Source organism: Lagopus muta, chromosome 2 (assembly GCF_023343835.1).
Source record: "Lagopus muta isolate bLagMut1 chromosome 2, bLagMut1 primary, whole genome shotgun sequence".
NCBI lineage: Eukaryota > Metazoa > Chordata > Aves > Galliformes > Phasianidae > Lagopus > Lagopus muta.
Genome location: NC_064434.1, coordinates 108687971 through 108760059, shown reverse-complemented (window position 1 = coordinate 108760059; position 72089 = coordinate 108687971). Strand labels below are relative to the sequence as shown.

Here is a 72089-nt window from a genome sequence, read left to right as displayed (position 1 = left end):
ACAAAATTCAGACCATCTTAAAAATTCATCCAGTACTTTGGTTACCTTTTTGCCTTCCATCTTTTTGCCTGTGATGTCAGCTTGTTGCAGAAACATTGTTGTCTCTGACTTTAGATGTCCAGGAGAACTGATGGTATGTGAGGAGATATTGACTGATGCATATCTCTTTTACAGACTCCTTTCTCAGGCAGCGTTAGGGATAACTGACTCAGGAGAAGGCAGCTTTGAATACCTGACGTACCGACACAGTTACAGGTGGGATGTTTGCATGTGGTGTGGAAGGTTAGGCTTTTTCTTCTATTTTTTTTTTTTCCTTAGGCTTTTTCTTCCTACTCTAATTTTAGACTAGAAGCAATACGTGGGGTTGTTGTTGCTAGTCACATAAGGCCGGTGGGCTGTCATACTGGGAATCACTTGCTGCCCTAACCCAGTTTCAGTTATTCTATTAATACACCACTGGAGTCTGGCTGGAGAAGCAAGTCCACTGTGGACAGGCAGTAGTGATGCTGCTTTCCTGGAGCAATTAGAGAAGTTTTACAAAGATAACGGTTCAGAAAAAATGATCAGAAGGGCACAGTGGAAAGAAAATGAACCGGTAGGGAAAATCAGTTTGGAGCTCAAATATGTTTCTCCCGATTTAATGGGGGCCCAGTGGAGGATGTGATTTTATTATGAAAAAGTGTACCTCAGAAGCAGAATCCTCAGCTGTTCCTGGAAAAAAAAAGCCATCGTGATAATGGAACTGCACTTGTGAGTCTCTTGTTCCCACATCATCCCTGTGCAGACAGTCCTTTCTTGTACGAAGTTCTCTTGTCAGAGCTGTTTCCCTACCACCAGGGTCCTCACCCTGGCTGCAGGGTCAGCCTCAGTAATCACGCCGGTTTTAGTGTGGATCTGTTCCCCAACTGTGTTCACCATCTCGTCATGTGTGTGCTTGTGCTGCCTTAATGTGTGCATGTTGTGCTGCTCTGGAATGCGTTGCTTCACTGCTGATTAGGCAGATGGGCTGATACGAGACCAGTCCCTGGAGTGCTGCTTCCAAACCAGTGATTTAGCTGCGTAGCTCTGTAACGAAGCTCATTGAGGATGGCAGCCTGGGCTGTCCTGTGGAATTCAAGATGCGTTATTTTTGTTCTGAGGACATTTTTAAAGGATTTTAATTATGTGCATGGTTAATAAATGTCATGATATCCATCTTCAGCCATGCATACACATGTGATGTGCTGCTCGGGTACTCACAGTCCCGCAGTGAGAATGGTAAGCAGCCATATTTGTGATGTTTAATTACCTGACTTGCTTTTGGAGCAAGTGCAGGAAGAGATTGTGTCACCACCTCTCAGCCATCTCTATCTAATAGACCAGTGCACAGGGGATGGGATTCTTTAACATACCAGCAGCCAAGAATGGAAGCAGCTGCTGCCCTCTCTGCAGTCAGTTGCACGATCTTAATTTGCTCTGGCATAAAATTAGTTTTTCTCCCAGTTTACTTTTTGTTTGTTTGTTTGTTTGTTTGTTTTTGTTTTGTTTTTTGTTTTCCATGCAGAACAGGGATAGAGATTGTCACTGTAGAAAGATGAAGGTGTTAGGAGGTGGGTGGGTTTTAGTCCTGAGAGATGACAGAAGAGGGGTCATTCTGTTTTCTTGGGATTTGCAAGGCTTTTTGTTGCCTTTTCCCACTTATCCTGAATTCTGCCCAAATCTTGTAGAGGTGGCTCCAAAGGAGGCTCAGTGCATTGAGGTGGGAACGTGCCTTCTTGGTGGTTCAGATCAGATGTGTTCAGCAATAATTCCAGTACAAGTGAGTCAGTGAGTCACAGAACTGTCACTTATTTTTGAGATGGTAACTCTTCCCTGAAATACAGAAAGTATTTCCCTTAGGAAAATACTTTCTGTTGCACTCTTCTTAAGGAAAACACCTTGGACAGTGTTCAGACTTGGTTTCAGGAGGAAATAACACTTCTGAACACATTAGGGCACCTGCCCAAGAACTTCCTAAGCAAGTGCTCAAGAGAGATGTGTTAATACCTGTTCCTTAACTCCAAATTTCCATTTCTCTTTTCTGTATTTTCTGTACTTCTTTTTCACTGGCCACTGGCTATGACCATATGGCTTCTCTGCTATTTTCCTCTGTGTCTTCTCCTCCCTGCTCTGAACATATTATAACGTTCATAAGACATTTTAATATCATTTCTGATCTTGCCTGGCAGCGTAAAACATCTTTTGTATTTGCATTTTTTAGTTTAATCATTATCTTAATACTTTTGGGCAGCAACCACAGAAACTTTTTTCTCTGTCTCAGCTCATCTTTAAAGCAGAAGTTCATGGATCTCCCTACAACACCCCCACCATTACACCTTAACAAAGTGGTGGTTTTGAAAGAGGAGACAAACCTGTCTGTGAGAGATGTTTCAGATAGTGTCTTGTTACTGCAGTCATCTTTGAAGCAAGCCTTCAACACTGACATTTATTAGACAGAAGAAACTAGTAGGTTCTAGCTAAGCACACCTGCAAATGAAGTTCTTACAGAGAGATGAGCTGGCATTAAATGAGTTCTGAAGAATGAAATAATCCTGGGAAGCCACAAATTAGGAAAGGCCTTCTTTCTTTTGCACTTTAGCTACAGCAGAATAGAGACTTTTTTTCATGGCAGTTATATCTTTGGTAATATGTCCTAGAGAGCAAGTGTCCCCCTTACCAGGAACTCCTTCTTTTTATGTAAATTCCAGGTTCCCTTCTCTGGCCTGGGGGCCCAAATCCATTCTGATGTAACTGCTGTTATTTTTGGAACACCAGTTGTGCCTGGTGTAAGTTTGGTCCTGAATGTCAAACTCACTGTAAGCATCTTGGGATTACCTCATGTTCTCCTTTGTAATCCTTTTACAAACGTATTTTCTTTTCAGCTCATGACAAAGCTAGTTAGTGGTGTTTTCACTAAATATGAACCCTCGTAGTGAAGTCCTTTTTCAAATACATGGTTGCTGTGACCAAACGTTAGCTTGACCTTCCATAGCATCTCTCAGGCAAGCATTTTGCTCACACTGATAAATGAAACTTCACAGCCTTTACTCTGCAAGTGAGAGGCTGTTAGCCCTGAATTAGAGACTGGCTAAGGTCAGAAAGGAGGTTTTTTTCAAAATTGTAGGAAGATTTAAACATAGCACCAAACTCTGCTCGCTTGTAGACTTTGGCCATATCACCAAGACCTCTGCTTTGGCACAGGTATTCCCCACAAGTTATTCTTACCGATGTTCATGTTCACAGCTAGCGCATCCTCACTGTCTGTCTCTTGTCTCTTTCCATAATCACTGGCCTTAAATACTATGAAGCATTTGCTTCTAATGTCCTGCCAAAGCCTGAGGTAGGGAGAACATTGTGGGCCCTGTTCCATTGTGCTCCTGAGCTGTCAGGAAAATATGAACTCTCTGGAGTTTGAGGAAACACCTCATTAAATCTGAAATGGTCAAAATAGATACTTGTTGAGAGAATTCCTTTCTAGCAAATGAAGAGCTTATTTTCCATCTAGTTCTGCTCAGGTAAAACAAAACAAAACAAAACAAAACAAAACATTTTCTTTGGAAACATCTTTAAAAGTGTGAGTGTAGAACTGGGAAAGGAAACAGTTGTAGTGGCATTCTCAGTCCCTGACATTAAACTTGACTTTTTATCCTGTGGAGATGAGATGTGAGCTGTGAAAGCAGGCAGGCAGTGTTGGCGTGGCACACAGATCTGCCCACAACATACCTCCTCCTGCCCTCACGAAGCAGCATTGTGCTGCGCTGAGGCTCTCAGCACCAGCATCAGATCTGCTGCATTTTATTCTTCAGCATTACCTCACATTACATCTGTTGCAATAGCACAAAACGCAGCAAATCCCTCCCTTTGCCTTTTTAGGTGTTACTAACTGTTCTTCAGTGGTAAGTTCTTACTTAGAGGGAGATCTGGTTTCAATTATTTAGATAAAAAAACGCTGGGTGGAATTACAAACCAGACAAAGTGGGTTGACTTGTCACAATCTTTTAGGATGACTATTATTATTATTTTTTTTCATCTTCTTTTTTTTCCCCTTAGAGAAAATGATTCCTAATCATACATAAATGAGTGCTTGGAAAATGTCACCTCAAGGTACTACAGATGAGGCCTTCCAGGCTTATGAGCCTATGGAGAAGTCAACTAATGAGACATTTTTTTTCTTTGCTCATTTGTTTCCTAGTGGAACAAGAGCTCCTGTTTCACTCAAACTGAGAAAGAAACACTTTTCTAGCTATGTAAAAAAAAGGAGGTGTTCAGTTCACATAGATATTCCATCTCTAGGATTTGTACATATTCCAGGATAATCTACAATTGAAAGGAAGTTGGTTTTCCTCTTTTATGTATCTGAGAGGTTCTTTTTCTTCCCACTCTACCCTCTTCCTTCTTCTTTACGTGAAACAAGTCCCAGATCACAGTTGAGTGAATTATGAAAGATACTTCTTCATGGATTATGAAAGAACTCTTCCTTTTCTGTAGCACAGCTCTAACTCTTTAGCTTTCTCTTCTGCCAGCAGAAACTATTCATTTGTATATGCAGCAAAATACACTGAATTAAGAATAAGTTTTTTTTTGGATCTGCTGACAGTAATTGTTTTCTAAGGACCTGATTCAAAGGCTGTGTTAATCAATGGGATTTGTATTACAAATCACAGATAATAGAACTGACAGGTGTATCAGGAGATCAACAGCTCCAAACAAGATCTACTGTACCTATTTCATTTCTGACAGGTGCTTGTCTCATTTGCTCTTCAGATCTCCAGTCACTATTTGCACTTTCAGAAAGCATTTCATAACATTCACTCGACATTGCCTTTCAATCCATTCTTTATTGTCCTGCCCACTGTGAATACAGAGAACAAATCATAGAATCATAGAATCATAGAATCATAGAATGGCTTGGGTTGGAAGGGACCCCAAGGCTGCCACTCTCTCCATTTAATGTCTGCCCAGGGCCCCATCCAACCTGGCCTTGAACACCTTCAGGGATGGGGCATCCACAACCTCTCTAGGCAGCCTTGTCCAGCACCTCACCACTCTTGGTGAACAGCTGCCCCCTGATATCCAACCTAAATCTTCCCTCCTTCAACTTAAAACTATTTCCCTTGTCCTATCATTATCTACCCTTGTAAAGAGTTGACTCCCCTCCTGTTTATAGGCTCCCTTTATGTACTGAAAGGCTGCAGTGAGTTCACCTGCAGTCTTCTTCAGGCTGAACAAACCCAGCTCCCTCAGTCTGTCTTCAGCTGAGGTGCTCCAGCCCTCTGATCATCTTTGTGGCCCTCCTTTGATCAAATCAGTCAAATGATTGTCCCATGTAGTTTACACTTCTCTCATCTGTGTTCTGGTCAGTGGACATCCGCCCTGACTGCAAGCATCCTGAAGGGGATGCAGAGGAACAGCTGGTAGCCAGCAGTGCTGACTGCAGAGTGTTGGGGAAAGCCACAACAAGGGCTAGAAGCCCTGGGCATGGCCTACCCAACCTTGTGCCAAGCAGAGGTGGTTTGGGCTTTTCTCCTTGGTATGCTCACAGCTGCTGCTTCGGATTAAGGCTCCTCTAAATTATGCCAGAAGCAATCAGTCATGGTAAAATATTCCAGAAGCCAAAGACTGCTTGTGTGTGGGAAAATTTAGCCATGTGCTTTATACTGTTGGCCAAGTGAGATGGTACAGGATCTTATAACACCTGGGAATTAGTCTGCTGATCAAACATTTCACTGGTGGAATACAAAATACAGCTCCCCCAGCCTACTCCCCAAATGTGTTTTCTGCAATTTAACTGTTGATAGCTTGCAAATATCTTAGTGCTATCCTGCTCATCACCTGCTTTTCTTCAAATGACTTCATAAAGACCTAAGGGGAGCTGACATGACAAATCGTAGTGCAGAACAGATTATTACAAGCAAGAAAGCATCCTTCAAAACGCTGAAGTTTTGTATTCTAGAAAGAGAAGGGAGGACAAGGCTCACAAATCTTAAGGAACCCTTTGAAGGAATCCCTAGGCAAATGAACAAAGAGATTTGGGTGATATGGTCCTGTGGGAATTCACAAATGCATTTGAAAAGTGCTTCACCCAAGCACTTACTGGAAAGTCTTGCAGTAAACAACTCTCCTAAGTTTCTCTCATGGGTAAATGATTGTTTAAAAGATGGGAAAGAATGGAGAGGACAAGGGTGCCATTTCCACAGCAGAGTCCCACAGAGGTCTGTGCTACAGCCCGTAGTGATTAGTATCTTCATAAGTGCTACCAAAAAGTTGCATGAATAATAAGATGACAGATTTGGAGATGATGCCAACTTACTAGAGATAATAAAGACAAGGACTGGCAGCAAAAAGTGACCAAGTTCTTTTTCATATTGAATCCCTAAGTGATGAAGTGACAAGAATTTATTTATGAAATTCGGCATGGGTAAAGTCCAGAGTAGTAGAGCATGAGCTCTGGCATTACATGAATGGTGATGAGCATGGAATTGAATATTGTCACACGGAAAAAAACTGGTGCTGTTATAGCATTGTGCTTTGAAAGCATCACCTCAGAGATTAGCATTCATTAAAAGAACGCAGTCTTACTGTTAGGAGCTACTAGTATTTGGCACTTTGGACATCCATGCTTTGCCCACATCTTGAATGCTTGGTTCAGTTCCAACCCTTCAGACACAGCAGAACTGGGAAAGGCTTGGAAAATGAGGCTGAGCATGACTTTGTATGACAAACCACGAAATAGGCTAGAATTCTTGAAAAGAGAGGTGATGGCACAGGATAGCGGGTGTGAAAGAAAAACTTCTGGCATTGAGATGAAGAACAGGGTACCATGGCTTGTTGTTTCTTTCGAGGTAAAGGGACATCAGACAAAGCTATCAAGTAGGGGCAGAAAACAAACCAAAAGAGTTGCTGCCTCATGGCATATGTAGCAAACATGAGGAACTCCTTTCTATTCCTCTTTTCCCTGGCGTCTGCTGTTTGTGACTGCCAGAGACGAGTCATTGGCTCTGCCTTTGGTCTGCTGCAATGCTGTTGCTGCTACGTTCACGCTTTTTCTTACAGGTTTTTGGCCACCGTGGCTCTTGTTAGTTTTAATGGATTGTTGTCAGTTGTCAAAGGAAGTTGTCCAGTTACCATCCAGGAGTTTCAGGATAATGAGATCTGGCTACTTCAAGATTGCGACAGCATAACCTACAAGTTAAATAATAAAATAGCATTGAAAAAGACTCAGTCCCCTTTAAAAGAGTGGTAAGAAGTACAAAAAAAAAGAAAAAAAAAAGCACCTAAACAGCCATATATCAGACTGGCATGTAAAATGTCCAGCTGAGGAGTGTTATTAATGAAGTGGTGAACTTTAAGCCCATGCATAACATGCCTCCAGTAGGAAGGTTCTTATTTCCAATGCCTGGGGTAATCTAGCAAAATCCAAGCCGTATCTTTAATGAACAAGGTAAGCTATCAATCAGCCCAGGAGATGACACAAGCATTTCATACAAAAACAAAACGTGCAACGGCCCCCTCCAAAACCAAGGCCGCTGCAGTGCTCCAAGGCTGCTGTCCTCGTCAGGCAGGCAGATCTGCAGGTCTGTGTGCCTGCTGAAGGCAGCGCTGCACCCAGTGGGCGGCAGGTATTTTTAGCAACTGGTTTAAATTGTTCTGATATTGGATCTGCACCGTGCAGGGGTAACATCTTTAAAATGCAATTCTATGGTAGGTGGCAACAATCAAGCTGAATTACTGACACTGTAAGGAAATGAAAAGTCAAACTGCTGACCATGTGTATTTTATGGTATTTAATTAAAAGTAGATAACATAGTGTGAATGAACCACAAATCAGATAAAAATGGCAGTATATTCTCATATTTAACACATATTTGACTTGTGGTTGCTTGACAATTTACCAGAACAGGTCTATGACGGTCTCCAAATATAAAATCAGGAGTGTAATTAAAAATACTGCATAGAAGAAGCAATATTCAGTTCAACCCTGAACTACGTTAATCACAGCTGCAGCTGTATCACTTCCATTCCCTTTAACAAGGGCCGCATTTAATTTTTTTTTTTTTTTTTTTTTTTTAATAAAAGAGGAAAAAAAAAAAAAAAAATGACCAGGCTTTTACTACAACAGAGTATCAGGTTAAAAATTCCACAGTGAAGTGTGTGGGGCTGCCTGGGGGGAGAGCAGCAGCCACAGGGTGCATGCAGTGCTGGGGCAGCTGTGCCCACTGTGAGCTCTGGTCTCAGTTGTGCCCTGGCCATGCTGTGCCCAGCAGTGAGGGTCCTCACCCATGCTGGCACTGACCTTCAGGTATTCCTGGGCTGCTGCCTGGGCCACAGTGCCTGCCCTGCCACGCTCTCATTATTCCCATGTTAAGGAACACAGATAGAATGGAGTTTCTGCTCCAGCTGGGCACTTCTGCTGTTTGAGGAGTATTCAGCTCAGCCCTTCTCCTGTATCAACCTGTCAATGTCCTACGCTTACTTGTCTGCAGTAAGCATGGAAACACAGCTCAGGCTTTCTTAGTTCTCTCACTTAATGCAAGTCACATTTGCAAGGATGCACAGCAATGCCATATGTGTTTCCACGTCCTACAGGGAGGAAGATCTTGCAGGCTGATTTTTCCCACCTGTCTCACTGCCATCTTGTATTCAATGAAATACCCAAATGTGTGCCAGCTTGGCCGCTGGGAGGAAGGGAAACCTCTGCAGTCATTTCTCTCCTTCCTAGAGATCCCTGGGAACCACTTGGTGAAAATCAGTCAAATCAATCCATCCACATCCAGTTTGGAAAACAGGACATTGTACTGCTTCTTGCAACCAGACAATTGACTTTTGCACTTTGTTTTAATTTCTCATAGTTTGTGTGGGGCTTCCTATGGAACCACGTTTAGGCCAGGGTACACACAACTTCCTCTCTCACTGATGGAATCCAGGAAGGGGTTTCCATGTTGCAATTCCTGCTTTTCCCTCTCTTTGGTGAGTTACAGCTGGCCAGGAGAAAGTGGGAGTTACGTTTCATTAGCAGAAACTTATTTTCTAAATCAGTGTTATTATTTTTTACAGAGGGAAACATTAGTTGACATGCAGTTTCAGCAGTACCTGCTAGTCTCTGCAGACATTATTAATTCATTTGAAAAAGGCTGTTGTCTCCTCCAGTTTCACATGGAGTTTCAGAATTTCAAAGACTCTTTTGGTGAGTTTTTATTGCACTGTATACAGTATAATTCAATATTCTCTTTCCCTAAACTGCAAAACTAATTGTAACATCATTTATTTAGTCAGGAATTGGGCTATTTCTTATTTCATTTTGAAATCAGACTTTTTAGCTTATTCTGGACTTCAGTGTCTTGTAGCCCGAGCAAGTGTAATGCAACACAATGGACTTGCAGGTAATCAATAAAAGCTTTGGAGGTCAGAGATGGCATTTGAGAAACTTACATTTGTGATTAAGTATTCTGCTGAAGGAAACACCAGGAGTTTTTTTAAAGGTAAACTTGGAGTTGCCCTGATGACCCCGAATTTAGTGTTTTATGCTGCCACATAGAGGACTTGGTTCTTGAGTACACTTTTGGGTCATCAGAACTAGCACTCATTCCACAGTCATTGCCAACAGCCTGCTCCCTCTGTGGGCCATGGGAGGCTCCTTTTGACTTCAGTGGGATTAATATCTCAACCGGTTTTACCAGTGTTGCCAAGGTACCTGGGCTAATTGTAGAATCATAACCTGGCTTGGCTTGGAAGGGTCAGCAAGGATCATCAGCCTCCTTCTGCATGCATGTAGGGCCTCCAGATCTAACAGTAGAATTGACTGACCAAGGCTGCATCTAACCTGGCCTTGAACACCTTCTGGAATGGGGCATGCAGTCTCTCTGGGCAGTCTGTTCCAACACCTCAACACTCTCTGTGAAGAACTTCCCCCTGACATCCAATCTAAACCTTCCCTCCTTGAGCTTAAAACTATTTCCTCCCTGTCCTGTCACTATCTATCCGAGTGAAAAGTTGATTGCCATTTTGTTCATAATCCCCTGCAATGAAGTCACCTCACAGCCTTCTCTTCTCCAGGCTGAACAAGCCCAGCTCCCTCAGCCTGTCTTCAGAGGAGAGGTGCTCCAGCCCTCTGATCATCTTTGTGGCCCTCCTCTGGATCCTCTCCAGCAGCTCCACATCTTTCCTGTACTGGGGGCCCCAGACCTGGACACAGTACTGCACATGGGGCTTCACAAGGGCAGAGTAGAGAGGGACAATCACCTTCCTGTCCCTGCTGGCCACCTGTCTTCTGATGGAGCCCAGGATACCATTTGCTTTCCAAATTGCAAGAACACACTGCTGGTTCATGTTCAGTTTTTCATCCACCAGGACCCACAGGTCCTTCTTCACAGGGCTACTTTCAAGTTCTTCTTCTCCCCATCTGTATATATGCAAAACTTGGTGCTTTGCTACGTTGAACCTCATTAGATGCCCGTAGGCCTGTCTTTGATTTTTTTTGAGGTCCCTCTGGAAGGCATCCCTTCCTTCTAACATGTCAGCCACACCACTCAGCTTGCTGTCATGGGCAAATTTGCTGAGGTTGCACTCAAGCCTATCATCGATGTCATTGATGAAGATGTTGAAGAACAGCACCCCCAAGACAGATCCTTGGGGTGCATTGCTCATCACAAGCCTCCACCTGGACATAGTGCCATTCAACACAATACTCTGTCTACGGCCTTCCAACCAATTCCTTATCCACCAAATAGTCCACCCCTCAAATCCGTATCTCTCCAGTTTAGAGATAAGGATGTGGTGAGGGACCATGTCAAAGGCCTTGCACAAGCCCAGGTAGATGACATTGGTCACCCTTCTTTTGTCCACCGATGTTGTCACTTCATTGTAGTGGGCTACAAGGTTGGCCAGGCACGACCTTCCCTTGGTACAGCCGTGCTGGCTGTCTTGGATCATCCCTTGCGTGCCTTAACATGTCTTCTAGGAGAATCTGTTGCATGATCTTCCCAGGCACAGAGGTGAGACTCACCAGCCTGGAGTTCCCTAAAGGCTATTTCTTTTTTTGAGAAATAGTGAGATGCAGGAAGGATTGGGTTAGTGGACTGTAAGGGGCTGCTCTGATCTAACTGTATACACATAGTGGGAAGGATTGCCTTCAGAATAGTTGGGTGTTTGGAATGTTCCCACCAAGCACCAGAATTTAGAGCAATTAGTGGAACAGAAGTTCCACTTCTGCAAGCAGACTGGTTAATGCACCCCAGAACTATCTTGTGCCAGCAGGGGATTTGCTGAAAAGAGATACAGCTGCTCTGAAACGAGGCATGGGTGCAGCTGGAGACCTTTCTGTCATTGCAGAGGCACAAGATGGTCACATCACATCTGGGTGTCCTCATGTGCAGTGGTGGCAGTGCCACTGCAGTGCATACTACTGTCTGGCAGGAATGAGAGAGGTGCTCTTGTGTGCTGATCTCTCAGCTGAGAAGCTGTAAGTTCTGTGTATTTGAGCTTTAATTCTGTGAATGAATAGAGCAACCAGGAGAACACAGAGATCAATAAAGATCAACAAGGAGCTCTGATTAATGAAGATGCTAGAGCAGTATCCAAGTATTTTACAAGGCAATGGGCACCATGAAGAGTAACTGCCATCTTGTTATCACTGTTGTCTGGCTATGGACTCCTCATGGCTAAGAATAATGGTGGTTTGTCCATGAGAATTTCTCTCCATGTGATCCAGATTCCCACGCTGAAATTGCTTTTCAAAGCAACCAAACCACTTTGTCCATCTTTCACCATGATGGGTACAAAGGCAGAGAGAGAAGAGGTAGAAATGTGAAGATTGTCTCCAGACCGTGTGGAAGTAAACGTCTGGGGCAGAACGAGGTTACTTAAACTGGAAGACTTATCAGGACATGGAAAAAAATCACAGTAATGGAGAAAGGTGATGTTGTAGTGCCAGTAAGAAACAGCAGGAGGAGATGACTTGCAAAACTTTTCCCGTTCTGTAAATTAACTCCACAAGTTTTCTGAAGTCAGTTGTAAGCACTTTCGGGAAGTGATATTTGGGTGACAGCAGAACGAGTATATTTGTGGCCCAGCATCGCAGTATGCCACAGAGCAGCTTGCCTCAATGGAAGTGAAATGTGAGAGAAGTGCATCATTCTGTACTGCAAACATTTCAAAAGGACACGAGCCATCAGAGCCATAAAACTTCTCTCTCCAGATGTTCTCCCTACAGTCATGAAAATAGGTGGCCTTACTATTTACTTTTTGATCTTCAGTATGCTACCGTCCCCAGAGCCATTAATGAAACAATTAAATATGTGCACTGATGAGTCTTCGTTCTGGGGCAGCGGAAGTGGAGGGCATAATGACACTTGCCACTCCATTTTCCTCCAACAAAGCTAGCAGGTTACCTGACATTCCTTATTTGTGACTTGCATGCAGCAGAGGGCTTCAAAGCTCTCAAGGAAATGTATTTCAAGTGTTCTTCCTGTTACAGAGCATGTAGCCAGCGCAGTCATCCAACCATGTCAGAGAGATCCGTAAAAACGAAGACAGGCTGGTGTAAATCAAAAAGTGTGGGTTGAATCCGGAGAGTTTCACAACTGCGCCAGGTGTCACATCTGATAGAACGCAATACCTAATGAGTATATATTGTAGCAGTTAAAAGAGCATGACAAACAGCCTCCTGAGCACAGCAGAGGCTTCGTTTGGACTGTTTCCTTTCTGAGGCAGGACAGTAACTCTGTAACTCTGTCTCCGGCTTTTTGCTGCACTGGTGAACCTCCTCTGTCTCACTTTGCCCACTGAGCAAAGATAGTCGAGCATGCTCTGCTCGCTCTCTCTCAGGTATTGTATACAAGATCCATAAGAATTCAATTATTTGAGAGCTTGGCTCTAGCATTTGTTGGAAAGGATTTACTTTGCTTTCTCTGGGATAACTCTAACCACTTCTAAGCACCGACATGAACTCTCGATCTTCATTCTGCTTTCAGAGATGGAGGCTGCAGGTTCCTTGCGAGTTGAGGACAGTTACAACATAGCTCAAAGTCTGGACACTTAGAAAAGTGATGGCTCCATTTTGTAAATTGTAATTTAACACTTTTTCTTCTCTTCATTGCTCACAGTTGCTGTGAAAGTTTTACATGCACAGGCTGTTTCTGGATTACAGGGCAGCACAAGTGTATTTTGCAGCACACTTTGCCAATCCCACACAGATTTCCCTAGCAAGAGTTTTGGTGAGAGCTCAGAGCATCTTCCTGCTGTACAGATGAACACCCCGCCCCAAAGGATGGGAACATGTGCCAAGATTCTGGCTCTTTGTGGTAGATACCAGCCTGTCAATGGGCACAGTGAGAAATGAGACAGGAGGAAGAAACACTTTCTAGCAGGCCTGGCACTCCTCAGGGAGGTAGGAATTAACTGGGGCCCAGGCATATCGATTACTTTATGGAAGGAGCCTTTTTCTGAACTGCACAACAGTATTTGAGCTGTGGCTCTGGGAGGAGAGTAGGCTCTTTCCTGCAGGGCATCCTCTCCGCTCTCTCTGCTCCCTCCAAGCCATAGTAGTGTTTATCTTCCAAGAGAAACTACGTCGTTCAGGATTTCAGTTCTGGTATCTGACTGCTCTCTGGCAGCCTCTTGCTTCCCCAGATCAGTCGGAATATGACATTCTCTGTTTTTCCTGACAGTGCAAACAGGTTGAAATGATAGATGAAAGGGGAGTGGGACAGAGCTGTGAGTTAGTCCATTAGCCTTTCACTGCTGGAGTCCAGAGCTCAGGCTCTTCCTTTGAGCAGATGTGAAAATGGGCTTAATCATTTCTTTGTGAATCCTTAGTGGATATTTGGCAATACCCCTGAACAAATTGGAAGAGCAAAGCCCAAGGCTGGAACATGAAATTTATTGCTGAGTGGAGCTGAGGTAAAAGGCAGAGAGGCATGGAGGAGCGTACACACCTTTGTCTAGGTATTTCTAATAAGCTCACTTTTGCTATACACTAAATGCACCCACTAATTAAGGAATAATAACTAAAAAAGACATGTGAGGAGCAGGAGCTTGGCTAGTTTTTCTCTGGGAGATGCATTAGACAATTGGGAAGTACACATAGTCCTATTATTCAAGTTAATGTACACTCACTCCTGGTCTACCAAAAGAATTTATGAACCTGAGTAAGCCGTAAGTCCCTTAAGAAAGTAAATAAGCTGTAACTCAGCCTTGTGTTCTTCCAGAGACCCACTACCTAAGGGTTTGGGGGGTTGAATCTTTTGTTTTTTTTTTCCCCACTTATTTTTTCTTTTAACAAAAGGAGATTCAATGTGTAGTGCTGCGTCTCTTTTCTCAGGGGGAAACAATTCACATTAGTGGAATTAAACTATTAGAAGTGACTTCAAATGCACAGTGAACCTCAGCAAATAAAGCCTAACAGACTTCAGCAAAGACTTGTCATTGCATGGATCCGGAGGCTTGGTGGAGGCGGCAGGCTGTGCACTCTGCAAGGGGCTCCCCCTGCCCAGACCTGACAGATTCAGAGCATCAGCAGCCAGGAGATTAAGCTAGTGTAACTAAAACTATTCTTATGTCAGGCCCCTATTTTAATCTCCTCCAAACGATCTGAGGCATACTCGTTAGTTCACGCAATTTATCGTCTCCTTCTGAATGTGTGAGGCACTTAAAGAAAGAAAGTTTTTCGCACTGTACACCAGACGACCTTGATGTGATAGACTGCAGGGTTTTGTGACACTGCACACTCAGTGCTATTCAACACTTTGCCTGAAAGGGAGGAAGGAATGGATTTATTGACTTGTGACTTTGACTCGGGCCTGTGTATCAGGACTGTTATTATGTGGAATGATTAGGCTGCAGTGTCAGGGACAAGTTAAACTAGAACAACAAAGGACCTCCTTAACCTTTACCTGGACACAAGGCCATTCATAATGACTCTTACAGTTTGGAAAACTAAGTATATCCTGCAGCACTCAATACTTCTGCAGCTACAGCAAATGAGCAGAAATGGAAAAGGTGGACTGCTGAAGGAGATGAAATGTAATTCAATTCTGCATAGTCCTGTTTAGAATACCGAGTTCAGGTTTCTATCAAAAAGTGGCAAAGGCATCATCATTTTCTTCAGAGCTAAGCAGGAATTGTAGAACTGGATACGGTGGATACCACATGGGAAGTTCATTTTTTCAGATGTTGTAGCAAACAACGCTGTCCCCAGAGGAACTCTCCTCATTTGAAGTGTGCACAAAACCACTGCTAATGGTAATAATAGTCAGGTGCCCATCATGGAGAGAATGTCCCTAAACAACAAGGTCACTGACACAAAGCCACATAGAACCAGAGCAAAGACAGTGATGATATCACTGTGCTAAGAGCAGTGAACCCTGTGTAGTTAGTTAGCTGCATGGGATTCAGGGTACAGCAGTCCAGGTTTTGTAGGAGGTTGAAAGTATTGCTCTCTTGTTCTTAATGGTCCTTCTCAGACCTCACTGTGAATGAATCAGTGAACTGAGGTGGTTCATTTGAGGAGCCCATGTCCAAGTTCCTCTCTTAGCAGGGCTCAACTCTGCGTGGCCCTGGCTCCTGCTGTTGCCCCATGTCTTGGCAAGGTTGTTGCTGGTGTTAAGTGTGGGAGCCCAGGCAACGTGAAGGGAACAAGCTGTCTTCTGCCAGGAAGCTGTGGTTCAGGTCATTGTAAAATGTCTACAGAAGGAAATTAAAATAAGCAGCACATAATAGGAGAGGTGAAAAAGTGATACAAAGAGAAGCATGTTAATGGGAGTATATAGAAATAGGCTGCATGGGGGAGAGAAGCCAGTTCCTGATGAGATGCGTTTGCTCTCTAGTACTGTGTGGCCTTCTTGAACTCAGTACTCTGAAGCATCCCCAAACTGCAAAGCTGGGACAGAGTACAACTAGCATCTTATCTATGCTCCTGTCTGGTTGTTCCAGGAAGGTACAGAGTAAAGAGAATTTTCCTTGATGTAGATGATGAGTAGGAGTTTGTGTTTTGACCTGAACATACATGCTAGACTTGAAAACATCTGACTTTTTTTTAAGTGTCCAGTGAAGTGTACTATTTCCATTTGGCTGTAAAATCGGTTGTTGGCTTACATGTTTGTTGTGGATTTTTTTCCTTAGCTTGGTGCTCTAAAAGACAGTCACCTGCTGTATTCTCTTCTCTTGGGTATCCATCTGAGCAGGCAGGAGACATATGCCTCCCAAGACCTTTGTTTAGCCCAGTTCTGCTGAAGCCACCCCTCCAAGAGTCAGCTCAGCCCATCCTGTTGTCTCTTCAGAAGGTCTCTGAAGGTTTCAGCTTCTTCCAACAGTATCCTGGTTAGATTAAGTTCTACAGGAATAAATACTGGATCTGTTTTTGCTGCTCATTTGTGAACCAAGCAATAACCATGGAAAACTTGGTTACTCTTGGCTATGCTGAGCACATGGCCACAGAAGGTGTGGTAATCCTGTTGCGACTCTATTTCTCTTTGGATGTTTTTCCTTTGAATGAATTCAGTTCAACAGTATAGTGGCATGCCTTCTTAATAAGTTTGTTTCATTTCATGGGTGTGAGTTAATTGCAATAACTGCATTTCCTGGTACTATTAAAAAGTGCTGCTCATTTTTGGATGACAGCATTGAGAGCCAGTCATGGGTTTGAACACTGGATGCACGCTAGAAATAAAATTAATGACACAAAGTGAAACAATGTCTGGATGAACTGGATTAATATTAGATGTACAGAAACCAGAACAGCTGGCATTTATTTGGAATTTCCCACTGCTTACCTGAATTCCTCAGGTCCACTGAACAAGAAGCTTCAAAGAAGTTGTCTTTCTCTTCGGACTGTGCAACGTCATACTTGTACCTGACATCTATCTATAGTTTCTCTCATAGATTTTTTTCCTCGATTCTTGCATTCACTTTTGCTACATGTTTTGCTGCTCCTTTTTATCACTTCTAAATTACTTTGTTGAGTATATTGCCACTGCATATTGTCTTTGTCTGTTGAGCTGATTTTGCATCTAACATCAGGGAAATAGCGGAGTTTACTGCATAAGCCTTTATTAGCTGCTCAGTTCCTTGGTTAGGCTGTAAATGACAGTGAAGTTTTTTTTGTCATTCACATACTACTTTCATTCTGTCATACCAGTACTGCAACAAATTAATCAACTCCCATTCAATTTTTATTAACTTCAATTAGAGGACAGCGGTCCAGTGTTATTGCAGGAGATGGGAAGGAAAGGCACCCTTGTATGACTCCCAGCTCCTGGACTAGCTCAGCACGCCTATGGTTAAAATCACCTGAAGCAAGTCTTCCCTCCCAGCTCTCTAGATATGTGCTTTGGATGTGAGTGCCTATTTCTCTAAAAGCCGGGATTTGAAAGTTCTTTGCAGGGCACCACAGGCCCCTATTGTATGATGGGCTTTCAGTAGCAGTATCCTTGTTCTTGCAAGACACCAACAACTTGCCCTTTGTTCAATACAGGGCACAGGAGGTTTTATCTGGAACAATTACTGTCTCCTAAAATTACAGGCATTTGAAAAGAGGGTTACAACCTAACAGCGTGCACAAGAGGCAGTGCCACTCTTCAAAGAGGATGAGAGGTGCAAAGTATCCAAAATAATGCCCTGAATGAAAAAACTCTGGAAGAAAACTACCAAATATTTCTTGCAGATAATGCATGGAGAGGGTTTACCTCAGGAACTACTCAACTTTTATGGGAAGAAAATGTTAAATGTTTGCAACAGGTTTTGATTTTCTTTCTTTCTTTTCTTTTTTTTTTTTTTTTTTTTTTTTTTTTTTTTTTTTTTTTTGTAATTGTGGTAGGGTAAACCTGTCTTAACATTTTCAGGTGAATAATATTTATTACTGAAAGCTCTTCAACTGTGATGATCTCAGAAGATTTCCAGTGTTGTGAGCACTGTAGAGAGAGTAGCCAGCAGAGAGGGGAGTTCCTTTGCAGTTCGGATGCTCTTAGGATCAGACATTCACTTCTGAAAACAAGCAGTCTCTGCAGATGCCAGAAGATCAGTAACCTCCAAACAATTTCAGACAAATCATCGTTTTGTGTCAGAAGAGGCTAGAGGGGATGTTCAGACCAGCATATTAAATATAAAGCAGATAAGACATCCAGCACTTGACAGTGTTTGGCGGATTCCTTTCTCCTTTTCATTTCTAGTTAAACATTTTATGTTTCTGACTTTGACTCAAAGTCCACTGGATGTACTTTTTGTTTAAAAGAGATTAGGAGAAGAAGCCAACAGAGTGATGGAGAGGAAAGATGTAGTCGAAAGAACAGAGGGAAGCTGAAGGGAGGGGGAAGAGTAAAAAACGTGAGGAGCTGCTTGAAGAATAGATCAGGTGGTTGGGTCCTGGTTGAGCCGTGACTGCAGATCGGACTCACTGCTTAGTACCTCTGCAGAGCTTATCTTGTCTCAGAGCATCTCATCTTCCTGACAGTTGGCACAGGGCAGAGATGGAAGGTCCTTGAGAAAACTCATTGTGCACTTCACTCTTCCTAGAGAAACTCCACGTGGTTTTGGTGGTCTGTTCCAGAGCTTGACTGTTCGTGCTGTTGAAAAGATTTTTCATAATCTGTGGCTCAAATTGTCTTTGCTGGCAGGTTTTTCTTGTCCTTTTGGTCATGGACATGGAAAGCACATTTTCCCCTTTGTCTTTGTTGCCACCTTTTATACACTGGGAGGCTGTTATCATGTTGCCCCTCTGTCTCCTCTTCAGAGCAAGCAGCCCCACTGTGTTCCATCTTCCCTCACAAATTGTGGGTTTAAGACCTCTAATTTTTCTCCTCCCTTTCCTCTGAACTCTCTCCAATTGGGCCATGGCTTTCACAAAGTGTGATGCCTGCAGGAGAACACAATGCCCCAGGTGAAGCCTCCCTGGCACTCAGCGAAATGCTCGTTGCTTTACGAGTATTGCAGACTCTACTTCTGCTTAAATATTGCAGTATGGCATTTACCTTTTTCTCAGCTGCATACTGTTGTCATTGTACATTGAGCCTGTGATCCACAGTCCCCAGTCCTCTGATTTCTTTTCTGTTGAGCTGCTTTCCTGCCAATTGTTCCCTCTTCACTGCTTGTGTGAGTTAATGCATGGGATAGATGGAGCAAACACCTGCTTCATCTCCCTGTGCCCCCAAATCCACTTAATGCCAATTTTACACTTTTCCTACTTGAGTCCACACATTGAGGGACTGTTGAATATCAAGTGGAAGAATCCTTTACTAAAATATGAAGGATACAATAACATAGCAGGTACACAGAAGCAGGTAGTAGTATGCTAGCTTGGATTTAGATAGCAAAACATTGGATAGTAAAACATCTAAAGCACTTAAGCTACAGGATAACAGTTAATCTATGACAGGAAAATACAAATGATGGGGAGTAAGGGACGTTTGCCTGCATTAATTTATACCAAAACTGGCATAATAATTTCTAAGTCTCCAAGTGGTTGTACCTTAGGTCCTTCCCCGTAGTTTTATCAAAATAGATTATTTACCTCAAAGTCTTCTCTGATGGTTATGGAATATTCTGAGAAACAGAAATACTTCATCCTATATTGTACTATAAGTGGAGGGATATACTTAGGGGTAATTTTTTGTGTGTGCTCCCCAGCCAAAGAACAAGGTTCAGCCTTGAGGTGCCTGACTGAGGCAATGGCTCCTACCAAGGGAGTCAGAACACGAAAATGTTGCTTTCTGTAGCAGAATAATGGAGATCTGGTACAGTACCTTCTAATTTTTCAAACAGCACAAAGTGCAATTCCAAATTAACCAGCACACCTTCACCTTAATTTTTCATTTTACTTAACCTCTCTGTGTCTGTTTCCCCATCTGTAAAACTGAGATAATACTTACCTACCTCACAGGGATATTATGAGGATTAATTAATTGATGTCTGTACAATGCTTTGCATATGCAAAATGCTATATGTGCTAAGTATTATTATTTAGTTTCAATGCAGCTGAACAAGTTTTGAACACTGGGAGAGATCTCTGTCACTGACACCAATCTATCACAGTGTGGCTAATGACACAGCCTGGGGATCCAGGCAGACAATTTTCTTAATCTGTGCCAAAATTAGCCAATACCAGTAACCAAAAATACTCTCTGCTGGAATTGCAGGGATTGACTGCTCCAGTACCACTGCAGAAATCCCAATCCAGATGCTACGCAGCAGTATCAACCAGGTACAGATTATTAAACAACAAAAAAATCAAGCAGGATATAAATTAAGAGCATTGGTAGGACTGAAGTAACCTAGTAGCACAAACAAAGTTTGTTGTTTTTTTTTTTTTGAAAGTAGGAAAATAGGAAAAAGTAAAGCACTGTCTGCCTTATTGCATGAATAAATCTGAACAAAATACTAAGGGATGTCTCTCTGTTCGGAGTAGCATCCCGCCCAGCTCTTGCAGACATAGCTGGTAACAGAACCTATCCTTTGCATGTATGGAGAAGATCTCCAGGCCAGTATTTGTTCTGGCTTGTTAATAAGTGTTGATAGCCTCAGCTGCAAATGAGATACAAAAGGCTGTTTAAGAACTGGTAGTACGAGGTGTGTGTGCATGTGCTGGGGGAGAGGAACTTATTAACAACAATGCAGGATACACTCTATAATTTTTCTCTTGGATGCCGATTTATTTCAGTTTTAGTAGTTCTTACTCGAATTCATCTGGTATAATCAATGGAAGATATAGGAAGGCCAGAACATAGCTAGGATTCTCTGTTTGTAGCTTGAATTATGTTGAGCTGTTTGGTCTATTGGTTCACTACCTCAAGCCTAGTGCAGTATTGTCATCCTTTGCTTTACAACACAGTCATTATATCCCTAAACCACATTGTGATACACTGTGGCTTCTGTTTACGACTCCCGAAACTCCCACTCCATATATCACCTGCCATAAAACCCATCAAACTGCTGCTAGTAAAATGGTGCACAGTGGTCTAAGTAGGAGCCAGGCAAATTGTGTGATACCCTACTGTGGTTAATGAGAGTGAAAATGTGGTTAGGATTTTATTCAGGCGATGTTCATTTGCAGGGCCATTGTAGTGTGGTGGCAAAGAAAAGAGTCTTTTGTTAACCTGAATGACAATATATTTTCTATTGTACCAAGTAGCTGAATGCAGAGTTTGCCAAGTTATCCATCAATTGTAAATAAGTCAAACTGTGACCTTGAATGGCTACATTTTTATTGCTCAGGGGTCTTGAAAACTAATTAATATACTGGGATGTTATATTGAGCATATGAAACCTGTTACCAGAATTTAAACCACTGCAGAGCAATTCAGACCAGTTGTTGACAACTCCAAAAATACAAAAAGCAATATTGATGTGTGTCAGGAAGATGCCCATCATTTTCTGTTAGAGGGCTGTTTGGATGTGCCATGCAGCAGCAGGGGAAGCAAAAATTCTGGCAGAGGTGCATTCTATGCTGCAGATCCCGAGAGGTGGTACCTGAGTGGTGGGGGCTGCTCCAACCCATCTGTTCTTCTAGCACAAGGCCAAGGTCATATTCAGCATCCCAGTGCTGTTCTGAGGCAGAACCTCTGTACAAACCTTTTCCTTTCCTCCCTTCCTCTTCCACCCTGGTGATGGACCAAGAAAGCTTGGATGTAAAGAGACAGCCTTGCACTGGCTCACACCCATGGAGGGAGAGGGGATGTTGAAGCAGCTCATGCCATGTGATGTGGCTGGTGGGGTCTGCATGGGGACCTGGGGCTCCAGGAGCAGGCTCTGTGCCTGCCAGGGCAAGCAGGTACCAGAAGAATTTGGTGGGCCCAAGGGAGGTCCTAAGTTCATGAGATGCCTAAGCATTTTGGCAATCTCAAAGGCATAAAGAAACAACAGAGCCACTGAGGTCAACGGAACTTTTCACATGCTTAAAAGCAAGCATGTGATGATAAAAAAGCGTGTGATGACAGTAAGTTAAATCATGAGTGGTATAGAACTTGTAAAAGCAATTGTCCTGTTTAGTTTCCACAGTCCTCATTGTGTTTCTCCTTGTAGATGTCTCATTCATTAAAGTGGCAGTGTAGGTTTTTTTTGTTTGTAGTGTTTTTGTTTGCTATTTTTAATTACAAAACCAGATCTTCAGTGATACGTAGTTTGAAGTCAGGGGAGTTGAGTTTTACTTCAGACTGAAATTTTACATGCATTTTGCCTTAGGTTAAAAGTTGATTTCCCCTCTCCAGTCAACAAAGTAAATTAAGGAAGGCATGTAAGAACAAAAACAAAATTTTGTAGCTGCGCTGTGTGTTTTTTTGACTGTTTCTGCTGTTGTACAAAAATTACATTAAATTAAAAAGGCCTATTTATAAAACCAAAATGCAACCATAATAAAATTGTCAAGTCTCAGCGGAATGACTACATTGTACTGGGCTTTCGAAGAAAATCAGGCTGGCTCCTTCAGAGGAAATCTGATTTCAATTTAAGAGTCTTATTGAGGAAAACAGCACCACAAAAGGGGAAATTAAACCATAAAAAGTGCATTAAGATAATGTTAAGGATCTAGCTTTCTACCACAAAACCAAAGCAGCCTGAAGTTGAGCTTGGAGCTCCATCCCTGGCATGTCTTGTGGAGTCCAAGTCTTGCAGGTGCTGCTGGAGGCACCTGAGCTGTACCAGCCTACGCCTCTGACTGGAAGAATCCCTCAGTACTTGGTGCCCCAAGCACCTCAGGGGAGCCCATAGAGCTCCAGAGAGGGAGCTGCTTTTTTTTCTGAACCTTGTACCTCCAGAACAGCTGCTGAAGGCCGTGCCTTATCTTCGAGGGTGCTGGAGACATGTTGTTCTGAAGGAGAAGCAATGATACTGCCTAGCCATAGGATTTGGACTGAAAAGTCTACCCAAAAGTTTCTTAAAACTGAAATGGTGTGGCAACCTTACACTAAAGTGCATCCTGATTTGGTAGTTTTATGGCATGCAGATCTTTGTAAATATGCAAAAAGTTGAAATCACAGGTACAGTTGCTTTGGAGTGCGAGATGATGGTAGTAAGACTTGTCAGAGAGCTCCAGAAATGCTCTCAGGCTCTGTGTGATGTGGAAGATCTGATGCTCTGGGCCTTTCCTACCTTGCTATTGCAAAGGTGGGATGTCTGTAGCACCCCAACACAGCCCGTGCCTATCTGCTGTCTGGGCATGTGCTTCCTGCAGCTGAGAAACTGATCTCCTGTCCCATACTGTTCCAATGCACTTATTCAGAAAATAGAGGTACAGCCTGAAGTTGCTATGGGAGTCAGACTGAAGGACACTGAGCAGAGTGAAAATCGGAGAGCTTGTGCATCTAGCGATTGGAGAAAGTCTTGAAGAAAGCAGAAACATAAGCACAAATAAATAAAACATAAGCGTAACCCCCTAAACTGAAAGATATGCATGCATTTACAATAACCAAAATCCCAGGTTAGGCAGATGAAAGAGATTTCAGTGTGCTACAAGCCATAGCAATAATAGCCTTGGGACACTGGCTGGTCTGTTCTATTATGTAAAAGTCTTGCAGCCTTGTAATGGTTACACAGTTTAAAAAGTGCTATGTACTAGCTCTAAATATTTCTTTAAATTCTGCTTCTAACTGAAATCTCCACTGAATATGATGGTGTAATAGGGTGCCCTGTTCCATCTGTGTAAATAACAGAGAGAGATTTTCTTTTGTTGAAATACCTGAGTTAACGCAGCAATAACTTGAGACTTCAAAGGTCTAACTTCAAAAGATTTCTTGCATTCTGCTTGATGGGACAGCATCTTATGCACACATGCTTTTTCACTGCTAAATGCCTTAATAATGAGCTTGGGTTCAGATTTTGTGAATCAGAGCCAAGTAACTCTGTTTTATTATATTTGCTGGGAAATGAACTAGCTCTGGGTAATTAGGAAAGCAATTTTATTAGCATCTATTTCATAAAGATTGTTTTTTAATCAGAGTCAGAACTTACTAGAAATGATTCTTTTATTTTTATTGTGTGGCCCTCTTGAATGGTGTAGGCCTCCATAGGTCTTAACCCATAGCAAAGTCTGTGCACTGAAGGCAGTGGTATCTATTATTGTATAACAATGTTATAAAATAACCCTAGTAGGGTAGTCCCATAAATAACTGCAGAAGCGGGTAATTACTGTAGTGTGGTTTACTGCATGATGCCACCCTAGGGCTAAATTATAACTGGCCATGCATTAGTGTGCCATAAAGAAGACAAGACACAAGGAGCCCGCTTTTGTCTGCGTCTCAAGGTATGCCACAGAGAAGCAAGGAGGAACCACTGCGAGACCACCAGGACAGCAGAAGGACAACAAGGAAGGAGCGGGGCGTAGGGGTTCAGAGGCAATGTGAGGGTAAAGATTCACACTTGATTTTCATGTTCTGCAAGAAATGTTTAAGCTAAATCAGTGCTGGTTCTGGAAGGGGTGATGGTGTGAGGGAGAGATTAGTAGACCACAATTCCTTTTGTGGAAGTGGCTTCATACAAGAGGGAAGTGCCACTGTACACTCCAAAGGACACATAACTGAAGTTTCTGCTTCAGTGGTGGAAAGGGAAAGGGAAAGGGAAAGGGAAAGGGAAAGGGAAAGGGAAAGGGAAAGGGAAAGGGAAAGGGAGAGGAAGAGGAGAGGAGAGGAGAGGAGAGGAGAGGAGAGGAGAGGAGAGGAGAGGAGAGGAGAGGAGAGGAGAGGAGAGGAGAGGAGAGGAGAGGAGAGGAGAGGAGAGGAGAGGAGAGGAGAGGAGAGGAGAGGAGAAGGGAAGTAATTTCTAAGCACAAAAGGTTATTTTGAAATGAAATATCAAAATATTGCGTTTTGAACATGTAAAAATATTTTGAATCTTCTAAGTGTTTTAAAGGGTATTTTTTTCAGTCAAAATGACTTAGGATCTTTTACCTGAAACAGCAAATATTTTTAGTTCCTTGAAAATTAATCTTGGTGAATAAAAGAGCAATGTCACAGTAACTTTAAGGCACATGAAGCTGCAAATGTCTGTTCATCACAGATTTAGGTGAACCTTCCAGCGACTTTGGCTTGGCACTCTGTTGCATTTGTTGAGCGGAGAGAACTTGGCCAAGGTAGATGAGTTGGGATTCATTCAAACTGTAACAGAGATGTTACTTCTGGAAACCTTCACCCTCACTTGTGTTCCTCTCAGGCATACTCTAGATTAAAGGGAATTTTGAGATAAGATTTTGGTTTGAGAATAAGACCATGCTAGATTAATGATAGTGCACAGAGGAGAGGAGCCAGTTTCAAAGCAAGCACCCGAAGCCAAATTTGGAGCTTGACCCAAGCCTGCCCAAGATCAAAGGATTTGTTTCAGGCCAGATCAGTATAGGATCAAGGAGAAAGTTTATGTCCATTTTGAATTGCCTGAACGAAGCTAGAAGTTTTAGAACTAAAGAGGCAGAAACATGTTACATGGGAGAAGAGCATCTTGTCAGGAGGAACATGGAGAGAGTGAAGTGACTAATGATGAGGTTTCTGAGATATTGCCACAAACAATTCAGGGAGGACCCTGAAAGCCTGTCTTTCAGGACTGTATGATGATTTCATTCTTCAAGCAGAGAAGGAATATAAGCCAGAGTATATTTTCCAACTTGTTTCATTTATACTTTACATAGCTTGTTTCATTTGGGCAAAATACTTTGAACAACAACAACAAGAAATCACTGCTATCTCAGTGTCAAAATCTGCATTGCAGGAGAGACTCAAGCAAAAGGCCTCAGACAGAGATGCCTCTTGTTCTCCTCACAGTTGATGGCCTCATATGGTGATATGTGTGCTTCTCCATTGTGGGTATGCAGCAGGGGCAGCTACCAATACCATCCTCACCTGAAACTTCAATGCTTGGCTTTGCAACCCAAATGCTAAGGAATTTTGGTTCGTATATGCATGCATATATGCATACAAATATATATAGGCACACCCACACATGAAGAACAGCAATCAGTTTTATCCCTTCTCTTTGCGGTTGTCAGTAAATTTAGCACACGAATTCATGTGAATGAATGTAATAAACACGTCTTGTGATCTAAGTGAAAGGGAAAATATTTCCACAAGATGATGTGTTGCATGTAAAAATAAATAACTTGATTGCTCTTACACGCTCTTCTTTTGTGCAAGCAAAGAGAAATGCAGAAATATTACCACATTTCATCATGCAGGACAGGGGGGCCGAGGTGACACCCTGATCAGGTGTGCATGCATAATCATTCCGAAAATAATCACCCCTTTGAATAATTTCACTCCAAATCTTGCAGTTTCAACTTATTCTCCGTGAGTGACTCATAAATCTTTACTGTGAATGTGAATCAAGTTTCAGAGCTGCAGGCTCAGGAGCTTGTTGGATTTATTCAACTTTTGCCTTTATTTATAGACATAAAAGCGTATTATTGGTTGTAACATCCAAACAAAGGAAAACAGATTGTAAGCATCCATTAACGTTTTCCCAAAAGGGAAATCTGGCATTTCTCCTGGGTCTTTCAGTCTCTCCCCAGTAATATTAAGATGATGTCATAAACTCATAATTACTTTGTGATGCTCTTATGTACCCTGTGCTGCTTATTCAGGGATGGTTATTTCCTTTCTCAACAGAGTAAAACTGAACAACACAAACAGGTAGAAGGAGGCAGATCAGTCTTCGGTGATTTAAGAATGGAGGGACCCCAACATTTTTATTTCACACTACGAGAATAATCTTCTCTGCTCTGCACAAGGACACAGGTGTTTTATGTGCTGTTGTTAAAAATGATTTTGTTAATATTCAGATAGGAGATGTAAACATTTTACAAACACTTCAAAATGACTGGAGCAAAGGGCTATTTGGGGAGCATTCATCTTCAGGTTGTGTAGTCTTCACTGCTGAATCAGACCATAATCTGTCCAGGTTCCTTCCAAGAAAGTTTTTATTTGAATTATTGGTGGACCTTGGCCAATGGCAGAGTCGGTTTCACACTTCCTCTTTACTACAATAATAAGAATCTCAGATTGTCAAGTGTGTGTGTGTGTTGAGGAGAGAGAGGAAGAAGCCAATGCATGAACATGGGGAACTCGGTCCTTGGCAGGTGCAGGGCAGGGGCCAGGGTTGCATTTTCAGGACGTGGAGCTCTGGGTGTGTGTTCACTCCTTGTTTGAGGGTGGAACAGATAAATTTTTTCGGGCCTGTTTGTCCTGTAGCAATTTTTATTTACAAAGGAGTCTGACGGAGTAACTTGAAATGAATAATAGATCTGTCTTTCTTTCTCTTTCTTGTGGGGTAGCTCTAAGCAGATTGTGATTTCTTTAGATTTATTTGCTATTCAGAAATATCTAATACATATTTTACAGTGGGCTTTTTTATTTTATTTTATTTTATTTTATTTTATTTATTTTATTTTATTTTATTTTATTTTATTTTATTTTATTTTATTTTATTTTATTTTATTTTATTTTATTTTATTTTATTTTATTTTATTTTTTCCATTCCATTGATTAGACTGCTGAGTATCTGGGGGCTGTGTGCTGGGTTCAGAGCACAAGTCCTGCACTGAGGTGGGTTGTGACTCCTGCCTGGGCTGGTAGTGTGGGATGGGACTTTCTGGGCATCTGCCATGGGTTAGGCACTGGGCTTTGCAGTTCTGTGTTCCTACTACTTTCTGTTGTGCTCTCAGGAAGGTGGAGGGCCTTCTTGTGCAGATGTGTAAGTCACTCTCTCTGGGAATACACATACTGGTTTCTGTGTACTGGTGTGCTCGGTGGATGTGCACAGCTACAATGAAACCTGTTTGAGAACTGGGGAGAATATGCAGAAGAAGAATATTGTTCCCAGTACTCACTCAAAGATAATTTGATGGAAAAGAGAAAAATCTCTCCCATCCTCAGAGAGGAGCATAAATATCTATTTCGAATAATTCTTTAAGGATCTAAGGTTTCTTATTACTCATTGCTAACCATTTTAATTTCTGACCTCTTCTGCTTCACTAGCTGCAGACCCATTCAGCAACCTTTTAGGATTCCAGTGCAGTGATTGATGTCCCAGCCCAAATTTCTGTGAATTACTGCTATATAGAGCCACTGATGGAAAGTGGGGCTGGCCTTTTTGTTTTCCCTGTGTAGCTTTCTGTACTTCTCCCTTCCTGGTGCTTCATTTAGGCTTGATGGATATAATTTTTGGCTCTACAGAGACATTTGTAGCACAGTCTCCCATGTCTTGAACAGAATCAGACTCAGACCTGTCAGGTTGGTCTCATTTCTGTCACAGTTTCCGTATGTACTTTTGGATGATGTACGCCTTTTATTTGGGTTACACTGCTGTTCCTTGGTTAAATGAGAGTGCTTAAAAGCGGCCGCTTTAGGCTGTCTGAGAACACCAGCCTGCCCTGTTTGTCAGCAGGCCTCTATCAGAGCCCTGCATTCATGAGGAAGCAGTTCTTCATGACCTGGGAGCTGGGCACTAAGCATTGCTAGATGAGAATTGCAGGACCAGCACAAGGGAATCTTTTTGTCACCACGGTGACGTGCTTACTCTATAGATGCCATTTTACTATTGGAGGTTAAATATTATTCACAAGTTCCGAGTTGGAATTTTTCTTCTCTGTGTTCATTTAAGATTTAGCCTGAAGTATTAATATAAAATTCAAAGTTGTGTCCTCTTCACTGAAATCCAGTGTGGTTACAAGGTTCTAATAAATATTATGTCGTTCCGTCACGCAATTAAAATTTTCCACCTCGTTTCACAATGCAAAACACTCGCGTATTGTCAATCATTTTGAAACATGATTTTTTGACATCATGTAATTTCACTTCATTTTTTAGACAGACATCGCACCAGGAAATTATATAAGAAAGGATCCTATTATATCTTTATTTTTCCACCAAATTTCACCTTCAAACACAGACATTTGTGTACATTTCAATAATTCCGTCGATAAACTTTCAAGGAGAAACGAATGGCATCCACAAAGGCGGAGATCAGCATATGGAATTTGCTGCTCTTCAGAGACCACAGCTCCAGCGCCGGCACCTGGTGAGGAACTGCTGCCGTAGCCACGGGAAGTGTGCGAGTCCTGATGCAGGGAGCAAAAAGGTTGCTGCCTGGAACAGCGACCGCCTGGGAGGCAGGGAGGGAAACATATGCGTGCTTCTGAACTTTCCTGTGTTTAACAGTTAGCAGACACTAATGAATTGCCAAACAGCCCTGATTTAAAACGCGATAGTCAAAAGCGAGGCTACCTGCTGCTTGTCAGGTGGTCCACCTGCTCGGGAAACCAGAGTGCCCCTGCCCTGTGCCAAGAGCAAAGCTGCTGCTGCTGATCAAACCACCTCTCCGCTGTGTGTGCGCGTGCAAAGCGCCAGGATGCTTCATACTAAGTGAGGTAGGAATCCAGCAAGCGAAAAAAATATCCCAGGCTCATTACTGCAGCCTTTATTAAGCAACTGAATTTGATCATAGTGGAGTGCAAATCTGGGAAATTCAGCCCGCAGAGTGGTTTGGAATTTGAGACTGTGAGCAGACGCAGGCTGACAAAGTGAGAGAAGAGCAAAACAGGCGTGGGAAAAGCCCAGATAAAACCTCTGTCTGTAGCTGGGTTGGACGTTAGGTATCCTCTCCTGATCTGTCAGCTCCAGTGAAATTTGTACCTCTTTTGAAAACCTCTCACTGTTTCCCAGAGCTTTGGGCTGTGAATGGCAGCACACTGTGAGAAAGTTCTGGATCTCTGTGCTGCTTCTGGATGGAAGTGTAGTGATGGTGATGCTGCTGCCCGGCACGCTGACCCCAACCTGTTCAACCATAAAGCTGCTGGACAAGTTCCTGCCATGGAAACCCACTGCAAGTGGCTGTCAGATAGCAGACAGGGTGCCAGGAGAAGATGGTTATGGTGCTGCCTGGGGAATGTGGTGCTACAGCACTGCTCTGCTCCTTCTTGTTCAGGGCAGGCACGTGGAAGAACCACATGACCAGTGACAAACCAGCAGAGCTTGCTGTGGTGAGCACCTTGGCAGTGAGAGGCTGCTGGGGGTGGGAGGAGGAAGGGAGCTTCATGGACAGCTGTGAATGAGCAGCAGAAAAACCTTGTGTTGCAACCCCAGCTGCTGCTGGTGGCACGGAATGGTGGGGGGACAGCGCTCTGGTTTCCCATTTCACTCAGCACAACCTTGTCCCTTGTGGGTTTAACATGGGATGTCCTTACCTGACACTGAGACTGGGCCAAGTGCTGAGGTCCTTGCAGGCACTGTGGGGCTGGGGTACTCGTGCCAGCTCTGCAGTGCTGCTCATTGGGAGCCTCCTTCAGCGCAGCGCTGCGATGAGGTGAGAGATCTTCTGCGTATTGAGCATAGATGTGAGCGCACATAAATATAGATGAGACTATTCAAATGCAACATGAATAAATTTGGCCTAATCCACACAGAGTTTTATCAATATTTTTTTGTTTATTCTTTCATGCCAGCTGCTTTCTTTATATATTTCCATTCTGTACATTTTTCAGAGCGATTGGATCATGTTGCACACACTTCTCTTGAAATATTAAGTGTTTGCAATCCCCATTCATAGGCACCAGCTCTGCTATTATGATCCATCATTTCAAAATCCACATATCTGCAAAAAGAGAGCTCAGCTAGCCCTTGAGTAGCAGGGAGCATTAGGCTGAAGGAATCTCATTCATCTTGTCAATAATCAATGGATGAAAACGACCCAATAGTTTGTTTCGTTGGCACATCCTCGCCAGTTAGTTTTAAGGGAAATGAGAGAGCAGGCTGGGGCTGACTTACACCCAAAGGGAGTGGTGATGTAGAAATGTGCATCTTTATTTTGCCAAATGGAGGATTTCCACAGTGGGTCGGGCTTGAGAGTGGGGACACTTTGCCTGGCTCCCTAAGGCTGTACCACAAAGGGGCAGCCCTGGAGAGCTGCAGCTTCCCACTGCTGTTGGCCAGGGGTAGCACTGAACCTGGCGCTGGCAGATTGCTTTACCCAGGGATCTTTTCCCCCCGCAGATGTGCTGTAAAAAATAATGTAGTTTAACTGCAGCCTGAGCGTTTTTTAATGTAGCTTCCAATTCCAAGGCTGAATTTCAGGTGTAATTTAAAAAAATTTTTTTTTTTATTTTTTGTCACTGGGATGAAAAGAAAAAAAAAAAAAAAGTATGTAAGCACAGATTGTTCTTTTCCCACTCTTTTAAAGCATCTTTAAGATTCTGGTAATCTCCTGAACTATATATTGGCAATTCATGGCGCGGCAACTCCTTGTGAAATGTGCTCGTTCATTTTCACTGATTGAATTTACTGATTGTTATAATGTGTGTAAAAGGGATACGTACTTTTGAAGTAATCTTCTGCTAAAGGATTTATAGGAAACTCTATTTAAATGCCGTAGCATTTTTTTCTATTGTTATGGCAGCATTATTGAGTAAATAGTTTAATTTTAGAGCCCTTGTTAAAAAAAAAAAAATCTATAATGACCACCGCATAAATCATTTGCTTTTTAAAAAATTTCTATATTTAGTTCCCTCCACAGAGACCGGAGTTGAAAATAGCCTGATACCTAGGACATGAATTCTGTTAAATATTAAAGAGATCTCATCAATGATTTTATTAGTCTCAGCACTCAGTGAAGGCCGTGCTGACATCTGAAGCCTAATGATTTTTTTTATATATTTAAAGCCTTGTACTGCACCTTTAAATACTGAACAATATTGAAAAATATAGAAGTACTTTTTTGTATATTAGCTTTAGGCAGAACTGTTGTATGATTTCCACTCCTTTCATGACATTGTAATGATGTTACCACATACAACTTTATCTTGCATGAAAAGGTGAAGTCATGAGTGATTTCTCCAATTTAAAAGCACTCAACCCTCACAGTGCTAGAAATGAATATTTTGCATATATTCATGCAACAATGATTCAATTTAAGATTTCTATTTTCAAACATTGCTTGAAACCTTCAGTATGTTGGTAGTAAAATTGCCAAAATGTGTAATAAGATTTATTATAGATGAGTAGCATTTTGTTTAGTATTTCACGTTAACACGCTTTTAGGGTTACCCTGGTTTAGCAGAAAAATTCATCTTTCTCTTCTAATCAGAGCTAACACTTTATTGTATGATTAAGACGCACTTACGGTGCCATTGTGCATCACTGCAGGAGCAGAGCACTCTGGATGGCAGAGCTGCAGCCGAGCCATGCGCGATGCGTGACTCTCGCCTCTGACCCCGCTGCTGGTGGCTTCTCCTCGCCGCCCTGCTGTCCCTCAAGTTTCTACTTCTGCTCTGAAGGGCCATCCTTAGCTCCTGGTGCGGGCTGGGGTTTTGCTTGGGACTGACTCTGCCCTTGAACAACCACGGGTGGCTTTTGCCGTGCTGGCAATCCCTGCCCTGGGAGCTGCTGGTTCTGGTGACTAACATGACTTTGATATGAGGCAGATTTGGACTTTGTTTTGCTGCTGTGGGACGGCTCATGCTGTTCCTGGGTGCGCCCTCCCCCTGCAGCTGCAGTGGCTCTTCAGGCTGCCTTTGGTCAGCTGGGCCCAAGGGGTGGCACAGCCCCATCCAAAGCCACGTATCATTCAGTGCTGCCTCTGGGCTTCCAGGGCCAGTGGTGGCAAATGGGATTTCCAGCTCCGTGTTGCAGCCACACACTTATGTTGGTGTGTAGACTCCAGGGGTGAATATGCTCAGCTAAATGCAGTAGTGCCAAGCTTTACTTGCATTTATTAGAGGAAAACACGTGTCTGCATGGACTTCTGTTTCTGTACTGTTCACCAAGCCCAGCTGTGTCACTCAGAAAATTTTGAGGTGGGGTACCATCAGAGGGCCTTGAAGGCCAGAAGGTAGAAGGCCAGAAGTTAGAAGCTACTAGAAGTACTTGAAGGCCAGAAGTTAGAGGCTCTGCACAGGGTGGGTGTTGGGGTGCTGGGGCTTTGTGAACCCCATGTAAGCCAATGAGAGATAAAATGGTGGAGCAGCTACTTATTCTAAAGTGCTCTGTGTTTTGCTCCTGCTTCCTCACTGCTTTTTCCACCGCCAGGGCAAGTCACATCCCCTGTCTGAAGCCTGAACTTGCATCATATATGCAGCTGCACATGTGAGTGTGATACTTTCTTGGCTTGGGTGATTAAGGAGTGGTATGACCAGGCCTGAAAAATTCCTGCCACTTTGATCCATTATCCAAAGTCCAAATGCTGGTCCCTCTCTGCCAGCAGTAATGTTGTCTTGCTCGGCCCTGGGCTGCATCCCTCAGGGAAGAGGCTGGTGAACGGGGGGGAAAGCTGTTAGAGAGAAGGCAACAGAGGCACTGCATGGTGGAAATGTTTACATCTCTGCAAGTTGTAACTCAGCATGGCTGAGCTGGCATCCCCCTCTTCATGTTCACGTTCAATTCGCAAACAGAAAGAGATGATCCGCTATTAGGGAAGCTTTCTCTTTGAGTGGGGAGCGGGAGATGGCAGTGAGAGTGGCTTTCATAGATGAAAATAATTGTACACTTTTTGTATTATTATTTTTGGCAAAGAGATAGCGTTTCAGCTTTCCAGCGTATTACATCATTACATTGTATAATGCATCATAATGATAGAGTGAATGGGACCGAAGAAACGCCAGCTTCTGTTGCAAGTTTAAAGACAGACACATTTTCAGCTGGGAAAGCTGCTGTTCAGCTAAGTGTTTTCCTAGATGAAACAAAGCTGCAATCCCACTTGGCATTCGCATTAATTGTGGACTTGCCAACAGGCTAGTTTCACTGGTGTATAAATTAGTGGAGAATTATTCAACTCATCTCAATAACTAAGAGAGTATCCTCGTAAAGCTTGCTGAGCTATAAGACACTCCTCCTCCCCCTTATTTTCCAGGGTATTTTGCACCCTATACTTAGAAAAATCACAGAATTTGCACACTGTTCCCGAAAAAAAAAAAAAAGAAAAAAAAGAAAAACACACAAAGACAGACATCTGATATATTGATACCACAGCAGAGCAATATGGAGACTATCTGCACCAGATAGTGAGTTTGTATTGGCCAGAATCTGTCCAAATTAAGAGGGAATTTTCTGACTTGTTTGAATTATGAGTTTGGGTGTTGGTGTTTTCTTTTCTGTTTTTGAAATTCAGCTGAAAGTGCAAAGTGAAAGAGAGTGGCTGTGAAATGTGCCTTGCTGCCAGCAGCCTGGGCAGTGCAAACTTCCTGCACTGTCCTGCCAACAGGCCCTCCTAGCCCAAAGGGGATCACCTTTGTGGTGACAGCATAATTTGATCTCTGTGCCATCTAATCCTTGTTTTCTGCGTCTTCGTTGCCAGCAAGGGTGCCAATTAGTGCCAATTGTGATGGTGGCTTTTGTGATGCAGACACCTGCCCACTAGGAATTGGACTGGTACCACCAACACACATATGCCACTAAACAGCTGTCAGATGGTAATGACTTCTTGGAGTGGAAGAAAAAAGGGCAGAATTTCATTCTAAGGCAATTTTCTCACAAAACTTGACCATTTCACAACAATTTTTTTTCTCTTCTTTTCTTTCGGTATCTGATTTCCAGACTTGTACTGATTAAGCAAAACATGAATTTTAGGTCTATCTCGTAGTGCCAACTTCATGCCAGAAGACATGTGGCCCATATGGGCAAACAGTGCGAGAAATGGCATTAATGGTATTTATTATTCTAAATCGGATTTTAAACTTTTTAGCGGAAGTTCATTCCTTATTTGTGTTATTTATCCTAGTGACTGACAAATGAAGTGCTGTTTTCTTTTACTACTCTTCTGAGATGTGGCCCCTGCTTTCTTGTCTAAATTAAAAGAATGGGTTAAATGTAAATACCAAACAATCTCAGCAGTTCCTTTTCACTTTCTCTGCTGACAGATGACATGCTTTGCTGCAGCGTGCTCGTGCCATCACAGATGCAACAGTTCAGGATCCCTTCCATGATTTCATTAAATTTCTGATTGCTGGTCAAAGCAACAATCCCGTCTGAGATGGGAAGATGGCAAGCCTGCTTTCAGCAACTCCACGTGCTTGTGTAAGCAGGTTTACTTGGACACATGGCCACCCAGTAGTCTTGGTGCCATGGTAGAGGGTTGGAACTGCATGATCTTTAAGATTCTCTACTATTGTGACACAAGGAGCTTGGAGCAGCTCAGAGGACCTCTTTGGGCCAGGTAGTCATTGCATGGCATGTGAAAATCGTGGCTAGTGCGGTGGTTCCAGCAGCAAGGTGCTGAGCTCTGCTCAGTGCTGGGCAGCTTGGGGAGTGCAGGGAGCATCTCACAGGAGGTACTTGATGCTGGGTGTGAAGGGATCCTCGTGCTTCAGGGAGATTCCTGTATCTTCTCCAAGCCATATGAATCGCTGCCGAGAGCTCCGGATGCCCCACAGACTAGGCAGGGGCCAGCCACTGCAATTAGTAAGATCTCTCAGCGCTCAGCCAACACGTACTGCTGGTTCAGCCTTTGCTCTGGCAGGTGCTGCACCTTTATTAGTGCAATTTCTTATTGGCATCTACCAGTAAATAGGGCTCCTGCCAGATGTAAAAGGAAATGATCCTACGTAAACACAGCCAGGGGCGTTGTGCAACAATAAGAAACAGCCCAGTGCTTAAAAGGAGACCAGTTGCCACTGCTACTGATCTTTACTAAACGCAGTTGTATTTAGAGAAAGACACCACTGCTGTATGTTTACATATGTATAAAAGTTTGTAGGATTTTGAAGTGAAGAGAAACTACAGCCTCATAGTCTAGCTGTAACTGGCTATGAGAGTCTGCAGACCAACTTGCAGCAATTTCTAGATTTGTTTGTGGAAAATTCTCCTTCTCCCCTTCTGCCTGCAGAGCTGTGATGCACAAGGAATATTTGCATCCTATGGCCAGAACCTGTCCTAAATTGAGCTGTGACAGGAATGGCAGCCAGCTCCCACGGGGAGGTGGCAACCATGCAGAGGTGATCAGTGTCTTTTTTTGGCTGCTATCTTCTGACCATATTTGTTTCCCACATTCTTCAAACCTAACTGTTTTCAGATCATGTTCTCTGCACCCTGTTTTGTGCATTGCTCCAAAACTTCTCGGTGAGGACAACAGTGGACCCCTGCTCTGGCACTTCAGCTAAGGGTCATGTTTGCAAAGCTCTCAAGTTCCAGTGATTCCTTTCATGACATGAATGGCCTGATTTTAGAAAGGCTCACCAGTTTTTTTTAATGCCCAACTCGCGTTGTTCTTGCATATGAAAATGCTGCCTACTAGATTGTACCACCATTTTTTTTTTTGGCAGGTGAGTAATCCCATGGCTGAGTGAGCAGTGAGCACCCAGGCCAGCCCACTGTGCTAGGTTCTGCCCTCAAATGCAAGCCCAACTCAACAGATCTTGTTACCAGGACTGAGGAAAGAATACAGTCCGCTACCAGCAGGTATTTTTTGTAGTGCTTTACATGATGCAAACATGTTTTAAACAGTGCATACCATATATACCCCCTGTTGAACACCTAATGTGGTTTTTAATCTACACTAATCTTCAAAACATGTGTAATATTAAAGGAAAAGGTGGTAATTCTTTAAACACCCTATCATTGTGAATTCATAGCATATTCATTGTAATAGCATTGATCAAAATGAATTCATTTGGTATTCATATAGATGTCACATGTACTTCCATAGGTGTTTCATTGTAAATTAGCATTTCTCAGAGGACACTTAAAATAAAGTGTTACTGAAAGTTCTCATTACACATATTGCTGAGATTAGTACATTAAGGACCATGTACTTACATAGTACTAATGCATTTCTGCCACTTAAAATGCTGCATTACCCATTTCTGATATCCAGCAAATATCTGAAGCAATTTTGAGAATTACTGACATCCTGAAGGAAGTGGTACTTTTGTGATTAAATTGGTCTTGTGTATTTCACATCGATTTAAGAGAAAAGCCTGCGCCCAATATATTTAAATGATTTTTTGATTTAAATGACTTTAGCATTAGATGAAAAAAAAAAAAGAAGAAAAAAGTGAAAGCCGCAGCTAGTTAAGAAAACAAACCCAAATGTTATACATGCTTTTGGGTCTCCAAACCTGTCTCACAAAGCCAGACAAGCTGGCTCTTTGGTAGACTGCACTGCACGCTTCCTGATGTGCTTGCTTCGGATGATTACTTTCTAAGAGAAAGACAAAGTTTTGTGGTCTCAGCCAGATGCATTTCCAGTGTCTTGAATCATCCATTACAGCTTGTTTGCTCTGAAGTTATTTCTGAAAAGATTAAGTGTGAGGAAGAGTACAGAGCACTCTATAAATAGCTAACAAAAGGAGTGTTAACATAACTAATGAAAAGAGAACATTGTCACGAGATGCTCTAAACCTGTTGGCAACATTGAAGATGTCTTCTCTTCTGAAAGGAATTGATGTAATTATTTTAAGGGCTTTTTTTTTTTTTTTTTTTTTTTTTTTTTTTTTTTTTTTTTTTTTTGTAGCACTGGTGATCAAGTTGAGGTTTAACTGGGATCAACCCCAGCTGAGACCAAGTCTGAGAAGAATACAAGGGAATGGCAAAATTTTAGTGTTTGAATGCGGGAGATGCCCAGGGATCCTCATGTAGCCTCACTACTGTCTTGACCCTTCCAGTGCCACTCCTCACCTTGCAGCCAGTTCCTGGCTTTTCCCAATCTTGAGCTGTGCAGCGTGCTGAACCGTGACTCCAGACCCAAAGATGTCAGACCTGCAGGGGCATGGCCACCCAGGGTCAGCTACCAGGCAGCTCGCTTTCACTCTTGTCTGGCTATTTCTGCAGGTCTAGAAGTATTTGTTGGTTTGTAGTGTTTGCTGTGTTGGTTTGGGAGTGCACAGTATGGCACACCGCAGTGTAGAGTACGCAATCCAGGAATCCATTTCAGGTTAGGCCATAATTAGCTAATGTAAGATAATAAATAGCTTCTGGAATCACACAAAAAACATGGTAGTGGTATAAAGCCTGTTTTTGTAACCCCGCCTCTCCCCTCTTCTGCCTCCTCTTCCTCCTCTTTAGCATAACAAGGGCCCTAATAGGCTTCATGTATAAGTGCCTATTTTTATTAAAGACAAGTGTAATCTTTTGTAGTCCAAATGTCCCTATCATAAATGCTAACCGAGGAAAATATTAGGACTCATTTATTTATGAACCCGTTAATAATGAGGTGCAGTTATGAAAAAAGCTTTCTCAGCACAAAGCCTACTGAACAAACAATGCACGCTGGGGAAAAAGAGCTAGTTAGCCTTCCTGACTTAGATAAAGCTATGGAGAAATGACAAGTGCCAGTAATTAGCAAAGCCTCTTCAACAAGATAACCCTATACATCTTTGTCTATTTCAATCACCAAAGACTCCGATTCAGTGTAAAATTAAAGCTGGGATGCCATCAATTTCTGTTAACCTCTTTATATTGTTCTGTGTTCATGCATATGTGATAGATAGTTTTTGTCATTTTATTAAATGGTGACATCTCAGTATGCATGTGACTAAAACTGTTTTCTCCTTAGCAAAGTATTTTTAATCATCTCTCCATTGCCTTTGTTAACTCAGTGGTGAGTCCTAATTGCTTTATCCCGCGATATTGGCAGCCGTTGTGCGGGTGCAAATATTTGTGCCGGTGCCTTCCACAAGCAGTGTCTGTGGTTCTGATGTGCTCTTTTTTGTGTTTGTGTGAGCTCACACATCTGCCAGCTGTCTGCAGAGTGTCCTCCTTCATTTTTATTGCAGTGGGGCAAGATGTGATGGTAGCAGAGCTCACATGCAGTTCCTGGTTGTTGGGATCGTGGCCTTCCCTCTCCACATGTGTCCCTTTCCCGTATGGACAGTCAACGTTCAGTATGGTGGTGCAACTGCTGTTCACCTGCTCAGGGCACGAGCCAAGCCCTGGGTTCAGCTGAGGAACTCCCACTGACTTCATGGTCCTTTGTCCATCCAGCCTGCTTTGCTTCCACCTTACTTGGAAACCCTTGTTTTTGTCCTTTAAAGCCTCCAGGGCCTATGAGTGCGTGCTCCCTGCATTTCTTTCAGCTACATCAGAAAACATGCTCACCTGAAACTCTGTAGAAAAAAAAAAATATCACAAATCACCCCCGTTTCCTTGACATCAGGGCTGGTTCACAGGGAATGCTCATGGCCTGAGAAGTTGTGTGTGGCTTTGGGTACCATAACAAAAGTTCCCTGGCTCTTTTCTCTTGCTCTGTAACATCCTGTTACTGGTTTCAAATCCTGTGGGCTCTGAGTTCTGAGGTTATTAATCTTCATCTGTGCTCTTTTTAAACTTTACTACTAGCACTTATTTGCCTTAGATATGCTTTTGTTCATTCTTCTCTGCAGCAATAACCTCTCATATTGGCCAAATTAGGAAATAATTGCAAATAATAGAGAATCTTTTTCCAGCACTACAATAAAAGATTATATATGTGCTTTGCAAGAGGGATGGCATGAAATGTAAATACCAAAATAAGGGCAAATAGGCAGAGAAGTACAGTGTGCTGGTTGGCTGTCGGTCTGCATTTCTGCTTGGCTGAGGTGCCCCTGTGTCAGTGCTGCAGAGGCATCACTTGAAACTTTGCAGGACAGGAAGCCATGCTGCATGTCAGGTTGTGCTGGTGCCTGCAGGACTGCAGCTCTTCATGACAGCCTGCATGAGGTCTTGTCATCTTCTATGGTGGAAGCAGAGGGGTATGAATCAAGTTGCAAGTTCTTTGCCTTTTTTAAGCAGAAACATCTGATCACCTTGCTTTTGTTTATGGGCCATTGTAGCCCTGCTCAGTCAGCGGGAAGGAACTTTGCACATTCTAGGAACTCCACCTGTGTGCTATTTCAGTTTGGGATTTTTATTCACCGCTGTGAAACTCCTGGTGGTTGAGGAGCCAACACTGTCTGTCTGACGTGGATCACGAGTAACATGTTACGAGTGGCTGGCAATCCTATATAGATATTTGCAAGCCAGAAAAACTGTCCAATTCAGTTTCACGTGAATAACTACTTTTCAGTAATTAATGTCTCTGTCATACTTTGGGATATGTGGGTGTGATAAGAAAAGTCCTGCTCTCAGGTGTCTGGTTGCTCTTATACACAGGCATTTTCAGGATCAAATCTCCTGTGAATTTTATTCACAACAAATAATTCAATCAGCTCTTGGGAAGAAAATATGGAGAACACTCATGTAATGCTGCCATCTCGGTTGGGATGCAAGGAAATCTGTTGACTGTAGGAGAGAGCAAAGCTCTCTCAGTGCTCTCATCACATTAACGCTTACCTCCCTTCCTTCTAGTCAGAGTTCTCTGTGTGCTGCTTCCCATTGTTTTTTATTGTTCACGTGAATCAGAAAATAATATTTTTCCTCTCTAATTTACGAGGAATTGTCATTGCCCACCTCCTGCTGAGGGAAAAAAGTGCCAGAGCCCATCTCCTGTGAGTTCCTTCTCACTTCAAATGCAGTCTGCAACGGCTTCTTTGGAAATGTAACAGGCTATTATAGAAATATGTATTTACACAGTATTTTAAGATGCACATTATCCACCTGATAGACCATAACAGCTCGCCATTACAGCCTATTGAATAAAACCTCTTTGCACCATTTTTTTTTTTTCAAAGCAGATACTTCTTATATGATAAATCACGACTCTATTGTGTAAGAGTGCACTTTGATGGTGTAGGATCATCAGTGGACATAATTTATCTTTATCCTGCTGTGACAGGGACTTCTTGCTCTGACCTTGCCCTGTAGAACAAATTATTCTGACCAGAGAGATGCAAATAAAAAATGACAAAAATGCTTTTCTAACTGAAAAGGAAAAGTTATAATGTTTCTTTAATGGAGCATTTTTGACTGTGGAAGAGCTCACATTGCTGGATGCAGATGAGTGAGTAGCATGGCTCAGGTGAAAATATCTTTCAGCTACTTAGGAAGCTCCCAGGCTGTCCTAGGGCCTCCTAGTCCAGGGACTATCCTCCCCTGCAGATTTATTTTCCTTCTCCTTGAGCTGGACCCGATACTAACAGACCCTTCAATTCCATAAACATACCTGTTCACCATCTCTGCCCAAACTTTCCCTACTTGTTCTACTCACTCTGGCTGATTCAGGCTTCCACAGGTTCTCTCTGCTGGTAATTCACATTAGAGACTGCGCTGCCCCAGGTGCCATCTCTCTTTTTGTCCAAGCATGCTCATTTTGAATAGATAATAATAAAAATTTAACAAGTCTCCTTTATTGCCCTGGAGGTAGGCATAAGGAATCCTTCTGTTGTCTCCTGTGAGCCTTAACTTAATAGAAACAAAAGACAACAGAGAAGGCCACAAGACCCTGGCTTAAAAATGAAGCTTGCAGCCAAAGACATGGTGTCCCTGTTATCAAACAGACCAAATAAGCTGCAAATAGGCAGGATTCCCAACTTGTTATAAGATGAAATAGAGCCTGGCCCCCGTTGTGAAACACTTTTACATTGCAAGATGTTCATGAATGCATGGAAAATGTGGTGACTTCAAGCTTTTTCCTTCCCTATTTCAGGATGTCAAAACTGATTTTTTTGAAGAAACTCTTGTAATGCTTAAGGTTCACTCCTGAGAAGAGACTTGCATTTCTGGAACACAAAAAGTCTTCCAGCCAGCTAAATGGCATTGCTTCCTTCCCTCCCATCATTCAAATTATGTATGCACAACAGAAATACCAAACAGGCGTCTCAATTGTGATCTGAAACAGGTTATTAATTTAAATCACCTCCAAAAATGGGCAAAGTTTTAAAGGGAAATGAATAGCTGCCAAAAAGACTTTCAGAGATAGTGCCTAACATCAGTGGAAGTTCTGTATTTCTACTCTTCACGGACAAGCAGTTGGGAGTCAGTTCTTTGAACCAAGCACAGGTCAACGTGCTGTGCATCCTCGCTGGAAAGCATATGGCTCAAGAGGAAACAGGAACACCATCCAAAAACATGCTGGTCTATAACCAATAGCTCTGTCGACTATCTAAGCCCACCCTTTGCTTTCAGTAGCCCTGTCCAGTCTTAGATATGACTGCCTCTGCCAGGGGCACCCCAGCAAGGCAGCTACTCTGTGCCTCACAAATCCGGAGGAGGTGATTTGGTGAGAATGCTTCACTCTGTGTGCACAGGGATGGCTGCAGCCATGCCACCAGTAGGGCTCCTGCAGCATGAGCACTGAGCCTCCCATTGGCACCAAGCCTCCCATTCTGCAGCAGCCTGGGTGTCTCTGTGCTTTCCCTATGTGGTCTTGTGCTGCTCAGCCTTTGTGCCAGGACTGGCCTTGCAGCTATGCTTTCCTTTCAAGCATCTCCTCCTTCACTCTTCACACTTAACTTTTTGAGAGGAAAAACTAAGCTGCCTGATGTTGTGGTTTACTGTGTTTCCTAGGTGTGTTTGGGAAAACCATCCGCACTTTTAAAATAGTACATTTGGTTTAATTTTCATTATTTTTAGATGGTAAATTTTAGATCAGTACAGTATGTCTTAAACTACTGTATTAGAATGCTGCTTGACTCACTTCCAAATTGAAGACCTTTTAAAAAAATTGAAGCAGTCCAATAATTTTAAATCACTCTGCACTGTGCATTGCAATTTAAAATTATTGGAGTGCTTCAAATTTTTATAAGCCCTTGAATTTGGAAGTGATCAAGGTTCTGGGCATACTCAGTGTAGAGCAATTTAAAATTATAAGAGCTGTCAAATTTTTATATAAGCACTTCAGTTAGAGAAGGGATTTGGGTTCTGGGCATGTGCAAAGGGGAACAATTTAAATTATTATAGTGCTTCAATTTTTTTCTAAGCACCTGATTTTGGAAGGGTTTGGGTTTGTGCAGCCTAAAATGACAACTTCCTTTGAGAGTTTCTTCTTAAAAAGAATTTCAATCTTGCAAACTAAAGTATTCTTTAAAATGTGAATTCACTGATACTTTAAAAACTGATTTGCACAGAGCTTGGTGCCCAGGACATCTGGTTGTTTTTTTTTTTTTTTTTTCCACCCATTTTATCATTTCACTCTTTAGGGGACAAATTGATGTTATAGAAATAGCCGCCACTTTTTAATCTTACATTTTTCCAACTGTTGCACTCGTGGTGCAAAAAGAGTCAAAAAAAAAAAAAAAAAAAAGAAAAGTTAAATGGGGAGAAAATGTGCTTTTTTTTCCAAAAATGGATGTTGGGGTACTTAGTGAAAGTGTAGGAGGTGCCCTGCACCCGGAGCTCCAGGCGGTGTGTGTGGATGGGGCACTGCATCCACAGTGTACAATGGGGCACTGCATCCACACCAGTTGGGCATTCTTTTCCCCTTCAACACTTCTTTCACTCCTTACCATGGATGCGATAGATGAACCGTTCACAGTAGCTTTTCACTTTGGAGAACTAAGTTTTTGAATAAAAGCCAGTGATCAAATTGAATCGGGACAAAGATACGGCCCCTGCCTTTCTGTCTGCTTGGGTGTGGGGTGCACATGGGCTTGGCTGAAGGATGTGGGCACAGAGCAGGCAGTGCCTGCTGCTCTGTAAGGACTGTCAGGGTTGTCAGTGTGCCACGGGCTGGGCACGAATTGGGTCACAGAGCCAGGTGCAAAACACACAGAGACCTGGGCCCGTTCTGCAGGCTCCCGGCTCTGACACAGCGGCGCGCAGACTCCCAGTCACCACTGACACACAGAAGTGCTGAGGTCACCTTCCTCAAAGTTTCCACCTTGCCCACTTGTGTCAGTTGCCGTGAGACCAAGTGCCACTTTGGGCTGTAATCTTGCCAATGCTGACAGCTTTTCCTCCTTTGTTACGCTGTGCAAACCACATAGAAGGTGAGCAAGCTGTCTGGGAGATGAGAGATGGCGAGGAATGGGCGCTGGGGGACCGGCATCGTGGTGACATCGACTCTGCAGTCCTTTCTCTCTCTCTGGCTTCCCCTCTCCCTCCCTCTCTCTCCTCAATGGTCTGTGCCTCCCGTAATTTACATAATACTCTTCTGACACCTTTACTTTAGTCATCAATCACAGTACCTTCTCTCAGTCTATCTTTTGTCTGAGCATGTCTCTTCTTTATCAGGCCATGCACAAAAGATTAATTTCACAGTTTTTCTCCCTTCTTTCTTTCCTTGCAAGATACAAAGCTCATGAAATGACAGAAGCAAGATAATGAAAACAACAATGCAAGCAATTTTTTTTTTGTTCTTGCTGGTTGGATCTCGAGATACTTTTTTTTAACCTCATTGTGTGCCATCTGTCTTAGAAAAGGTCTGCTCTGTATTTTTTAATACAATTCGGATACTGTTCTGAAGGCTACCCAGAAAAAAAATACATATTTTAAACACGACATAGGTACTGATTAAAAAAAATAATAATACAAAAATTTGCTGAACGATTAAAGCAAGGGGTCCATTTCTAATGGTGGCATGGGCTACTGCACAGTGCCCAGGCCCCAATTAATATTAATGATCTCTTGTGCTTAGCAAATTTATGGCATTTGATTGACTCATGCAACTACACTCCAAGCTGTCGTGTAAAGTGAAATATATGGGCCCCATGGCCTAATCTGCATATGCATATGTTCTTAATATTAATTAGTCTAATGGATCTCAGAACCTGGAGGTAATTTGAGTACTGGGAGGAGAGAAGCAAACAAACAAAACAACTGACACTGCCCTGGTAGGGTTTGGTCCTGCAGTCAAATAATTCTCCCAAGTACAGTCATGGTGTGTTTCTCCTCCTTCCCCATGCCTCTCACAGGACTGCCTGAATTAAAGTCTTACCCCTATCATTCGTTGTTCTGGCTGTAACCCCGACATTCTAAAATTTGAAATATTTAACACAGCAAATGGACTGTACAGAGTTACATGCAGCTGAGTTTGAGTGAGGGCATAGGTCTGGGCCACAAGGTGCAGCTCCGTTCCCACATCCGTGTGATTCCCACTGATGTCCTTGGCAGCGATGCGGGTTTGTCGTGGGGGCTCTCCCCCAGCCAGGTGTCATGCTTGCAGTGCTTGGTGGCAATGTCACAGGTTTCCAAAGGCCTTTCTGCCTCCTGGGCATGGCTCTTCTAGCTGTCTCGGTGAGATCTTGTCTTCATCAGTGCCATAAGCATCTTACAGATCACCAGCGCAAACTGCGTCTCCTTGTCCCCTACACATTCAGCAAGAGACATCTGGGGAGCTGGCTTTCCTGGGTGCTGAGGCCATCCTACAGGCTGGTACCTTTCACTGCAGGAGAAGCAGTGGGGCCCAGCTCATCCCCAGCAGCAGAGCTGGCAGAGGCTCTCCCCACAGACTGACTGCTGTGGGGCCAGGAGTTGCTGATGCCACTCTCAGCACTGGTACACATTGGGTCCTGGTCACTTGCCCTGTAGTCTGTGCTGCTTCAGCCCATTGCCACCTTGCAAAACCTCAGTGAATCTGCCTCAGTGGCTGATTGCCTCGATGAGGCACTGGCACCGCCAGCTCCAGAGAAGATCAGGTCTGTGTGTGTTATTCTATAGAAAGAAATGGCTTTCTGGCAGGAAGGCATCACTTATCCACTGAAAATATATAACAAAACCTGGAAAGCCTCTAGTCACTCATTTTAGCTGCTGAAATGCCTTTAGGCCAACATTCCTGTTGTGAAAGGGGTTATGGACATGTCATATGGGGGTCATCAGTGAAAAATATACCCAACTTTTGTTATTCTTAAGACTAAATCAAAAACCTCTTCTTGCAATCCACTGAGGGACGATTTACAAGAGAGGAGAATGTGGTATCAATTATTTCTGTGGGCATCCTTTTTGTTATAAGAAGCAAAGAAGATTGCTTGAGAGTCAATAGCATGACTCCATCTCAGATTACTAAATAATGAAATGCTAAACTTGGCCTAGAGTGAGAACTATTGCCGTCTCAGAGGGGCCAGAGGCTTCAATTAAATCAGAGGACAGTGTTCAATGAATGAGAAAAGGATGCTTAAGGTACGATGACATATTACTGGATTTTACATTTAATTGCAGTGCTTTGTTCTTTTAATAAAAGCACGAGAGCACTGGATCTCCATTATGGTCATCTGGTGGCATTGTTCACTGTGGACAGTTTATTATAATTTATTGGCTATGTTTAATCCCTCTATTTTTCATATAAATGAATCCTGTCTGCTTTATTTTATGAATTTTTTTTTGCTTTAAAAAAAAAAAAAAAAAAGAAAAGCATCTAATAGTTATTTACACACAAAAGAGCATTTCCCCTGCAATGCTCAACATTGAATGAAAAAAGCAGCCCAGTGTAGTGCAAACACAACGGGCATTCTTGCCTGGCCATGTGTGACCCTACATCACCAGCACAGAGTACAGCCGAGGGTGGCAACTGCCTGCCACAAAACAGGGAGCAGCAGGCCTGGCTTGCTGCCCCCAGAATGCTCTGTGGGGCTCAGCACTGCTTGGCTTTCCCTCCTCAGGCCATGGAGTGGGATCAGCTGCTCTGCTGAGGGCCCCAGGGAGCAGAGGTTTAGCTGGGAAATCACGGGAGCACGGGTACACAATCATGTGTGCACATGTGTATAGGTGCACTTACAACTTTATGTGTGTGAACATGGCCACACGTATCTACCTGCAGTGCAAATGTCTAATTTCTTTGGAATGGTGGTCAGGCAAATGCCTCCTTTTCATTTTCTTTTTCCATATCATTGCTGTGATTGATCACATCTCATCTCTTTATGTATGTGTATGTATATACGGATAGATAGATACAAACATGTGCAATGAAATCATTGGTGACTTAACTGACATGAACTGATGCATCACAGGAATACCACAGCTTAGGAAAGCACAAGTTGAGAGGTCAGATAAATTCAGATTCTTGTGCATATCTTCAGAGGGCAAATGGCCCTAGAATGTGCTGTGGGTCTGAGCCCCATCAGGCACCCATTGGCTCAGCTTTGGGAGCATGCCTTGCAGTCACCACCTATCAGCACATGGCAATCACTCTGCTTGCACCAGGGGAGTGTTTGAGGGGATGGAGTTGGGGAGCGTGGCCTTGGGGTGCTACCCCTCCTGTGCATGCCCTGCGTGTGTCAGAGTCGCTTCTGCCCAGAGCTGAATGTGATGCTGCTGTATGCATACCTGTACATTACCAGATTATGAACATGGCTCTGCCCCACAGCGAGACCTTCCTCTTGACAAAGTGCTGTGCCTACTCAGAGCTCTCCCCAGCCTGTTTTTGTTAATTTTGCACTGAGGGATCAACAAGCCTGGAATGTATGTGTGCATCCATCTCTCTCCCTCTCAAAGGAAATTAGTGCCTTCATGTCACTGCAGGTGATGTGAGCAGGGGAGGAAGTACACAAACTGATTTATCTGGGGCTGTCAGCCCTTCCGAGAATGTTGACTACTAAGGGTGTCAGCTCCTCCTCAGTAGTTGGATGACTCCAAAGAAGACCCCATTCCTCATTAAAAGAGCACTGAGCTGTGCTTGAAAGTGACTTTCCCTCTTGTTCGCCTCTCACAAACATCACAATAACCAATTCACTATTTAAAGTGCCATGATCTTCATGCCAGGCCCAGGCAGCTTTGTGAAATATGCTTCTGCAGCACTTGGTAGCATCGATACCATCCCTGCAAAATTCATTTGTGGTATAAACTAGAGCTTTTCATCGCAGATCACAGTTACAGCAAATCAGCACGCTGTGTCTGGTTTCATCCTTTATTCACTTTATGTATGATAATAAAAGTTGTCCTAGCAACACGGTTTGGTGAGAGTAAAACACAACATCCCGTGACACCTTGTCATCATGGATGCAATGGATGGAGTCTGGAAGGGCTCCATGTATCCTGGGGACAGACTGGAGTTGCATGCACATGTTTGGAGAGCATTGTCCCCTGTACTGCCATGGCCTGTATGGATGGTGCATTGGATACACCTGTGCACCAAACCCACAGTGCTGGGACCAGGCGCACCATGGCTCCAACTGGGAGGCTGAAGGGAGAAGGGGAAGGAGCATGAGAAGACTGAGAAATAGTGGTGGAAAGTCATTACCCAAGTACAAGACTATATCTTCCTTCTTTTTAATAACTGCTCAGTGAAAAAGCACTACCAGTGTATTGGAAATGGAAAGAAAAAAAAAAAAAGTATTAATTTAAAAATATATGTCTTTGGTACAGAATTTCACTAAAAGAGACGTTTCCTGAGTGAAGCCCAGTATGATTCATATAACATTTTTCCAGCCCCTGGGGAATGTCGTCTCCTTTTTATATCTCCATTTCCAGGAAGTGTTTCCCTGCAGGTATGGCACCACTGCATAGGGCTGTTTCATACCCTGATGTGCACTTGCTCTGTGGATGTGCCAGCCTACTTTCTCTGGCCCTGGAAGTGACCACTGTGATGTCATGTGTTCTCCCTTACCCCTGGGAGCAGCAGCTCTTTCTTGTGTACTGTGTGTCCAGGAGGAGCTGCTGCCCCCAGGTTGCTCAGCCATGGTGTGGCTGCTGACTCTTTGCCATCCCTTGGCTATGCAAGCTATGAGTTTTCCTGGTAGAGAGACTGTAAGAGAGCAGTGAGGCTCCAGCTGGCACTGAGGTGCCTCCTCTGATAGGTGCCAGAAGAGGTCGTAGAGCACGAAATCCCCTGTGTGGAGCAAAGATATTCCAGGAGGAAGCACTTCTATCAAAATATCCAAAATTGTTTTGAACAAAAATTCCTCTTAGTTTTTTCTTTGAGGTGGAAACACCTTAATCAGTGGCTGCCACAAATGAAGAAACACCTTGCAAAGTCATGCGAAAGGTTGCATCCAATTTCTTTATGAACCTGGAGCCACTTTCTGAGTGAACCTGACCTGATAAGTGGCTCAGAAGGTAACAAAGCCAGTAAGGTTTGAATGCTAGAGGATATAGGAGTCAATGTCTCCTTGCAAAAATTTGTTTTGTCCTGGGATTCGTGGTGAAAACTGACCATGAGCTGACCTCTTGTGAAAAGAAACATTTCTGCGACCTCCCCAGGACAAGTGTGGTTTCCATTGTGGTCTTTAGTAGAAATAGTGACACCTCCAGACAGCCACCAAGAGGGAAAAACAGTTGCAACCTCATGGATGTAACTGTGAGTTGGGTTAGGTTCTGCTTGTCCCCACTTGATCTTAACAGTTGTGCAGCTACAATAATCTCAACAAGACGGATTGTTAATACAAGCAACAAGTCCTCAACTGATCCTTTTAGCTTCTAAAGCACATTTTCCACTTTTTGGAGATAAAATGCTTTCTTAAGGAGAGGAGATAACACAGATACCCTATGGGTTCAGCATTTGCACAAAGCGAGCTGTCATATCAAGTGGAGGCCTGAAATAGTGAAGCCCGGACCCCAGCCCTGACAGATCCTTTCCAGACTGTAGAGAGGTTTATGTACTGTACTGCCTGCAGTTGCCAAAGGCTAAGACCATCCATGAGTCATTCTCAAAGCTTAAATCTGGATCCACACGCAAAATATGTAGAAGTCTGGATTCGAATCTGGTTTAGGGCTCTGCTCTGTGTAAGTGACTGTTGTGGAGCAGTCCCATAAGACAAAACAATTTATCCCATTCTGTAAAGTGCATGTGGGTTTTGGTGCTACAGATGAAAAAACAGTTGGGGTCTTGGGGGAGGGGGGTGGGAATTTGGAGAAAAACTGGAAAAAAATGCTCTGGTTATTAATCAGAATTTTGAATACTTTCCAGTTTGCTTCTGCAGGGCTGATTCCTCTGCACCATAGTTAAAAAGAACTCATGTCTACAGCAGTGCCCCCCCCGCCAGTGGAGCGGTGCCTGGTTGATCCCATTGTCTGCACCCTGAATGCTGAGCCTCCAGTTAATAATTAGTTAGCAGCACCGAAATGAAATTGCACCACTGATTCTCTGGTGCACTGGCAGAGGTAATGGCTGTGGCAGCCAGGGCATCTTGGCAGAAGCAGAAGTGCTCAGTGCCATCCTGCAGCCATGCCATGGGATGCTGTGCCATCCCCATCCCTGCACTGCACAGGGGAGCTGGTGCAGTCAACATAGGCTGAGCCTGGAGAGGGTGGGCAGGAGGAGAAGGGAAGGTTTTTGCCATCTTCTAGGCAAAAAAAAAAAAAAAAAAAAAAAAAAAAAGGAAAATGGACTCATTTTTGGAAGGGTGGTTTCCTGGAGATGTCTCTCAGGTTCATATTTATTGTTTATTGCCCGTAAAACGGTGTTTCTATGCTTCACAAAGCCATCATTTCAATGCAGTCTGCCTAGCCTGAAATGATAAATGAAAGCAATGAAGGGAAAGGAAGGGTGTAAGGGTGATTAAAACTCTGAATTTGACTCAAGAAAGAAGCTTTCAGCTCCATCTCTGCCACCAACTTTTGGGTGACTCTTGACTAATCATTTAATCTCATTGGGTTTATGTGAGATGGGGAGAATGACAATTTCTTTTTTCGTATGGCTTTTTTTTTGGCCTTGTTTTGTTAGTCTGTCGAAGCCTTCGCATTGGAGATCCTTTTTTACTGCGGACACAGACTCTGGCCAAAATGGGACGCCACTATAATGTAAATATTCCCAGTATTTTAACAACATGTATGTGGACATACGTCAGGAAAATAGTACTTAGAAAGGATGTGAGCAGTGAGAGTGCCAATGGTGGCAAATACCGAGCCTCAGACAAATCCATTTCTGATTGGAGAGGGCTTATTTCCCTCACTGGTGATAGAAATTAATATGGGCTGTTATTTTACAGAGGCACTCATAGGCTGAAGGAAATCTGTGGCCTCTAGATGTAAAAGGTCAGAACAGATGATCTAATAGTCCTTGTTAGCCTTAAAATTGTGAGGGAAAACGAAGGCCTCTTTTTATTACTTTCCACCACCGTTAGATGGAAATGGAATGACGGATGGTTAAGCCCCAGACTCAGATGCTACCTGTCTCTGTCCCCATCCCTTTGCTCATTCTTTGCCTGCAGGCTTCCAGCTGTGGGCCATGTGCCCTAGCGCATCTCTGAGCCACCTTTCTAAAAAGCAATGGAAAGACAACCGAGAAAGGCCTTTTTGCAGGAGGCTTTAATTCCCTGTTTCAAGCAAGCATGTCTCCACTGGAAGTGTAAGGGCTCATAAATCAAAAAATGGCTGAAATCTTCAGCTCTGGTTTTGGTCACAGTTAAAGACAACTCTGATCAGACACGTTCATATGCCCATCTTGATTTCCCAAGACTGTTCCTGCAGCAGGGGCACCGCTTGCAACTGTTGTCAAACCAACCTGTGCTCCTCTTGCAATTTTCTTTTTCTTGTGCTTACCTTACAATTAAATATCCCTGAGATGACAAATGCAGAAAGACCTTAACGCACAACACTGCAGTGCACTGTACACAAGTGCTCTCTGGTATGAGCACTTGCAGACAATGAAGCCTAATCACTCATCAAGCACCATTGTTTTTGCTGCATGTGTGGTCTGGCATGCATTTAGTGGAGGTTCTGCTCTGACCAGGAGCCCACCTCAGCTGCTATGCTGAGTGTCTCCAGATGGAGGAGGTCCTGGAGCAACCACTGCTCCCAGAGGTGACGCAGTGAGGACATCCTCTCCTTGCAGTGGTGATGTTGTGTGGCACTGTGGCATGGAGAGGAGCATTCTCTGATTTTCCCCTATCATTCTGTACCTTGAAGGCCTTTTTACAGCACTGAGCACACAAGAGAAAAGTAGAGGACTTGACGTGTTATTGCAGAAATCCTGAATCACAGAAGAAACGTTGATCATCACTTGAGTAAAAAAATGAAATTCTAGACTTTTTTGATCTAAAAAGAAAGGATAAACAAAACTTTAGAAGGCCAGTTTAACATTCAACGTTGCTTTCAGAGTTTTATTTCAATGCTGAACCCTTTTGGTTTAATGCCAACCAGTAATTAAGGGATCTCACAGTAGAAGAGATTTCATAGGAAAAGCTTAAGACAGTTTGGCTTTGAAAGTTTCAAAATGTTTGTGTACTCTGAAATTTCTCTTCTCAACTTGTCCATTCAGTCAAATTAAAATTTAAGCCATAGGCAAATCTGAGCATTTTTCCACCCAACAGGCACGTGAGCAAAGGCTTACCCGAGTGTAAAGAGAAGCTCACTTGAAAAATTCGATCTAAAACCATATATAAAGATTATCCTAATATTGATTCATCAAAGATCTGGTGCTAGACAGATTTCCCATGGATTTTATTTTGTGCATGCCAGACAGTCCAAAAAACAACGGCCAACCAGGAATGTGAATCTGAGGGCTGTGTAGCACTGTAGATTTTCCTTTTGTATAACAATTATGTAAACAGCCGTGCTAACTGACATCGGGTGTGACACTGTGAGTATGTGAGTAGTGCTTGATTGCCACCATAATTTCTCATTTTGCTGCTTTTGAGCTGGTAGTCACGTGTGGTAGGACGGAGTACAAAGCACAGGTGTACCAGCTCCAAGCTGGTACAACCTGGCATTTATTGTGTTTCCCTACTGACAAAATACGTCTGGATTTTCTCACCTTTTCTCATGTCTTTGTTTCTTTACGTTTTATAACAGGAACAAACAAATTAATCTCTCTGCCAAAGGAATGCAGGCGAGTGGTTGTTCCCACCTGAGGTTTGCTGAGTGCATGCATTCCTCACTGTGGTGGTGAGTCCTTGGCAGAGAGCAGCAGTGGGTCAGCTGGAGCTGTGTTGTCCGTCTGCCTTGAGGTCGTTCAGGCAGCCCTGGAAGGTAAAACTCACTGATTGCTGATTGACATCATGTGTGGCTGGCATATCCTAGATGCCAGGCAGATCCCTGCTCTGTGGCACACCACTGTTTGGGATAGTTGTATGGTTGACTGTGACTGTGCATGTTCTAGCTGATCTAAACAAGCTTTTGTTTCTTTCCCATCACTGTAGTACTGGATCCAATATTAGCCTCTGTTCAAATCTGCCTGAGCCCTGATTTTTGAGGAATTTATTTAAAAATTAATTGAAAATAAATGTACAGACTTTGCTGAAACATGCTGCTCTCAGTAGGAAATGCCCTACATTGTCTACTTGGTTTATTTGGAGTAAATCTATTTAGGTAAAAACACATTTTAATATACAAATTATATTTGTTTTTAAGCGACTGTATTCTATCTGGACTCTGCCTGCTTCCATTTTTTTAACCATTAATCTTGCTTTTGCCCCTAATCTTTTCCTTGCTACAGTGAGCTTTCAGTGTGTGCATGTGTGGGGAGGGAAGGCCCAATTAGATTATAACATTTTATGAGTTGTCAATGATATAATGATATTAGCCACCTGGCTGAGAAGTAAAAACCTTCGTGGTGTTGTGTAAGAGGTTAGTGAGGGCTGGCAAGTGTGTGTGAAATAAACAACAACAAAAAAATTCCTCCAAAACGTATATTAAAATGGGTAGATATAGCCCCTCCCTGCTTATTAGACCACTGAGGGCACTTTAAGCATTTTATACGTACATATCTTTATCTATATATAGAATAGATACAGATACACACAAATACATACGTACACATGCACAGACACACAAGCCTTTCAAAATCAGAAAGGTCTCAAATTTAATTGGAATGGAAAATGCTAACTAATTGGCTTCTAAATTTGATTTGCTGTAGAAACCTCATATTTGTTTGAAACACAACACCGTGTCTTGGAACACAAGCCCAGTCCTTCAAAAATCATACATGAGAACTGTGGAAGAATCAATTAAAGTTGATTTGGCAGATCTGCTTTTGACAAATATAAAGAAATCTCTGATTAGGCTGAGAAGAAAAGAATCCCTCTTTCGTGCTCTCTCTATTCTCTCCCTCTTTAAAGGCAGTAGATGTCAGAAGGGGGTGGGTAGTGATATGCAAAACACGGCCTCCATAACCAAAGTAGCCTGCAAAATTAGGTGTCAGCATGCAAAGCTTATTGATGTATGAATGCGGAAAATGAAAGCCGGCAGTAGACAGACAGGGCTAAAGGTGAGACAGCCACAGTGAAAGCAGCTGTACATCTACGTCAAGGTGTTGCTATATGAGCCTGCTTTTTTCTGGAGGGCCACAGCCTAACAAGCTGTGCCTGGCCATAAAATGATGAAACAATACAATGTAGGCGCACACTGTGTGAATACCAAATAAATTGACTCGGACCCCTCCCACAACCCTTCAAAGTAGGCCTGTGTATTCATTAATAAATTCATATTCCGAGTTTTCAATAAAAGAAGAAAATGCAGTGTAAACTGGAGTTACTTAGTGATACCCAGCTCATTGCTTTTTATTGTTGCTTGCAGCTACGAAGCCTTCGCTGTGCACTAGTAGAATTTATTACTGTCTGTCTTTGTGGCAAGTTGGCGAAGTGAGCCTTTTGAAGAAAATTGACCCACACTTCATGAATATGATGAAAAATGCCAATAACACTACAAAGACAAAGCTCTTGACATTACTGTGCAAAGAACTAAGAGACGGTAATGAAAGTATCGTAATTACAAATCGCATCCCTCCTCCCCAGCCGAGGGGTGTGGGTGATGGGGGCCTGCTCAGGAGTCCCTGTACCCACTGGATGTGGGGTGGGATGAAGAGCACCTTGCCCCCTACCATCCTCCGTACTTTGAAGGATGAGAGGAGTGAGAAGAGAAAGGCAAGCAAAGTGCTCAACCCAGCAAGGATTTCCCTCTTAGGAAGATGCCCCTTCTCTCTGAGCTTGCACGTAGAGGCTGTGTGATCTCATTGCTAAGGCACAGCCTCAAGGACTGTCTAACATTTGCCCTTCTGCCCCTCTCTTCATGTATTTCTCAAGGACATAGAGCATTGTAAGGTTCTGTGCCTCAGTTTCTCTCTCTGTAAAATAGTTTTTTTTCCTTTCATTTAGCCTAATTTGACTGGAATTTGTCCCAAGCCACCTCACTCTGCTTGCCTCTTTGCACCCCTCCTATCTTTTGGTGGTGCAACAATAGTAATAATTGGGATTAAAATGACCATTTTGCATCCTGTGAGGAAGGTCTGCCTCACAGGCTTTGTCCCACAGTGATGTTAAAGAGAAAGCAAGAAGCAATGTGACCACGCAAAAGTTCTCTGCCTCTTTTCCAGGCACTAAGTAACCCAATCAGTGAAAGGAACCCAATCAGTGAAAGGAACCCAATCAAAGAAAGGAACCCAATCAAAGAAAGGAACCCAATCAGTGAAAGGAACCCAATCAATGAAAGGAATCAGTGTAAGGAACAAATAGAACAGTTATTTTCCCAGCAACTAATGAAGGACTAGAGCAAAGCAACTTAAAGGCAAGAATAGTGAAGACTAAGACAAATTGAAGAAAAAAAAAAAAAAAAAAAAAAAAAGCAGCAAAGGGTTATTTAGACCAATGTTGAACATTTGCCACCTTCTGAACTTACTATTCATCAATCAAATTTTCCCTCACCGAGATAAACTCCAAGTGCCAAGTGTTTTGTTTATGCATTCTACTCATATATATTGTGGAGAGAATTGTGCTAAAAATCAAACAAAATGAAAGTATGCTAGCTACTAAATTTGTATGTGACAGTCATAGGTATCTCTTGTCACACTGTAGTCCTGAAGCCAGCACAAATCAGCTCAGCTTTGCTGCTCTTATCCTCCTCCTTCCCCTTTTAGGAAAATTATGGCAAACTGTGACTGAGTTCCCACAGTGACATGTGGCCACTGATGAGATAATCATGAAGTCAGTTGGAGCAGTTCTGCAGGTCTGCATGAACTGCACCCAAATACAAGCTGGCTGGGATCTGTCTATACATTGGTGTGACTCCATTGGACTGGTGCCACCTGTGGATCCAGGCTGTCTTGGGAATGTGTTGGTTTCAGAAATGAAGACACACTGTTGCTTCTCATGCAAGGCCCTTCTGCTTTTGGATATTGAATGTCTGCTACATTTGCCAGTGTCCTTGCATCGCTCATTCAGAGGCACAAAAGAGTCTCTTGGGATTGCTGTTAGCTGTCTGCAGAGCATGACACTGGAGTGAACAGTAAGCTCTTATTTTCAAAACTAGATGTTTTGCTTCCATTCTGTCACATGTAATTTCTTCTGTTTGTTCACATTGTCAGCAAGGCCATGGCAAGACCCCAAGGACTGTTTCTAACCATGGGCCTTTAACACCCATGACTAGAAGCCAGCCAACTAGAAGCCATGGAGTAGAAGGCAACCAAACTTCAACTGGGTGACAACGAGGAGCTGAAGCAGTGCTGATTCCCCATTCCTGAGGCTGATATTCCCATATTCATTCCTTGAACTAAATGAGCAGAAACTCAGATGCACTTCAATATCTCTCCCTTCCCCATGCTGTGGTTTCTGAAATGACATTCCCAGGTACAACAAGCAACAGCTTTCCTCGAGTCGATACTGTGTGGGTATGTGCGGAGATCTAGATGCAGCCATGAAGCACTCAGATCTCTCAATGCCTATCAGGTGTCTTTGGCATCTGGACCATCTCTTTTCTCATGACATAATGTCATTTTTCTGTTCTGGTAATGAGAAAGAACCTGAGGAGCAGTAGCAGTGGCTGCACCAGTGCCCCCATGGCAGATCCATCCATGGAGTATCCTGGTTCGAGGCAGCATGAACCCAGTGGAAGTGACTGCTTTAGGAGATCCAAGCTGGACATGACATAGTCTTCCATGTTTTATGAATCACTTATAGCTTTACAGTATGCTATGAGGTGAAAGACAGAAAAAGAGTAAAGAAGCTTCCAAACAGCAGAAGATACTACTGTATAATAGGTGAAAAAATAACAAAATGGACTGATCATGTCTGAGCATTTATCCTTCTGAGGCAATTACAGATTATAAATAATTACTTGTGTTATTTGGCTTTGAAAACAAGCCAGATAGAGAAACCTCAAGAGGAAAATGAGAAACCACCACATAGATCAGAATGATACCAGCAGAAAGAACAAAGAAAGGGACACAGAGAGAGATAGTAGATAGCCCAGTTATAAAAAGCGTCGAAATCCAAAGTGAAGTTTCATCAAAGGCTGGCTTAAGTGCAAAGGTTCAGACCTGACTATGGAGCAACTCATTTTTCTGTTGCTCTAGAGCAAGACCTGTCTCCTAAGATGTGAATGAGGGAATAAATGTTGTTCACTTGCTGAGTTGAATGAGGCAGTGGCACAGTCTGGCCACAGATGGGAAATCTCACAAGTAAAGATGGAGCCATTAGATAACATATTGGAGTGACTCTACTGAACAGGCTGAATGCCTGTTTGTTAAAAAAAAAAAAAAAAGAAAAAAAAAGGAGAGAAGAATACACCGTATAAATACACAGCCTCCCAGTTCTTCTCACTCCTCTTTCTGTGGCCATCAATATTAGGCTTCTACACCTTTCAAAGCATTTTGTGGCTTACCACTCTGACAAATGAGTGCTGTTCCGTATGCACTAAATGAACTTTCATTCTAAGCACCACGAGAACAGGGACATTGGTGTTAGGGCAATCCTTCCTACTGCTGGAAGGTGAGCCAGTCCCCAGCTCCAAGCCATTTGTTCACTCTATCCATGTAGCTTGCCAAAAGCACCAATAGGTAATAGGATTATTTATTTGGCATAATTGGTTAAGGCTAATGATGATGGGACATTAACATGTGATACTTCTGGATTTATCTGCAATTTAGATAAAAGGAGGTGAGGTTTTTCAGGTGTTGGTATGTCTAGCACTTTGGGATGAGCAGTTTATCCACCTGGACTCATTCTGCTGCTCCCAGAACTGGTTGTATATTAACACGTCTCATGAAAATCATGCGTGACATTACTCTTGCATTTATATATTGAAAAGAAATGGAATGGGACAGAAAAGCCCTTTGAAGTCAGTGGAAATGTCTCCCATCAACTTCAGTATGAACACATGAACGTAGAAATACAGGATTGAAAGGACTGCCTGGGTCACTGAGTCAGTCCTCTGCTATCACCCTCACTACCTCATATCATCCCTTCTCCATCAGTTGGTTCCCTCTAGCCAGCCTATGGGTTGATGATGTGCTCAGCATATTGCTGACAATGTTGTTGATTGTGAGATTTTTGCGTTACAGGTAACCAGTGGGTTTGATTTGTCAGCTCGTACAGGCACAAACAGTTCCCAGTACACCAACTTACAAAATGCAGGTAGGTGAATAAATGCAGGTATTGGGAAGAAGGAAAGAGTTACACAGTTATCTATATTTAGTCTACGTGTTTGTCAGAACTCTGGGCAGTCATGACAGGATTTCCAAAACATAACAGATGGGATTCTTCAGTGATCCTTGCAGCAGATAGTGAGGGCTGATAACAACAAAATGAAAGGGGCCCAGTTTTCTGGCAATAATTTTGGTCTTTAAGCATTAATAATGATAAGCAAAGAAGGCCCAGGTCCCTAGGATTATTTTTTTCTGAACAATGTAGTAAACGTTGAAAGTGAAAAGAAATTACTGAACCAGGAAGATTGTATACAATTTTATTCAGTGCCAATCATACAAACAGAAGACAGTAGAGAGGGCTGGAATGGGTTAAAATTAAAAGCTGTTTCTAAAGCCTGCAATAATAATACAATAGACTGGTGGTAGCCACAGGCAGAATTTACTGTCCTTGGTCTAGTGAACCAGAATTAACCCTTCAAGTGTCCTGGATGGCTCTGTGCACAGTGTCACTTTCTGCTCTGCTGTATGGATGTACGCTTTCTGTCAGATTGCTCAATTAATTATAATTGTCCTACCTTTAAAGGGATGGCCCTGGGCATACTAGGGGGTGTGGCCCTCATGGGGTTTTATTTCAAGCCATATCCTACTGTCTCCAACTCAGTCTTGCTCATCCATATTTAATGACACAAGTGTACCTTCTTTTTTTTTTCTTCTTCTTCTTTTTTTTTTTTTAATTTATTCTTGCCCACAACTAGACAGGTGCTCGTTCTTCCTGTTACATTTGAGCAGCACCACCTAGCCCTGTGTTAGCATCTAACAAACAGGTGGGCAGAGCCGTGAAAAAATGTTGGTGGGCAACACCTGCATATTTGAGAAATGGCTGTTACAGACCTCTTCCCACCTCTGAGATGCAGCAGTAGGTATCTTGCAGCGTATTCAGTACTAAACAGGTACTAACCAGCTTCAAAGAAGGTTTTGGCAACTGAAATACACAGAAAGAAATTCGTTTTAAGAAACAGGGCAGGAAAGACATCTCAGAAACTGCTCATTTTATACTTCTAGTGCAACTTCTGCTGCTCTGAGAGCTACCAGTGACAGACTTCATGCTGTTTGCACCTCGGTACAGTCTTGGACAAGAACCACATCCTGTGTATTATTGCTATTTTATGACAATAGGTAAAGCAATTTTAAAACATCAGACTGCCCATCTGCTATGGACTGCTTTTCACAATATTCAAAATATATGTGTTTCCCTTTCCTGTTTTGATATGAGTGAAATGCAGAACCACAGTTAGGTTATGAGACTGGGGGCCAGGAATTTTTCTACTTTTAATCCTGTCTCTGACATTGATTCCTTCATTAGCCTTGGGCAAGTCATTTCACTTGGATATATTCGAATCACCACATCTATAAAATGGAGATGCAGTGAGGTGTCTTGGAGATTTATTAGACTGTGTCTGCAGCATACTTTGAAGAAGTCAAACTATATACACCTGTTAATGAATGGAATTTTAAAATATGAATGAAAATATCTCATTTCAGAAGCTCAGGTTCTGAGTAAGCATCCTACAAACCTGTGACAACTACTGCAGTGATTTTACATCCACAATGTAAACTCATTAAAAAAATTAGCTGAAATTTAGCATGGCAACCTAACACCAGCCAGTTTCCCAGTGAGAAGTGTGTTGTCACTTCTGGACATTATATTTTCTGTATGAAATTGAAAATTAAGCTTTTGCATTTAAACATTCCTGTTGGTAATTTAGAGAGCACTTGCTCTGTGACTGGTAGGTATCTAGGGAAATTAGACACCCTTACCATCTCATCACTATAGAGTAGAACTGTAGCCTTGCAGGAACATTTTGCTGTAGCCTCAGTTGAGCCCAGATGTCACCTAACTTCTCATTTTGCTTTGGCTAGAGACTTGGAAGCTTCAACAAGACATGCAGCATTCCATGCACCAGTTGTGTGTGATTGATGGAGATCTCTTCAGCACCTGGTGTGTAGAAGGGCATCTGAGATGAGCCAGTCCCATTCTGCTTTGATGGTGGTAAAGTCCTTGGTGTCAGCAGAGCAGCACGGAGCTGGCTGTGTGCCCATCCTGCCCTGATGCTCAGAGCAGCACTCTGGGATGCATGAGATGTAAGTCATTGGCCTGAACCAAAATAGGCTTGTGCTGCTCCTGTGTTGTCCTTACTCATGCTGGACTTTCTGTGGGCAAGAATGAACCTCCCCTGTGACTAATCTGTTTCTGACTCACCAGCTGCATCAGAATGCAGACTTTGAAGAGCTGTGGGAAAGAGCAGTGCTCTGAAGCTTATGCTAAATGAACACTGACCCTGGCGGAGGGATCACAGCCACCTACCATTGGAGATGGGTTTAGTGGAGCTGGGGAGGCAGAAGCACAGCTTGCCACCAGCATTTGACTGCTGCCTCTGCTGCCTCTCTGCTCACTGCTCCCAGTCAACCATGGGGCTGCAACTACAAGGTGGGAACAGAGACTCTTTGTCCCAACTTGGAAGGGGTCGGTGGTAGTGAGCTGCCTGCAGAGTGGAAGGCATCTGAGTAGGAAAGAGAGGCACTTGGAGTGCAGTGGGCTTACAGCGAGAGCAAGGAGAAGAAGGATGGGTCTCCAGATGGAAGCAAAGTAATGCTAAGAAGACATGGTACCTTTACAGGAACAGATTAGTCTGAAATTAGTCACTCAAGGCAACCTGAATTCAGCTCTCCTTGCTCAGATGCTGCTGTAATCTCACATGAGCCAGTGCACAGGTGCTGAGCAGAGCCGTGCATCCTGACTGCTTACAGGCGCCTACAGAGCGGTGTGAAAAGCTCGCAAAGGACAGTGCCAGGCCATGTGCTGCAGGGTACAGCACTGCACCTGGTCTGAGTGGAAGCAGTGAGCAGAGGTCACTCACTGCAGCCCAGTGCAGACACCCATGTGGGAGCAGCAGAGGTGGCCTTTGGCTGGGGAGTAGGAGGGAAGAGCTCAAAGCTCACAGGAGACCCATGGATGGACACTGAGCATCCTTTCCCCCCCTTTGGGGGAAGATTCAACACAGGTTGTCCCCCTTGCCAAGTGTAGAACTCCTCCTGCAGCCCATCTCACATCTCTGGCGGTGTGCACACAGCCTTGTGGTAAAGGCTCCTTGATCAGTCACAGCTATCTTCCAGGACATGATGGAGAAATTATTGTCCAGGAGCTGGGAAGGGACATACCCCTGAGAGAGACATTCCTCTCTAGGAGCGTTTCTGACCTCTGCAGCCTGGCATACCATTCAGCACACAGAGCTCAGCTGTGGCCAATTCCTATGTGGGCCAATAGCTTGCATCTCCAGTCCCTGCTGCACCTGGGAGTCAGAACTGAAGCTATACCTTTGGCTAGCATGTAATATTGCAAAAAGGACTTTTCAAAAGTCTGTGCTGAGATGTTCCTGCCCTCTGAGCCAGATGCAGCTAGGAGTATGGCAGAGGGAGAGGCTTAGCCCCGGTATGAGCACAGTGCAATTAATTCCCATAACTACTTTGAGGAGAGGCCCCAGGGATTTTATGTAAGTCTCTTACGACTTGGAAAGATGGATTCTGTCCATCTTTGGTTTGGTTGAAAATGAAAGAGCAGAAGCCATGTTCAAGTGGTGAGTTTTGCTGGTTTAGCAATAAAATGCTGAAATCACTTTCAGTACAGCCTTGCCATGCTCTTCCGCACTTGCCCTGATGAAATAAAGAAGCCAACGTATGAATGTATATAATTTTGATTGTACTGTGGGCCACAGCAGTGGGCACAGACCCATGGTACTGTGAGTGCATGGGGCTCCAAAAGCAGAAGGGGATGCATAAGGCATGAGGTCAGCCAGAAGGGCTCTGCAGCTGTAGCCCTGCCCTGTGGCACACAGTGAGCCCAGCCTGACCCTGTACAGGAAGGACATCACATGGAAAAAAGTGCATGTTCCCACTTCCCATAGCATCCATTTGTGTCCCAAGTAGCTGCTTGTTCAGTTGGCCTCATTTTTTTTATTTGTTTGCTGTTTCTGCCTTTTATGAATCTGGTGGTGTCATTTTCACACTGAAGCCTGTTTCACTGCGTTTCTGGCCAACCTCGTTGGTTAAACCTGTTCTACCACATCAGGATCTTTTTTTTATAGCTCATGTCTGCCAGGAAAAGCTTGCCATTCATCATCTTCCTTTCTGCTGTGTTCATTTTCTGATGCTCATGAAATATGCTGGTATTTCCAAAGTAATACAAAGCTCAGGAGGCAGGGTAGGAGGACCAGGCCAGGACAGTCCCAGCCCTGAAGAGTGTGTCATGCTCAGAAGTGGGGAGAAGGAGAAAAAATTGACCCTGAGATAAAGGAGATGGGTGGTGGGACTTGTAGCCCCTTCCCAGGGGAACCCCCCCCAGAGTGTAAAGCTGGCTCCTGGCTCAGGCAGAGCAGCCTTTCCCACAGCAGTTCCATGCTGTCTGTTCTGCAGTTCAGGTCTGTGTTATTCCTCCTTTTTTGTATTACTCATCCTATTATAGACGAGAACCATGAACTGGCTGCCATGCTGTGGAAGTACTGCTGTGTTTGGGTCACCGCGTTTCTATACCTCACAGAATCACAGAATCACAGAATGGCCAGGGTTGAAAGGGACCTCAAGGATCATGAATCTCCAGCCCCCCTGCCACATGCAGGGCCACCAACCTCCCCATTTAATACTAGACCAGGCTGCCCAGGGCCCCATCCAATCTGGCCTTGAAAACCTCCAGGGACGAAGCATCTACAATCTCTCTGGGCAGCCCGTTCTAGAAATGTATCATCATATGTGCAAAGTGGTTCAGTTGCTGCTTTGTTAACCAGGTAACATTATCAGTGGCAGAATTCATGGGGGTGTTGAGAACTGGGACCAAGTCTGGTATGGCCAGCAGTTTGGGGAGAAAATTAGGGTTTCTCATAGTATCTGCTCACGGTCAAACAGTTCAGAGCACTGATATTTGCAGCTACTTCTTGCTCAGAGAACCAAAGCCATGTCCTCAGTGCACAGTGCTGGGACCATCTCTGCTTTCCAGCAACTTGGGCATAAGTGGCCTGAGGTCAGAATGTAATATAGGAGCAACTGCTAACAATTTATTTGTCTGCCGGAAGTGGGTTTGGATTCCTGATTATAAATGCTCACTTTTGAAGTCTTTGCAGCTGTGTGAATGCCTTGAAAGCAATGGTCAGGTTCCTCTGGTTCATGGGCTGCAGAGGAGGAACCCAGCGGAGGAACCCTGCTCTGCCACCGGCGTCGGTCTCCTGCTCGGTATCTCACCCAGACACAGATAAGCGAAAAAGCAGAGGTTTGTGTCACGCTTCTTTCATAGTTCTTGTGTACAAATGTTCGCATGCTGCAGCGGTTCAAAGAGCCTAAAGATATGATCTTAACTGTGGTGCTTTCCCAGCCTATGGCCACGCTTTGCCTCTGTGAATAAAGGCGGCAGTGTCTGCAGCCAGGAGATCTCTCCTACAGATCTCATCGGGCTGTTTGCCTCCCTGGGGAGCAGAGTTGGGGACAGCAGAGTTCAGGGTAGCACGTGTTCGAGAATTGATGGGGAAATTTGAAGCCTAAATGGCACATGCTGGCCTTCTCGCAGAGATGAGGAGTCAAGAGGAAGCGGCTGGGATGTGGAACACGTGCCAATTCTGAACTACACACATAGGCATTTAGGGAGCATGCTAAGAAAGCCACATGTGTGTGCACACACTTGTAAGTGCGCATGCCTATGTTTGTAAACAGCTCCTCATATCCCTCTGATTAGGGATTCTATCGATGATTGCCTGATTTGTCCTGTGGCAGACAAATTCAAATGAAAATGTGTTCCCCATCTCCCTGCTACTATAAATTCTGTGCTATGGGGAAGTAGTGAAGTGCACTAGCTGTACACCCATGGAGAAATGCCCTGTTGAGAAGTATTACACAGGGAACAACTGACAGCCCTTCACTTCAGTGGGTACATTTCTCTGTACAGCTGCATCACCACTAATGATAAATGAGCAACGTTTGATAGCCGACTCCGTTGCCTGACAGCTACAGTTTTGGCCAGAGGGCCACGACAGGCTTTAGACTTCTGTTCAAAATGAGTTAAACATATTAGGTATTGCGAAGCCACAGAAGCCTCGAGAATGAGTGCTGAAATGAGTTATCAAGGTATGCTCCTGGGTACACAACTTGCAAAGCAGATGTCATTCTAATAATGTGTGATATAGAACATGTCTGGCCTAAACCCTGCTGGATGAAATATGAAGCCCCGTTGGTGATATTTAATATCATTTTATGAGGTGCCATCTTATAAAGACAATGCCCGCCTTATGTGGAATGCTTAAGGTATTTTGCCAAAGGCACAGGGAGGTATCTGAACTAAGTAGAATTTTTATTATTTTATAAGCCTTTACTTTGTAATATTTCTGTTTCTACATTATTGTGGTACTAGCTGCACTAACCCTTTGTCTGGTGAACCTCACAAGCAGTTATTGAGTGACTGATGGCCACAGCTCTCTGCAGGGTAACGGCCAGGGCCTGCCTAAATATATTCTTAACAACAAAAACAAAAAAGCCCCCAAAAAACACAACAACCCAAACAACAGAAACTGGTCTTCAAAGGGAAATAAAGCTTCACAGGAGGCACACATGGAAAGGAGGTCCTCGGAGCTACAGGACCCAGAGCTTTAGGTGTTCTATAAAGGAGCGAGGCCCAGGAAGATGGTGAGCTGTGCATTACAGCTGTGTATTAGCTGTAAAGCTGTAGCATGCTTCTCCTCCTGAATTCCTCTTGTCAACGGTGCCTTTCTGCTGAGATTGCCGGATCCCTTTGCTGACATCCCAAGGACATGTGCAGAGTTACTTAATTTAAGGAAGGTAACAGGTGTTTTAATTCTCCAATTCTCTCTCAGTTTGTTCAAAATGTTTTCTTTAATGCTGCTTTTGTGGAACTTCCTAGCATGGACCTGCTGACAGGTAGAGGCTGAGTGCAGTGGTTACTGTCAGCAGATCAGACACCTCCTCCTGGCACCAGTGCTGTGTCGAGCACCCTGATCCATGCTTATGTGACAGTGGTGCTGAGCTGGGGCAGGGAGACTCAGCACCAAACACCATCTGGCCCCATGCTGCCAGGGAAGTTTCCTTGTGTCAGCTCCTGCCCATCTGCCTGTTTAAAGCAGCATCCACACTGCTGGCGTTACTTGCCTAGCCATGCCAGGGGCCGCTGCATGCAGCTTCCAGTTTGGAAGACATCCCTGCACCGAAATAGGTGGTGCTTCCTGCTTGTAATCCCAGCATTCTCCTTCTGTCTTCCTACCTAAGTGATCTCTCAATGTGCAGTAGTGCAGCCTGGTATCATTCCCTTTGACAAAACTCTACTAACTTTATTTTTCTTTGCCCTTGAACAACTTGCTTTCCTCCCAAACTCATCATCCTCTGAGCCCAAGGTCTGTGATATTCAGATTCATCTTTCTTTATACCATAAACATGCCATATATATATAATGCATTGGGACACTGGCAAGCAATGACTATTGGAGGCAGAATGGGTGCTGAGGGGCCCATCGCTGCGCAGTTGCAGAGCTCAGCAGCAGCTCATCCATCGCACTGCACTACATGACCTGCCTGTCTCCATGCCTGTGGCGTGCAGCACATAACACTGACATGGAGTCAGAACTGTGCACTGCAGCCAGCCCTTCTGGCCTTGGTGCTACTGCACTCAGCGCTACCTGCTAGCGGCCCCATGGCGGGTCAGGATGCTGCTGTCTGAAAGAAGCCCATCTCAGACATTCCTGAAAGCCACTGCTCAGTGTACGACATGTCGAGTGACATCTGCTGTGCCACAAAGCATCAGTGTGTTGCAAAATACCATAATGAAAGGTGACAAGATATACTGCAAGCTGTTTGGCCAATATTTTTGTTTATCCTGGGGGCAAATTCCATGCAGACCCACAGCACGGTACCTTTGCCTGGGGCGGCCAGCCAAACCCCTCAACATTTGGGCATCTTCAAGCGCTCAGAGCTACCCCTGGCCCAACACAGGTGATGGTGGGCAGAGCTCGGTGCAGAAGCACCCCCAGCCCACCCGCATCCCCCACCCACAGATTTTCCTCATGATGTGGTGCAGCTGTGGTGGGCGCTGAGGGCTTTTCTTGCCTCTCAGAGCTCATGAACTTGTGAGCAAATCCCCCATCCCCATCGTACGGGAGGCTCTTGTTTATATAGGTTTTCCACTTGGAGCTCATTTCCTTCAAGTCTGTCCTCATACTCAGTGAAATCCCTGCTCTGAGCTGCAGGAGGCTTTTAGCTCCTCTTTCTGCTTACATTGTTGCAAGAGTTGAGTGGGAAAATGCACAGAGCTGGGAGATTAAAGATGTAAATTTTATAAACAGAAATCAAAGGTCCTAAATCCTTAGCAAAGAAAAGCCGACGTAAGTATGAACATTAAAAAACATACATAAATAGTACTTCAAGGCTGAATGTGTTAAATTATTCAACGGTTAAGTCATAAGTGTTCTTAAACTTAAGTATAAAAATGCCCTTGACAATATTTCATAGCTGTGCATTTCTTTAAAATATTTAGCATTCTCATTAAAGAGAATGACTTTATTTTATATATTAGTTACACTCCCGCTTGTTAATATGAGGAATTTAGTAGCGAAGAGCTTTCTTATGCACATAAGACAAAGACAATTTACATATAAAGTTGGACAACTATTCACTTTTTATTTATTCCTGGATCATCTGCATCCACGCAGAGCCACAGAATATTTAAACAAATTTGTTCCTTAATGCAGAGTATTAATATTTCCTTGCCCAAAATATCATTTGCTAATGCCACCATGAAGACAGGTTCATTCAGAGCTACACGGAGGTTCTCGCCTCAGAAAGGCTTAATGAACCTTACATTTTTGGTATACTGCACCGTGTAATGCCTATTACATATTCATTGCCAGGATGGAAGATTTCCTTTAACTCTGAGGCTCCTGGCCTAGTTCACTGTAAAACATTGTCAAAAATCACCAGAGACTTTCACTGAGAATTGTGACTCTTGATAGCAAGATGTAATGGGAAGCTTTAGAATAGAAGAGCCGCTGCTATATGGGCCCAGGGGGAATAGTTCTGACAGACAAATGGATGGGTAATACAGTTTTTGACATAATGGGATGAAAAAGTTTATGCCAGAAAGAACTGAATTAAAGTTCATACTTTGAGGAAATTCTGAAGTTCTCCCAACCAGCAGCATTACATTTGTGTGCTTCATGCTAAGGCATGCATGCCAATGGACTTTTTCCTGGTTTTGAATTGGTTTGCAAGCTTACCAAGAAGCCACAGTAACAGTGTTAGTTACTGTCCTGGTGCCGCTGCTGCACAGGACACTCTCAGGGAGCTGGAGCTGGAGCTGTCTGTTCGAAGGCCGTGCATCATCGGTTTGTTTCTCAACCCCCTTTCGTAGGAAGAGCAGAACCAAAAAGACCATAATTTGGAGTGTTGCTCTGGAATTCCAGATTGCTGACAGCTTTGTTATTTCAATTCTTTTTCCTTCTTGTTCTGTGAACTGTAGGTATTGGTAGCTCCAGGATCGCTGCACCCTAGTGAGAAAAGGAGTTCGGCTGATGTAGAAATCACTGCAAGCTGAAGGCCTTCATTAACATCTGAGAAGTGTTGCTTGCTGCTCTGTGCATTATTTTTGGTGATGGCAGCCTGCGCTGTGACCAGATGTGTTTTTAGGCGGTGTGCATGCGTGCACGCAGCAAGGGTCTGACCGCAGGTCTCTGGGGAGGCGATGGTGCAGTAACAGCCTCTCCTCTGGAGCTGCCATCCAAGCTGCGTCTCCTGTGAGCCAGCTGTGACAGAGGCAGTGGCTGAACTGCAGAAATGAGTGCAATGGGGAAAGGCCTCATAATGGCCAAGATGAAAAATGTGTTAGTGCAGAACAATGAAGTGATGGTAAATCTGAGATGTAGGCACCAGTCACCACTTGTGCCACACCGTTGTCAGAAGGGTGCTGAGGTATCTGAGAGAGCAGGCTGAGAAAGCGAGCTAATTATACCACATTATTCACTTCTGCTCATTAGCTATAGTACAAAGGCTCTGCTTTTTATGTATATATTAAAGTGCCAAGGAGTACAGGAATAGATAACTTAATGTTCCTTTTGTCTCACTATTTGGTTTGGCTTAGACAGAAAAAAAAACGCACTTTCATGGTCCTGCAGTTTCCCATCCTACAGAATTAGGGATGTCATCATATGTCACCCCAAGCGAACTGCAAAAGGCCGCTCTCTCCCTGATGCCTTGCCAAGCCGAGCTCAAGCAAAGCTTCTGTGCTGTTTAACAGGTTCTGACCCGTGTCTGCACAAGGGGTGTGTAGGCAGCCTGCCTTCCCCTGTGCTCAGCACAGGCACTGCTTCATGGGATAGGCTTCCTCTGCCTCTAAGTCCCTTTCAGCACACACCTCAAATAGCTCCAGAGTCATTTGGCAGCCTCAAGGCAACACCCCGCTGCCATCTCCCTGGGTGCACTGTGCCCTCTCACTGCCCCTTTCTGCTCCACCATTTTGGGAGTGCAGATCCCACCTGCTCCCTGCTGAGCTTCACTGCCACAGATTCTGCTGTTTGATAAACTCGGGGTGCTGTTACAACACGTCTGCTCTTACAGTCCTGCTATTGCATTTGGATCTGAGAATGAGCCATTAGGACAAGATGAGTGGGAAAGCAGAAAATTTGTTTATTGAAATTATTTATATGCGAGAAATTCCTGACTTTCAAAGTTCGTGGATCTCCAGTGCACAAGTTGCAGAGCATGCACTAATCCAAGAGAAGAGGAACAGGTAATGCACTTCTGTGCTTGGATGATGGAAATCGAATTTGTGCATTGAAATCTTCCCTTTCCCATGATGACAATTGCCTTGCCATTCTAATTATGTGCATCACAAAAGCCACTGCTTCAGTAAAACACCCTGCAGCTACAAAAAGGGATAGGCTGGAGAAGCACACATCACCAATAAGTGGCACTGAGCATCTACTCCATTTCTCACACAGGTTGGCATATTTCTCAGTGGTCCATCTGGTAGAATTGGATGGCATTTATCAGGAAATAATCCAATTGTGGCATGCCAAAACCTGAACATGAAAAGTACTTGTGCCTCGTGTCAATCATTCACCCTCTGACAGTTCAATAAACATCCTTTCTGTGATAGTTTTCAGGAACACTGACACCCAAAATGCTGGAAACAATGCCAGAGCTGGAAACGACAATGCTTCTGTGAAACATCACGAGAGACCCACACAACCTGGCATGCATTTTGCCAAGTGTTGCTTAGCAATACAGCGTCTGTGGGCCTCTGGTGGGCAGGATTATCTGCAGAGGGAGAGGCATTCACACCTCTGATGAAAATACATCGTTCCCAAATAAAGGAGTGCAAAGAAGAGAAGTGCAGCGTGGAGCACAGGATGCTGCAGCCACAATACGCAACTGGAGGCTTGCAAGAAAACATCTCACCACTCACACTTCTTCCACAGGTGCCAAGCTGTGTGCAGCACGTGCCTCGTCCCATGTGGCAGGGCTCTCCCAGGCAGCAGTCGTGTTGCTGCATTGTGAGCAGCTCCCACAGAAAGCACGTGCAGGCAGAACCTTGTGTGGGCTGGGTTGGGGGCACCACGACTGAGGACGATGGCATGCGGAGAGAGCCCAGACCTGGAGCTGGGGTGTAAATAACCAGCATCACTTGTAAGGAAGTGTGAAACAGGAACAGGCCTTTGACAGCCTAGGTGTTGGTAATAATAGGATCACAGAAGGAGCTCGTGGTAAGATAAAAGAAAACTTGCTCGCTGCCAAAATTCTCAGGCAAGTCCCTCTCCCCAAATGACTCTGTTTACTGTTTACTTCTCCAGCTCCCCTGTCCCACCCCTGAAAAGTAAAGGCAGCATTTCCAGAACAGCAAACAAAGCTCCATGGCTGGAGGGAGAGAGCACTACTTTATATTGCAAGCACCACTTTGCCACCAACAAGGAAATGGAATTGAGGAAAGTGAAATAACTTGCCCGAAGACACTGACAGACCTGGGAACTAAATTCAGGACTCCTTAATGTGCCAAATCCTGAAGCAGACGCTCCTGAGGTCTCACCAAATCACCTTTTATGTGTGTGCCCAGTAAACAGGAATGAGAGTAACTCATGCATATCAGATAAGGGGTTTTTGTCTGTCTCATGTTCAGGGTTTTTAGATCCAGGAATCAGCTGATACATGGAGTATGCAATCTTCCCTTCCAGCATTGTGAAGGTAGCCCCAATGCAGACACGCCTGCCTAGCCCACCCAGACAGAGGTGTGGGAGGCTGCTGGGGATGGAGCTTTTGGGGCATTTCCCCAAAACTGCCTTTTCCCCTCTGGCTCAGGGCTGCACTGACAGGGCTCTTTCCAACAGACAGAGCTCCGCACCAAAACCCAGAGGTGTGCAGATTCCTGTATATACTTATGACAGTTTTCCAGGGAGAAGTGCAAGCTAACTCCATCAGTGCCTTTGAGCCTTGACTTGTTAATTGGCATTACTTCTAATTCCCAGCTATATTTTAAGGTATGAACCTAAGGAATTTTAAAGTCATTATGTGGGTGAGGGACTGATAAAAATAAATCCTTCAGGTTTACAAGTGGCAGTGAGGGAATAAAAGGTGTTAAGAAATCCACAAGTTTTCAGCCAATTGGTTCAAAAAAGTATCCGGGTGGACTGCAGCTTCTGGAGAAAGGTCATTGATACTACTCTGAGTACCTCGTTTTATGAACTTTATGCATCACATAAAATAAATTTAAAGCAGTTTAATTTAACAGTCTAATTAGTCATGGCTTTTTCATCTTGTCTATTTAACTATACACAGAACAAAGAGAAAGGCTCAATGCCAAATTTGGAGCTGGCACAAATCATCTCTATGAGTCAAAAAAAGCCGTTCCTGCTCATCCAGGCTGGATGTAGATGCAGTTGGCCAAATTTATCCCCAGGGATAACACCGTTAATGTCTGGAGAGTTGTACCATGTATAGACCAGAGTGCCAGGAATTAACTCCCCGTGGAGCAGATCTCTTGGTCTCCACGTTCAGAGCTAGAGCCAGGCTAGTGAAAATGTGAGTTAAATACTCTGGAGGAATGACTTAAAAACTCCAGATAGTTTGGAACACAACTCCTCTGTGTGTTGGCTTCACAAGCACGCACGCAAGCATTCCCCATCACTTCAGTGTTTAATTTCCATCCCCTTTCACTAAATTTTACTGTTCATACAATCTCAGGCAAATGGCAATCACACGAATGCATCCTCCACTGTGCCTTGTGCTTCTGCTCCTCTGTGTAAACCACAGCAGTATGTAGATCTTGGTGCAAAGGCATGAATCAACTCATACTGACAAAGGTGATGTTTCTAAGCAGACTTCCAGCTAACGCAGTCTTTAGGCTAGCTAAAACCTAGAGCTCCATGGCCATACTTAGAGGCTGCTTCTTTTTGGGAGGGTTGTGATTCTGCTGCCAGTTTATTTATTTTGTTGATTCCAGCAGAAATTTCTTTCCTGTCTGTGGAGGCATGGGTCTCATCCCTTTTGGTTGTGCTTTTGCAGGATCATGTACCAGGGGCAGGTTGCCATCCTCAAAAGCCCTCAGGGCTCTCCTCCCATGCCAGCAGGCAATGAAGAGGTTGGAGGTGTCTGAGGTGGCAAAGTCATGGGTTATCTCAATCCCTGCTGACACAAAAGTCCCTTCAGAATTGCTCTTTTCAAAGTTTCTGTAAGTTACCTTCTCCCAGCCAAGAGCAACTACAACAAACACAAGCACAGTAAAGAAATGCAAATGTATCTTAAACCACGTAATAATTAACTGTGTTCAATTAGTCTCTGAGGTGCTCTGCGCTGCTGTGTGGTCTCCCTGGAGGCACTGGCAGCACCATAGCGGTGAGTTAATGAGTTCTGGTTGCATCTTGTCCACACTCGGCTGCCTCACCACACTCCTCTGGCCCGGCTTTACGAGGAAGAACACCGACTTCTGACACGTTCTCTCTTCCTGCTGGAAGCCATTGAAATCATCTCATTCAAAGCATTTCCAAGGCACTGCTTCCATGGAGCTCAGAAAGCTGCTACACC

At 43.6% G+C, this 72089-nt stretch overlaps 1 long non-coding RNA gene across 4 annotated transcripts; it reads left to right on the top strand.

Moving 5' to 3' along the window:
* Positions 1 to 28794: 28794 nt before the first annotated feature.
* LOC125689408 (uncharacterized) lies at positions 28795 to 71335 on the top strand. Of its 4 annotated transcripts, none has more exons than XR_007375250.1 (4): positions 52126 to 52592; positions 57895 to 57967; positions 59899 to 60120; positions 63141 to 71335. It is a non-coding gene; the product is annotated as an uncharacterized LOC125689408 (long non-coding RNA). The 4 variants fall into 4 exon arrangements; XR_007375248.1 differs by having other exon boundaries at positions 59899 to 63295; positions 67537 to 71335; XR_007375249.1 differs by lacking the exon at positions 52126 to 52592 and adding an exon at positions 28795 to 28995 and having other exon boundaries at positions 59899 to 71335.
* Positions 71336 to 72089: the final 754 nt, after the last annotated feature.